This window comes from Callithrix jacchus, chromosome 3, assembly GCF_049354715.1.
Source record: "Callithrix jacchus isolate 240 chromosome 3, calJac240_pri, whole genome shotgun sequence".
Taxonomy (NCBI): domain Eukaryota; kingdom Metazoa; phylum Chordata; class Mammalia; order Primates; family Cebidae; genus Callithrix; species Callithrix jacchus.
The window spans coordinates 122,817,488-122,886,080 of record NC_133504.1 but is presented as its reverse complement, the minus strand read 5'-3'; the positions used below and the strand labels follow the sequence as shown (position 1 = coordinate 122,886,080).

General features: G+C 38.8%; 1 long non-coding RNA gene across 1 annotated transcript; it reads right to left on the bottom strand.

The window, feature by feature from the left end:
- Window positions 1-11,152: 11,152 nt before the first annotated feature.
- LOC144581809 (uncharacterized) lies at window positions 11,153-60,741 on the bottom strand. The gene is made up of 3 exons (XR_013533076.1): window positions 60,679-60,741; window positions 19,976-20,123; window positions 11,153-11,295 (listed from the first exon to the last, which is right to left on the bottom strand). It is a non-coding gene; the product is annotated as an uncharacterized LOC144581809 (long non-coding RNA).
- Between the last annotated feature and the right edge of the window lie 7,852 nt (window positions 60,742-68,593).

Below are 68,593 nucleotides of genomic sequence, written 5' to 3'. Positions count from 1 at the left end.
TTTCACTGTGGGCACAGTAGAACCCAGGATGGTGCAGCTCACTGGGGGAGGGGCGTCCGCCATTACAGAGGCAATCCGCCCCTACTGAGGTTACACTCCCATTGCTGATGCAGCCTGCCATTGCCGAGGCAACCTGCCACAAAAGAGACTCCACCGCAGGGCGTAGCCCATGGAAGCAGGGCAGAGACTGCAGCAGCAGGGCAGAGCCTGCAGCAACAGGGTAGACCTCATACCAGCAAAGCAGAGCCTCGGCAGGCAAACAGTGACTAGACTGCCTCCTAGCTGGGCAGGACAGCAAAATGGACACTCACAAAGAAAGCTCCAACCCCCCCCCCGAGACACAGCATCTGAGAAAAATAGGGGTTTTTTTAATGGGTTCTGCTGCAGCAGAATTAAACATAGCAGCCTAACAGCCCTGAATGAACAACAGAGCGCACAGCTCAGCAATTAACCCCTATAAAGTACAAACTGTCTCCTCAAGCAGCTCCCTGACCCCTCTATATCCAAAAGACTGACTTTAGGCAGGCATCATCCTGGGACAAAGATAGCAGAAAAAGAAACTGGTAGCATCCCTCGCTGTGCCACAGCTGCTATAGGTGCACCCCAGACAAGCAGGGCCTGGAGTGGACCTCAGCAGTCATACAGTGGAGGGGCTAGACTGGTAAAAGAAAAACCAAGTAACAGAAATACTTCATCATCAACAATCTGGGTGTCCACTCAGAGATCCAATCAAAAAGTCAGCAACTACTCAGATGACAGGTGGATAAATCCACAAAGATGGGAAGAAACCAGTGCAAAAAGGAGGAGAACACCCGAAACCAGAACAACTTGCCTCCTACAAAAAACCAAAACTCCTCACCAGCAAGGGAACAAAGCTGGACGGAGAATGACTGTGATGAAATGACAGAATTAGACTTCAGAACGTGGATAATGAGAAACTTTTGTGAGCTAAAAGAACATGTTTTAAATCAATGCAAAGAAACTAAGAACCTTGAAAAAAGATTGGAGGAAATGAAAACAAGAATGGATAACTTAGAGAGGAATATGAATGAATTAAAGGAGCTGAAAAACACAATACGAGAACTTCGCGAAGCATGCACAAGCTTCAAAAGCCAAATTGAACAAGCAGAAGAAAAAATATGAGAAGTCAATGATAAACTCAATGAAATGAAACGAGAAACCAAGATTAGAGAAAGAAGCACAAAAAGGAATGAACAAAGTCTCCAAGTCATGTGGGACTATGTGAAGAGACCTAACATACGTTTGATAGGTGTACCAGAATGTGACAAAGAGAATGAATCCAAGCTGGAAAATACTCTACAGGATATTATCCAGAAAAATTTCCCCCATCTAGAAAGGCAGGCCAACACTCAAATGCAGGAAATACAGAGAACATCACAAAGATATTCCACAAGAAGAGCAACCCCAAGGCACATAATGGTCAGATTCACCAGGGTTGAAATGAAGGAGAAAATACTAAGGGCAGCCAGGGAGAAAGGTCGGGTCACCCACAAAGGGAAGCCTATCAGACTCACAGGAGATCTTTCGGCAGAAACTCTACAAGCCAGAAGAGAGTGGAGACCAATATTCAACATCCTTAAAGAAAAGAACTTTCACACCCAGAATTTCATATCCAGCCAAACTGAGCTTCAGAAGTGAAGGAAAAATAAAATCCTTCATGAACAAGCAAGTACTCAGAGATTTTGTCACCACCAGGCCTGCTTTACAAGAGCTCCTGAAAGAGGCACTACACATAGAAAGGAACAACCAGTACCAGCCATTCCAAAATTACACTAAATGCTGAAGAGCATCAACATAATGAAGAAATCACATGAACTAATTGGCAAAACAGCCAGCTAGCATCAAAATGGCAGTATCAAATTCACACATAACAATATTAACCCTAAATGTAAATAGACTAAATGCACCAATCAAAAGACACAGACTGGCAAATTGGATAAAAAAACCAAAACCCATCAGTGTGCTGTATCCAGGAAACCCATTTCATATGCAAGGATACACAAAGGCTTAAAATAAAGGGATGGAGGAAGAACTACCAAGAATATGAAGAGCAAAAAAAAGCAGGAGTTGCAATTCTCATCTCTGATAAAATAGACTTTAAAGCAACAAAGATCAAAAGAGACAAAGAAGGTCATTACATAATGGTAAGAGGATCAATACAACAATAAAAGCTAATGATCCTAAACATATATGGACCCAATACAGTAGCACCCAGATACATAAGGCAAGTTCTTAATGACTTACAAAGAGACTTAGACTCCCACACAATAATAATGGAAGACTTTAACACTCCACTGTCAATATTACACAGATCAACCAGACAGAAAATCAACAAGGATATCCAGGGCTTGAACTCAGACCTGGAGCAAGCAAACCTGATAGACATTTACAGAACCCTCTACCCCAAATCCACAGAATAGACATTCTTCTTAGCACCCCATCACACCTACTCTAAAATTGACCACATAATTGGAAGTAAAGCACTCCTCAGCAAATGCAAAACAACTGAAATCATAACAAACAGTCTCTCAGACCATAGTGAAATCAAGTTAGAACTCAGAATTCAGAAACCAACTCAAAACTGCACAGCTTCATGGAAACTGAACAACTGGCTCTTGAATGTTAACTGGATAAACAATGAAATGAAGGCAGAAATAAAGAAGTTCTTTGAAACCAATGAGAATGAAGCCACAACATGCCAGAAGCTCTGGGACACATTTCAAGCAGTCTCTAGAGAAAAATATATAGCAATAAGTGCCCATATGAGGAGAATGGAGAGATGCAAAATTGACACCCTATCATCAAAACTGAAAGAGCTAGAAAAGCAAGATCAAAAAAACTCAAAACCTAGCAGAAGGCAAGAAATAACTAAGATGAGAGCAGAACTGAAGGAGATAGAGACACGACAAACCCTTCAAAAAATCAATAAATCCAAGAGCGGGTTTTTTGAAAAGATCAACAAAATAGACACACCACTAGCCAGATTGATTAAAAAGAAAAGAGAGAACAACCAAATAGATGCAATAAAATAATGACAAAGGGGAAATCACCACAGACTCCACAGAAATTCAAACCATCATCAGAGAATATTACAAACAACTTTATGCACATAAACTAGTAAACCTGGAAGAAATGGAAAAATTCCTGGACTCCTGTGTCCTCTCAAGCCTAAACCAGGAGGAAGCTGAAACTATGAATAGACCAATAACAAGGTCTGAAGTCGAGGCAGCAATTAACAGCCTACCACACAAAAAAAGCCCAGGTCCTGATGGGTTCACAACCGAATTCTACCAGACAAACAAAGAGGAGCTGGTACCATTTCTTCTGAAACTATTCCAAATACTCCAAAAAGAGGGAATCCTTCCCAAATAATTTTATGAGACCAACATCATCCTGATACAAAACCCGGCAGAGACCCAATAAGAAAAGTAAACTTCAGGCCAACATACATGATGAACATAGATGCAAAAATCTTCCATAAAATGTTGGCAAGCCAATTGCAACAGCAAATCAAAAAACTTATCCATCATGATCAAGTAGAATTCACGCCGGGGAAGCAAGGCTGGTTCAACATACGCAAGTCTACAAACATAATTCACCACATAAACAGAACCAAAAACAAAAACCACATGATTATCTCAATTGATGCAGAGAAGGCATTTGAAAAAATTCAACAGCACTTTATACTAAAAACCCTCAATAAACTCGGTATCGATGGAACGTATCTCAAAGTAATAAAAGCTATTTACGACAAACCAACAGCCAATATCATACTGAATGGGCAAAAACTACAAGCATTCCCTTTGAAATCCAGCACCAGACAAGGATTCCCTCTTTCACCACTATTATTCAATACAGTACTGGAAGTTCTAGCCAGAGCAATCAGGCAAGAAAAAGAAATAAAGGGTATTCAAATAGGAAAGGTGGAAGCCAAATTGTCTCTATTTGCAGATGACATGATAGAATACCTAGAAGACCCCATCGCCTCAGCCCAAAAACTCCTGAAACTGATAAGCAACTTCAGCAAAGTCTCAGGATATAAAATCAATGTGCAAAAATCACAAGCATTCCTCTACACCAATAACAGACTTAAAGAAAGCCAAATCAAGAACGAACTGCCATTCACAATTGCTACAAAGAGAATAAAATACCTAGGAATACAACTCACAAGGAACGTAAGGGACCTCTTCAAGGAAAACTACAAACCACTGCTCAACAAAATAAGAGAGGACACAAACAGATGGAGAAACATTCCATGTTCATGGTTAGGAAGAATCAATATCGTGAAAATGGCTATACTGCCCAAAGTAATTTACAGAATCAATGCTATCCGCATCAAGCTACCATTGACTTTCTTCACAGAACTGGAAAAAACCACCATGAACTTCATATGGAACCAAAAGAAAGCCCGCACAGTCAAGTTCATTCTAAGCAAAAAGAACACAGCAGGGGGCATCACACTACCGGATTTCAAACTATACTACAAGGATACAGTAATCAAAAAAGCATAGGACTGGTACCAAAACAGAGATATAGACCAATGAAACAAAAGTGAGGCATCGGAGGCAACACAACATATCTACAACCATACAATCTTTGATAAACCTGACAAAAACAAGCAATGGGGAAAGGATTCCCTGTTTTTCCCAGTGGTGTTGGGAAAACTGGCTAGCCATATGCAGAAAGCAGAAACTGGACCCCTTCCTGACACCTTACACTAAAATTAACTCCAGATGGATTAAAGACTTAAACATAAGACCCGGCACCATAAAAACCCTAGAAGAAAATCTAGGCAAAACCATCCGGGACATAGGAGTAGGCAAGGACTTCATGAACAAAACACCAAAAGCAATGGCAACAAAAGCCAAAATAGACAAATGGGACCTAATGAAACTCCACAGCTTCTGCACAGCAAAAGAAACAGTCACTAGAGTGAATCGGCAACCAACAGAATGGGAAAAAATTTTTGCAGTTTACCCATCTGACAAAGGGCTGATATCCAGAATTTACAAAGTACTCAAACAGATTTACAGGAAAAAACAAACAAGCCCATTCAAATATGGGCAAAGGATATGAACAGACACTTTACGAAAGAAGACATATATGAGGCCAAAAATCATATGAAAAAATGCTCATCATCACTGGCCATCAGAGAGATGCAAATCAAAATCACATTGAGATACCATCTCACGCCAGTCAGAATGACGATCATTAAAAAATCTGGAGACAACAGATGCTGGAGAGGATGTGGAGAAAAAGGAACACTTTTACACTGTTGGTGGGAGTGTAAATTAGTTCAACCATTGTGGAAGACAGTGTGGCGATTCCTCAAGGACCTAGAAATAGAAATTCCATTTGACCCAGCAATCCCATTAGTGGGTATATATCCAAAGGACTATAAATCCTTCTACTATAAGGACACATGCACACGAATGTTCATTGCAGCACTGTTTACAATAGCAAAGATTTGGAATCAACCCAAATGCCCACTGATGATAGACTGGACTGGGAAAATGAGGCAATATACAACATGGAATATTATGCAGCCATCAGAAATGATGAGTTCATTTCGTTTGTAGGGACATGGATGAATCTGGAGAACATCATTCTCAGCAAACTGACACAAGAACAGAAAATGAAATACTGCATATTCTCACTCATAGGCGGGTGATGAAAAATGAGAACACATGGACACAGGGAGGGGAGTACTAAACACTGGGTTCTATTGAGGGGAAAAAGGGAGGGCCATCAGGGGGTGGGGAGCTGGGAAGGGATAGCCTGGGGAGAAATGCCAAATGTGGGTGAAGGGGAGAAAGGCAGCAAAACACACTGCCATGTGTGTACCTATGCAACTGTCTTGCATGTTCTGCACATGTACCCCAAAACCTAAAATGCAATAAAAAATTTTTAAAAAATGAAAGTAAGTAAAGAGCTTCTGCACAGCAAAAGAAAATATCATCAGATATCATCAGTGAACAGGCAACCAAGAGAATGAGAAAAACTTTTTGCAATCTACCCATCTGACAAAGGGCTAATATCTAGAATCTACAAAGAACTTAAATAAATTTACAAGAAAAAAACAGCCCCATCAAAAAGTAGGCAAAGGATATGGACAGACACTTTTCAAAAGAAGACATTTATGCAGCCAACAAACATATGAAAAAAGCTCATCATCACTGGTCATTAAAGAAATGCAAATCAAAACCACATTGAGATACCATCTCATACCAGTTAGAATGGTGATCATCAAAAAATCAGGAGACCACAGATGCTGGAGTGTATGTGAAGAAATAGGAATGCTTTTATACTGTTGGTGTAAGTGTAAACTAGTTCAACCATTGTGGAAGACAGTGTGGCAATTCCTCAAGGATCTAAAACTAAAATTATCATTTGACCCAGCAATCCCATTTCTGTGTATATACCCAAAGGATTATAAATCATTCTACTATAAAGACACATATACACATATGTTTATTCGGGCACTGTTCACAATAGTAAAGACTTGGAACCAACCAAATGCCCATCAATAATGGACTGGATAAAGAAAATGTGGCACATATACACCATGGAATACTATGCAGCTATAAAAATGGGTGAGTTTGTGTTCTTTGCAAGGACATGGATGAAGCCATAAACCAACATTCTCAGCAAACACAAGAACAGAAAACCAAACACCACATGTTCTCACTTATAAGTGGGTGTTGAACAACGAGAACATATGGACACAGGGAGGGGAACATCACATACTGGGGCCTGTTGGGGGTTGGGGGACTAGGGGAGGGAGAGTAGCAGGTTGGGTTATTGGGGAGGGATAGCATTAGGAGAAATATCTGATATAGATGATGGGGTGATGGATGCAGCAAACCAACATGGCACGTGTATACCTATGTAACAAACCTGCATGTTCTGTACATGTACCCCAGAACTTAAAGTATAATAAATAAATAAATAAATAATCAAGGCCTAAAGATTCAGTAACCCCCTTCCAATTTCTTAATGAACCCTCAACATGTCCTCTGTTTTCCATATCTGCTGGGTCTTGGAATTTATAGTCCTGGATTCTAAAATAATTTTTAGGTACACATGAAAACTCTTAGTTAAAGCAACCACTTACAGACCATGGCACTGAATTAGTCCTCAAAACAAAACATGTTTAGCAATTCTGAGATGAACTCACCTGTCATACTCATTGATGAGTAAGGAGTAAAACATTCAAAATGGTCGGACCTTAGTCTGGGAACACCTTTGTACCCTATCAGCTCAGTTCCTGGTTCTTGAGCAATATGTCACTTTCTCTACATAATCTGCTGTTACCTCTGGTGATATAGCTTGGATGTTTGTCCTCCAAATCTCATGTTGAAATGCGATCCCCAGTGTTGGAGGTAGGGCCTAGTGGGAGATATTTGGGTCATTGGGATGGATTCCTCATGAATGGTTTGGTGCCCTCCTCGTGGTAATGAGTGAGTTCTCACTATGAGTTCATGCAAGATCTGGTTGCTTAAAAGGGTGTGGTACTTCCCCACCCTGCTTCCACATTTGCCAAATGACATGCCTGCCCCAGCCTTTGCCTTCCATCATAAGTTTCCTGAGGCCCATCCAAAAGCAGATGCCAGCCTGTGGAACTGTGAGCCAATTAAACCTCTTTTCTTTGTAAATTGCCCAACCTCAGATATTTTCTTAGAGTGATACAAAAATAAACCAATACAGAAAATTGGTACCAAGGAGTAGAGTATTGCTATAAAGATAAAATCAGCTTCAGAACTGGGTAACAGGCAGAAATTGAAAGAGTTTGGAGGGCTCAGAAGAAGACAGGAAGATAAAGGACAGTTTGAACCACTTAGAGACTAATTAGTTTTGGCCAAATTACTAATAGAGATATTGACAGTAAAGTCCAGGCTGACAAGGTCTCAGATAGAAATGAGGAAGTTATTGGGAACTAAAGTAAAGCTCATCTGTCTTACACCCTACCAAAGAGCTTGGCTGCATTATGACTGTGTCCTGGAAATTTGTAAAGGGTTGGATTTAAGAGTATAACTTAGGGTATCCGGTCGAAGAAATTTCTAAGCAGCAAAATATTAAAGATATGGCCTAACTACTTCTAACATCGTATGTGTTCAGATGCAGGAGCAAAGAAATGACTTAAAGTTAGAACTTATATTTAAAAGGGAAGCAGAGCATAAAAGCATGAAAAATTTGCAGTGGGCTGTGGAGCAACTACTACCTAAATAGATTAGCATGACTAAAAGGGAGCCATGTGCTAATATCCAAGACTATGGGAGAATGTCCTCAAAGGCATTTCAGAAGTGTTTGAGGCAGTCCCTCCCATCAAAAGCCCAGAGGTCTAGCAGAAAAAATAATTCTAGTGGCCAGGTCCAGGACACCACTGCCCTGCATGACCTCAGCATGTTGCTCCCTGCATTAAGGCCTCTCCAGCTCAACTGAGGCTCAGAGAGCTCAAGCTAAGGCTCAAGTGACTGCTCAGAAGAGCACAAGCCACCATAAGACTTTGTGGCTTCCATGTAGCACGAATTCCATGGACACACAGAATATAAGAGTGAAGGAGGCTTGGCAGTTCCCACCTACGTTTCAAAGGATGTATGGGAAATCCTGGGTGCCCAACAGAAGCCTATGACAGGGGTGGAGCCCACACAGAGAAACTCTACAAGAGCAGTGCCAAGGGGAAATATGAAACTGAAGCCCCAACACAGAGTCCCCACCAGGACACTGCCTAGTGAAGTTGTGGGAAGAGGGCTGCCACCCTCCAGACCTGAGAATGGTAAATCCACTGAAAGCTTGCACTCTTAGCTTGAAAAAGCCACAGGCACTCTATTCCAGCTGGAGAAAGCAGCCACAGGGGTTGCTTCCTGCAAAGCCACAGGGGTAGAGCTGCCCAAGACATTGGGAGCCCATTCTTGCACCAGTGTACCCTGGATGTGGGACATAAAACCAAAGGAGATTATTTTGGAGCATAATATTTAATAACTAACCTCCTGGGTTTTAGGCTTCCATGGGGTCTATTGTCCCCATTCCTGGCTGATTTTTCCCAGGCTGGAGTGCAGTGGTGCAATCTTGGCTCACTGCAACCTCTGCCTCCTGAGTTCAAGCAATTCTCCTGCTCAGCCTCCCAAGTGGCTGAGACTACACATGTGTGCCATCACACCCAGCTAATTTTTGTATTTTTATAGAGATGGGGTTTCACCATATTGGCCAGGCTGGTCTTGAACTCCTGACCTCATGATCTACCCACCTCAGCCTCTCAAAGTGCTGGGATTACAGGCATGAGCCATGATGCCCAGCCCAGTCTGTGTCTTTTAATTGAGGCATTTAGCCCATTAACATTTAAGGTTAATATTGTCATGTGTGAATTTGATCCTGCCATTATGATGCTAGCTGATTATTTTGCCCATTAGTTGATGCAGTTTCCTCATAGTGTCAATGATCTTTACAATTTGGTATGTTTTTGCAGTGGCTGGTACCTATTGTTTCTTTCCATGTTTAGTGCTTCCTTCAGAAGTTTCATTAAGACAGGCCTGGTGGTAACAAAAATCTCTCAACAGTTGCTTGTCTGTAAAGGATTTTATTTCTCCTTCACTTATGAAGTTTAGTTTGGCTGGATATGAAATTCTGGGTTGAAAATTCTTTTTATTAAAAATTTTGAATATTGGAACCCTCTCTTTTCTGACTTGCAGAGTTTCTTCAGAGAGATCCACTGTTAGTGTGATGGGCTTTCCTCTGTGAGTAACTCAACCTTTCTCTCTGACTGTCCTTAACATTTTTTCCTTCATTTCAACATTGGTGAATCTGATGATTACGTGTCTTGGGGTTGCTCTTCTCAAGGAGAATCTTTGTTGTGTTTTCTGTATTTCCTGAATTTAAATATTGGCTTGCCTTGCTAAGTTGAGGAAGTTCTCCTGGATAGTATCTTGAAGAATGTTTTCCAACGTGGTTCCATTCTCCCTGCCACTTTCAGGTACACCAATCAAACATAGATTTGGTCTTTTCACATAGTCTCATATTTTTTGGAGACTTTGTTCAATTCTTTTAATTCTTTTTTCACTCATCTTGTCTTCTCACTTTGTTTCATTGAGTTAATTCTTCAATCTCTGATATCCTTTCTTTTGCTTGATGTATTCCACCATTGATATTTGTATATGCTTCACAAAGTTCTCATGCTGTGTTTGTTAGCTTCATCAGGTCATTTATGTTCTTCTCTAAACTGGTTATTCTAGTTTAGGTAATGTATGTTCTTCTCTAAACTGGTTATTCTGGTTTTTCATACTCTAGTAGCACTTGGAAGTACCCAAAGCAAGAAAGTTAAGAACCTTGAAAAAAGGTTAGACAAATTGCTAAACTTTTTTCAAGGTTCTTAACTTCCTTGCATTTGGTAGTTCCAGGTACTACTAGAGTATGGAAAAAAAAACCTGCCGCTAGTTTGGTGTCTGCACAATTAGCAGCCCAGTTTTTTGAAACCCAGGGACCTGGTGGCTTCAGCACCAGAGGGAATCTCCTGGTCTGCCAGTTGTGAAGACCATGGGAAAAGCGCAGTATCTGCGCCGAAATGCACCATCCCTCACAGTACAGTCTCTCACAGCTACCCTTGGCTAGGGGATGAAATCCCCCTGCCCGTTGTGCTTCCCCAGGTGAGGTATTACCCTACCCTGCTTCAGCTCACCCTCCATGGGCTAAACCCAGTGTCCAACCAGTCCCAAAGAGAGGAACTGTGTACCTCAGCTGGAAATATAGAAATCGCCTTCTGTCTGCATCAGTCTTGCTGGGAGTTGTAGACTGGAGAATCCTCAGGTATCTTTTTAAAGCAATGCAAGAACAGGCTAAAGCACCTGGATTATTCCACTGCACAGACATTTATAGACCATCTGCCTATGGATTTCCCGTGTTGTAGAATCCCCACAGGAAAATTAAAACATTAGCCCAAATTGGATTCTCTCCATCTTTCAGAAGTTACTGCACTCCTTGTGCTCAATCCAAATAGGTATACTTTGATGAAACAAGTTTATTATAATATTAGGCTGAGGGAAACACAATTAAAAAGCTAAATATGCAAGAATTAAATCATGGTGTCCACCAAAGTTGAGAAAAAAATTAATTGAAATTTTTACTTCTCCTAGTTCTAGGGCATCTACATTTACCTTCCCAGGTCAGCAACTCCCATTTGTTCAGACAAGACAGGGTCACGATTACTCTGATGTGAGCCTTGCAGCATTGCTCCTCAGCAATTTTTTTAAGAATAGGCTGGCCTCTCTGAAGAAAGATTCTCTATAAAAAGAAGTTTGTCATGAGTGTTAGGGTCGTTTCTTCCAACAGCCCCACTATATATCCTGAGTGAGTTTCTCACTTCACAGACAATTTTTATCTCCATAATTCTGCAGCTAGGTGAATGGCAGCCTCCCAGGAAGGTATTAATATGCTGTTAGTTTTGTGCACTGTGTACAGCTTGAAACACAACTACTAAATTTTCTGTAAATTTTTCTCATCCCCTTTAAGCCTTAACTTTCTCAGGATTTGTGTGGTGCTGCTGAGCTGTCAAAGAAGCTGTCCCTGGAAAGCCTCTCATTTTTCTTTTAGTGCGAGTTCTTAAAAAGTCACAAAGCGAAACAAATTACCCCTATAAAAATTATAACGGCCAACAGGAAAATTCATGACAGCCCTCTTCAAGGACCACAGCTGCCACAATTCATGCTCACCCACATCCGTTAACCACCCATCTCCCCTGCACCTAGTGAGGTGCAGGCTTGGGAGAGTGGGCTGGGACCTTGAGGAGCAGCATGCCCACTCCGCCAGTTTCTCTACCTACCCCAGACCACTTCTGACCTCACCATGCCACCAAAACTGCTCTTGCCAGGGTCATCAATGATCACCCAGAGGTTGTATAATTCAATGGAAAACTTTCTACCATTTTTTTCTGACCTCTCAGGAGAATTTAGTACTCTTAATGACTCCCTTCTATAAGAAAAAGACTCTTGCTGTTGGGTTCAATAATGTCTCCCCTGCATCTGGTTTTTATTTGTTTCCTCCTTTACTATTTCTACTCCCCCAGTCTTTTAAAATGTTGGCCCTTCTTTTCCCTAAGCCCTTTACCCTCCTTATTTAACAGACTTCCTCTAGGCAGACTCACCCTACCTCACAGATTCAATTACTATCCATATATCAACAACTCCCAAGTATTTTTCTTCACCCAGATGCCTCTGTTTAAAACCTATATATCCAGTGGCCTCATGGACATTCTATTTGCAAGTCCTTTTGGCAGGTCCAACCTTAAATGTCCGAAACTGAATTCCTAATCATGTCTCCAAACCATCCCTTCTTTTCATCCCAGTAAATGACCCCAAATGTACTCAGTTGCTCTGAGGCAGGAGCCAGGGATGGACCTCTTTTTCCCCATACTCCTTTATTCAAGCAATCATTAAATACAGTCTAGTTCACATCCCACCTCAACCCATTCAATCTTTCCCTCTTTCCTGCTATGCCCCAGGCCTCCAGCATGCTTCCTCTGGGCTAATACAACAATCTCTTGCTTACTGGGTCCCCTTTAATCAATTTTCTATGCTGTAGTAAAGCAAAGCAAACTTTCTATACATATCTAAACACATCATACCCATGTCACATGTATGTGAAATATTTTACATGTGCAAGTCATAGGGTTAGAGCTAAGGACACAGGTAGAATAGTAAACAAGACAGCATGGTTCTTGGCCTTATGGAGCTCTATTCCAGTATCTATAAAGTAATGTGATGTATTAATTAATGAAATTAATATGCTGAACAAGACATTTGCATATAGTCTGATAAACGGTAGCATCTCAGTTACATGAAAAGTATATGAAGAAATAAATGAGTGGAAGAAAATCCAACAAAATGTTGATAACAAACTGTAGGATTGTGAGGGACTCCTATGTACTTCATTGTATTTAAATGATATTTACCAAAAACATGTATTAATTTTTTTAGATATAAACCTATTACATGGCTCCATGAATCTGCCTTTTTAAGGGGGAGCCTAGACAGGAATTCTAAATTCTCTATTTGGAATAAGCTTTCCCTTCTGTTTTGTCTTCCTCAGTTTTCATAATCAGAGAGGAATGATCTCAGCTTCCTGCTGTGTGTCTACCTCTCTCCCTTGCCTACAGTGCAAAGAATAAGACGTCAGACAACCAGGTCAAAGACCGTTATTTCCTCCTCTTTTCTGACCCAGGCCTGTCTTTGTTGTCTTCCTTGCCTGCATATGTAACCCCTTCCTCTCTAGCCCATCATCCTACCCAGCCCTCTTCCATTCTTAACTCCCCTGGGCCCTGTGGGCTACCTTCAACTCCTACCCTCTCTCCATTACACTCACCAGCCAACATTTTTTAGAATGGTCTAGACACTTGCTTCCACATTCTCACATCTCATTCACTCTTCAACATCATTAAATTTCCTTCCACCCACCACACTCCACTGAAACTGCTGCTGCAAATATCACCAGGAATTTGCATATTGTCCCATACAATGGACATTTTGCATTTTTATTTTTAAAAGCTTCTTTGCTAACTTTTTCCCATGCTAATCCTTTTGCCTGGAATGCTCTTCCTCAGCCTATTTGCCTCACTAACTCCTCTTCTCTGTTTTGCTACATAAACTTCTCTCCTTTGGGTCTCAGTTTACATGATGATAGGCCAAAAAAGTCTTCCATAATTCTTCTCTTTACCCCAATAAAGATAATCTCCCCTTCGGGGTTCTCATACATGGGTAGTGGAAACAAGCTGTTTCTTATAAGCATATATTTAATATATGACTCACCAATCTCACTCCTAGGTATTCATCCAAGAGAAATGAAAGCATATGCCACACAAAGACCTAGACATAAATGTTTGTAGCAGCCTTATTTACAATTCCTCAAAACTGGAAACAACCCAAATGGCCTCCAACTAATGAATGAAAAAACTAACTGTGGTAGATGCATTTAATGAAATACTTTTCAGCAACAAAAAGGATACATGCAATAACATGGATGAATCTCAAAAGCATTATGCTGAATAAAACAGGCTCAATGCAAAGGCTAAATGCTCTGTGATTCCCTTTACAGGACACTCTGGGAAAGGCAAAAGTACAGGGATATCAGACTGTATGGGGAAAGGATACAAGAAAATTTACAATAAACAAAAAAAAACTTAAAAAATTAAAAATTGGCCAGGTGTGGTGGCTCACGCCTATAATCCTAGCACTTTGGGAGGCCAAGGCAGGTAGATCACTTGTTAGGAGTTTGAGACCAGCCTAGCCATCATAGTGAAACCTCATCTCTACTAAAAATACAAAAATTAGCTGGGTGTGGTGGCCCATACCTGTAATCCCAGCTACTCAGGAGGCTGAGGTAGGACAATTGCTTGAACCCAAAAGGTGGAGGTTGCCATGCACCGAGATCCAGCCTGGGCAAGAAAGTGTGACTCTTTCTCAAAAAGAAAGAAAGAAAAGAAAAGAAAAAGAGAAAAGAAAGAAAAAAGAAAAAAATTAAAAAGAAAAAATATTATAGGAATACAAATCAGATCAGGGGTTTCCAGGGACTGAGTGTGAAGGAAAGTAATTGACTACAAAGAGGCTCGAGAAAACATTTTGGGGTAATGGAAATATTCTATATCTTGATGGCAGTTATATAACTCTATACATTTGTTACAATTTATAAAATTGTATATCTAAAAGGGATAAGTCTTACTATATGCAAATTCTACCTCAATAAACCTGGCTTTGAAAAAAAAAAAAAGACAAAAACTCAGGTCAGGCTCATCTCTACAACAAACCTTCCATGACTTCATCCAACTCCAGACTGGGTTTAGTAATCTCCTTAGTTCCCATAGCATCTGGTACCTATGTGTTTCTCTCGGCATATATTATATTACATTGAAATTACCTAGTTTAAACAAAATTTTTAATGTTTTTTAAATATCTAGCTCCCCTACTAGATGGTGAGCTCATTAAAGTCAGGAACCACATCATATTTGTCTCAGTATCCATATACCTCACTCTCACACCCTCAACCTCCACTCAGTCCACCATTATCAGCATATTGATCAACCAGTGATCAAAGACCTTTCTCCTCTGATCTGCTTAGCAGGAGATTCAATGAAATCTCCTAAGTCAGAACCTGTCCTCATGAGTTGGCCTCATCAAAATTCTGTTTTTATTTCCCTCCAAGCCAATATGACTAAACAATTCTTAATAAAGTATTAACAAATAATGGTAGGTTACATTTATATAAAGCACATACAATTTTAGCATAGGTTTTCAATATTTTATTTTAAAGATAAGATCCTCATAATAGAGATATTTGGGGTGAACTAACAAACCTGTAGAGGAGATATTTTTGGCAGAAGCAAACCAATGTCTCTTGAATCTATGCAAGATTGCTAACAATTACATGGGAACACATTAATTTTTTTAAGTAAGGAGTGATGATGTATTTGAAATTTTTTTTATTCCTAATGACTTCTGTCCACAAAGCCACTATTCCACAGGGATGAGTTGAAGAATTTGGGAAGGGTGGGCATAACACAGTAGCAACTATGTGTTCTGTGGCTCCTCTGGTATCATTAGGATCCCTTGTGCACTTCAATTGTAAACCTAAAACCTACCCTTTACTTTGCTTCTTTCTACTGAGCATTCTTCATATAGAAGTAGTGGGGAAATAGTTCAAGGAAGACATTGTGAAAGAATGACATACTGCTATTATTTGTATTCAGCTCATTAAGACCTCCTTCCACATATACGTATCCTCCTTAAAGAGCTACCAAATTATTCCAGGCTGTATGATTTATTATAGTGGTACCCACCTGGCAGTCAGGGCTTTCACAAGGAAGCAGGGGTTCCACAATCATTACTGAGAATTCATTTGTCTTCCATTTTACTCTTTTCCTGTAAGGGTGATATGCTGGATCCAACCACACCCTGTCTGCTCTAGACTGTCCACCCCTTGGCCTGCTTGTTGTATATCGCACTTATGGCAGCCAGGCAGAAATGAGACCAGATGGGATTCTGCAAAAAAGCCCACTTGTCTAGCTTGCCCAATCAGAGCATCAGAATTTTGGATGTGACAGGGAAGTATGAAATAACCTATCCAGATATTTTCCCGAGAAAAGGGCCAGCAGTTACTATCCAATTCTCAAAGAAATTCATATAATTTTAAAGTGATGTTTTTAGAACTTTATAGGTAATATTAGTAAAAAAAAAAGCTAATATGAATAAGAAAAATTATACATATTAGAAGGCATCCTATGATTGTAACTACAGAGTAATCAATAAGCACCTTTTGGGATCTACTGGGGGAAGAGCCCTTCCTTGAATAATAAAGTGTATACCTCTCACCCCTGCCTAATAATTTTGACCATCTAGTGATCAAAGACCTTTCTCTTCTGGTCCACTTAGCAAGAGAGCCAATGAAATCTCCTGGTAAGTTCAAAACCATCTTTCCTTATAGCTTACAAAATACTTCTACCTATGTGATCTCATTTTATTTTTATTCCCATTATGAGACATAGGAATTTTTATTCCTGTTTCACACATAAACAATTGAGGCTGAAAGAAGAAAAGAAGTTGGACCCCACAGTTACTTTCTGCTTCTCTTCCATGAAAATTAACTCATTCTTTCTATAATTCAACCTTAAGATGACCTTGTCTTTTCCTTCTCAAGCTTCTCTTTCTGTTCTTTCAGACAACACTTGTAGAGATTTCTCAACCTTGATTTGTTTGTAGCTTTGTTTCTTGCTTTCTAATCCGAAATCTAAAAGCCTTGTACCTCACAGGGGCCATGCGAGGGTCGTTCCAGTCTCTACCATGGCAATTTTGGGCTCCTAAGTTCTTAGCAGTCAGTACCTGGGTTCTTTTTATGTGTTTACATCTGAATCCAAGTTCCTTGTTTTTCTTTAGCACCTTGCCAGCCATCCGACAACTCCCTACTGTCTGTACTTTTTTTCTACTCTGACATGGAGAGTCACCTGACCTCTTTAACCTCAGCCCCAGAACATACAATGATCACACAAAGTCCCAGGTACCCCTGAAAAGGGGTGGAATGATTTGTAGAGAGACACATTAGGCTATGGAACCCCATTCTTCTCCAAATCCCAACTCTTTACACACAATAGCCTCCTCCCACACAATACTACCAGAACCTTCTGTCACTTCAGTCTTCAGAATAACTTTGTTCAACTCAACATTAGTTATATATAACTAATCTGCTATAAATACAGATTAATTACTGGACCATCAGTGACCCCTTCTATTCCTTTATCACTTACAAAACTGATATTCTACAGTATAAGACAAGATGACTTCTGAATTATCTTCCATTAGCACCCAGTTTAAATTCACTTAATACTGTGAAAGCTAGAAAAGGGAAAGAAAGCTGGCTAAGAATAAGACTTGCCTAGAATTAATGTTTGCAGATTTGATGCTATCTTTGTCACAGAATTAGCATGTATTCTGCCTCATCCAAATTGCTTTCTCTTTCTCCTCTCTGTCCTCTTCCAAAACTCCCAGCATTGGCTGGAATGTAGGACAGAATTTCCCACAACATGCAGACATCACCCATCTGTCTCTAATTTCACAAAATGACAATCTGAAATGACCCTGAGAGCCAAAAATTCTATTTTATTCTTCTCTCTGATATTCCAGTAAGGCCAGTGAATTTTTTTTTCAGTATAAATTGGGAATTTAAGGAAGAATTGAGAAAGGAGAGAGTAGGCCCTGAGAATCTCATTGCTATGCTACTGATGAGAATTCGCAAGGAGCTGAACCACTCACAACCAGTCAAATTGCAATCAGCCCAGGAATTAGTTTAGCATATTTTCAACATCATAGAAACTTCTGCATTTCCCATGGAAAATATAAACCAGAAGACTCTTTTGAAACCTAGAACATCTCTCTGAACTGGGGCAGGGTGGGATAAATGTTTTACCCTATTGCTGAGTCTTATTCTGCAACCGCATTCAATGACTTTGAGTCTCAGACATGGACTTGGTCATGCAAGCCAGCATTTCTGAAATAAGATGACTTCTGATTCTCATGCAGAGGTTCCTAAAATATACTGAGGTGTGCCTGTATGTGTGTGCATGGGTAACTCCAAAACATGATGAATAGAACCAAATAATATTTTCAAATGCTTCTCATTTGACTGGATTATTTCTTTGCAGAAACTAATTCTAACAAAATATTTAGACTAAAGCTCAGGGAATGGCGCCGAGTGTTGTGGCATGTACCTGTAGCCTCAGCCACTTGGGAGGCTGAGGTAGGAGGATCGCTTGAGCCCAGGATTTGAGTTCAGCCTGGGCAACAGAGCAAAATCCCCATCTCCCAAAAAAACAAAAAAGCAAACAATTGGGAGGTTGAGGCAGGTGGATCACGAGGTCAAGAAATCGAGACAATTCTGGTCAACATGGTGAAACCCCATCTCTACTAAAAATATTTTTTAAAAAAATAGCTGGACATGGTGGCACATGCCTGTAATCCCAGCTACTCAGGAGGCTGAGGCAGGAGAATTGCCTGAACCCAGGAGGCGGAGGTTGCAGTGAGCCGAGATGGCGCCATTGCACTCCAGCCTGGGTAACAAGAGCGAAACTCCGTCTCAAAAAAAAAAAAAAAACCCACAGGTAATGGGCACACAGTATTAGTCATTCCCTTGAGAAGAAGTAGACATGCCCCAAAATAGAACAGTCCAGAAGGTATTTAATTTGAAATCAGAAATCCTGAACTTTCACTCTGTCTTAGTTTGAGGTGGGCTGAGCCTTAGCTTCACCTACCTGAAAAAATGGAGTGATCAGCAGAGCATTCTTTAGAGCAGGTGGCATCACAAGTACTTGAGGAACACTGTTAAGATACAGCACTTGATAAAAGGAGGATCCAAATAACAGTTACAGAAAGTTGTACTTGACCATAGGTGGCCAGCTGTCTAAGTTTGAGCTCTCCCAAGGCACAGCAAGTTGGACTTGGGTACAGGTGGCTTATTGGGAATTGATCCCAGGAAACAGGAATGAGGGACTGGGAGAGTCATAAAGGAGGGAACGTCAATGCCAAGGATCATCGTCAAGGATAATGTGGTGCACACTGGGACTCAATTCCACTGCAGTTCCTGAGAAAAATATAGAATGCCTCCCCAAATAGGCCCCCTGAGAGACAGTGGAGCATCTATCCACCTGTTCCAATCCCCATTGGCTAAAGTTTGGCCCTGGGGCGCTAACTCTCTTGCCTTGGGCTCAGTAAGCTCCTGGTGCAGCTGAAGAAGGATGTCAGGCAGAATAAGAAAAAACATAAGTTGAGAGCTTGAGGTGGGATTCCAGTAGCCTACAGTGAATATGAGTTCACATAGAGTTGCCTCCCAGAGCTGAGGCTAAAATCACTGGTGGTCTGGGGCTTTGATGTAGGCACCACAGCATTTCCTACACCGAGCTAAGGTTCTCTCACAGTGTTCCCACATTTATTCCATCCCCAGAAATAATCAACAGTACCTGGCCATCACTTTCCTTATTATAAACTATTCTGCCTTGGATGATTTCTCCTCAAAAAGTCATAACCCTTTGCTTTCAAGCCTTTGCACACACTGCTGCTAACTTTCAGAACACTTTCCTTGCCCACTCTTCCCCACCCTATCTATACTTTTCTATCTGGTCTCAGCTTAAAAATTATTTGCTTCAGGAAGCTTTCCCTGATCCCAGGGTAGGGTATTTACCCAAGCTACGTATGCCCAATGAACATGGTGCAGCTCGTTTGGGCTGTTTATTTCATTTTATATTGCCATTTTTTATAATACCTGTTCCTCTAAGCATGTAGGCATACAACCATTCAGTGTATCACTTTAGTAAGGTCAAGAAACTTGTTCTTTTGTTAACAGAAATACTCGTAAAACCTACTGTAGTACCTGGCACAAAAGTTAACCTATATTTTTTTGAGTGGATGGGTGAGTGAATAAATGAACTTACAAGAAAGGCAAAAACATCAATTGTCACTCAAATCTGTCTGCAGGTCTGCTTTGCTCAGGAGGTCCTAGTCCTGTCTTACTGCTGTATTGTCTTCAGAGTGATTATTCTGGAGCTTTCTTTCCAGGACCTCTTGCCTGGCTGGGCCTTTCTGGGAAGAAAAAAGTACAAGTCAATTGCTGTGGAGTTGTGTTTGGGATTTCTCTGTTTCCGCATCTCTGCACTATGCCCAGCTAACTGTGCCCCAGAGGTCATCTTTTTTGTTTGTTTTGTGGGTAGCACACACAGGAATAAGCTGTACTGTTAGTTTTAGTCCTGGCCTTTCAAATCCAGTTTCTTTTCTTAAGCAGAGATAATCTCTGTCACTGTCAAACTGCTCTTGTCCTCCTTGCCTCTCACTCTTCTTGATTTTGTCCCTCTCAAAGGATGAAAGCCCTTTACAAGAGCAGAGAAGAGATGAGGGCAATGGAAACCCTCCTCCAACAAGCTGCATTCTTCCCACCACAAAGAGCCAAGGAAAATGTTCCTCTGGGGTGCAATCAGGGCCAGGGCTCCTCTGACTCAACCCCCAGATGACCTAATAAATAGCAAGAAAGAGGATAGAACATTCCTGGAGTCAGAAAGTCTCCCCATAAGTCCAGGAGGAAGTGCAGGACAGTATCACAAGAGACCACAAGGGATCACGGAGACACTCAAATTGGCATAAGGCCACAGTGCCCTGATAAATGACCAGAATATTACAGTGGGAGATCTCAGAGCAGGCTCAGAAGGCCGGCAAGTCTGTATGAGGGACACTGGCACAGGAAAGAAGTCCTGAGTTCAGGTGCATTGCTGCTGCCTGGGATGAGCAATCTCAGTCTAAATCCTGGAGTGACAGAGATGTGACCAGGATCCAGTTGCTGCCTAGAGTTCTTCACTCAGGCCATGCTACTTCTTGCCTCCTCAGTTCCTGCTGTCTTTTCTGCCTGGAGGCACTCTTCCCCACTCCCCATCCTACTACTCAGGTAGTGCTACCTGTATTTGGCTAAGTTTGCTTATCCTTGCCTCTCTTTTAGGAAGCTTCCCCTGAAGCCCACAGGGGAGGCACAACTTCCCTGATCTCCCTCTCCCTGAATTGTCCTGTTGTGTCTGCCTCCCCTGCTACCCTGTGAGGACCCAGAGGAGGGAGCCATCTTATTCATCTGTGTATCTACAGGGCCTCGGATGATGCCCTGCCTAGAGTGGGTCCCTCAGCCAAACTGAATGAATGAATGAATGAATACTTTGCAAATTATTTGAAACCAGATCTTCAAGAGAAGGCAGAAGCTATTTATCAGAATGGGCACAAAATCAGAGTTAGCCACTAATGAATATAATATGAGACAGAGTCTCAAAGTCCCAGGCAATTTCTCCTTAAAACTTCTCTACCAGAAGTCAAGATTATTGTACATTTTTTAGATGAAACAGTTTATAGAAAAAAGTTTCACAGCGTCAACTCTGCTTGGCAGACACTAAAGTCAGGCAGACTGACAGTATTTGCAGTGGACTAATTCTTTCATTCCCCTGACTTGGCAAGAGTTAGGACAATTTGGAAGTGACAGATGGGTAGGAGGAAATAAAGTGGTATTTGTTTTTAAGGGTAAAACCAGTACAAATATAATTGACCTGCTGAAATCTCTCCAACCTTTTTCCTCAATCTTCAATGTGCTCCAGCCTCCTCAGTCTTCTCTCGGTTTGTTGAATATACCAAGCTCTTCCCTGCCTCAGGGCCCTTGGACATGCTATTTTCTCTGCCCCAAATTTACTTCTACCTACATTGTAAAATAAAAATTCCTTCTCTTCTGCAAGTTTTAGTGTAAGTGATAATCTTCAGGGAAGCTCTTCACAGGTACTCTATTAAAAGCGTGTGTCACCCATTATAGCCAATTAAATCTCAACCTCTTCTCTTTTTTGCATTTATCATGTTTATACAATCTTTAATTACCTCATTTATTTATCTACTTATTAGTGGTCATGAAGGGGATAGTCCCCCATACTGGGACATAATTTCATAATGACAGCGATCTAGCCTAGCTTGTTCATTATTTTATCTTCAGCACTTAAGATATCACTAGGCACCCAGTAAGAGGTCATTGTTATCAGTCCTGTTGTTGTTGCAGTCACTATTATTTTCGAAAGAATTTCTGCAGCATATAAACTGAACTGATTTATCAAATCATGTACTCAGGCTTGAGTTTCTTCATTTTCTACATATTTTGTGTATCTTGTATCAGAAGCATATGTAAATGCTTGCAGGACCATCTCAGCATTCAGCAATACATATTAAAGAATGCCATGTAGGTCTGAGTCCACCTTGTGACTAATTCCCTTCTAATAAAAGAAAAGGAGATTTCATGATTAAGGGGTTTAGAAATAATCAAGAGAGGGTTAAAAATAAAACTAGCGGAGGCTGAGTAGACCAAAGAATAGCTACTGGCATGCCTTCCAAAATAATGTCCCAGATTATGATTTCACATGAAAAAAAATAAAATAATTGCTTGCCAAGCCATATAAAAAACACAGACTCTAGGAGAACTTAAACAGAAACTAAACCTTGATAGGCCTATAGAGTCTAGAACTTTCCCAGAATGGACTTTTCCTGGCCATTCTGAATGTTCCCTAGTCTAGCTTTTCATCATCCTGGTGGCGTGGTACCATCCGTAGACTGGTTTTAATTACCCAAACCTGGCCGGCTGTGTTAATTTTTTTAATTGCCCTAAGGAAAGTTTTTAAATGAACTCTACCAGTTTGCAAATACTGGAACAAGTCCCTGCTCAGGCCCTGGGTATTTTAAACATTAGCCCTTTTTTCCCCATGTTTGTCTCATCACAACAGTCAAGCCATGTCCCATCTCCTTTAAACCACATTCCAAAACTAATGAGTTGTAAACAAAATGTTCCTTCATACATGGAATACTAGTAGCTTTGTCTGCAAAAGGCTTAAAAATAAATATCATACAGGAGACACTGGCAAGATGGCTGAATAAGAACAGCTCTGGTCTGTAGCCCCCAACAAGACCAACGCAGGAGGCAGGTGATTTCTGCATTTTCAACTAAGATACCCAGTTCATCTCATTGGGACTTGTGAGACAGCCCACAAAGGGCCAGCAGAAGCAGGGTGAGGCGCTGCCTCACCAGGGAGGCTCAAGGGATCAGGGAACTCCTTCCACTTGCCAGGGGAAGCCGTGAGGGACTGTGCTGTGAAGGATGGTGTAGTATCTGGCCCAGATACTACACTTTCCCACATTCTTTGCAACTGGCACACCAGGAGATTCCCTCAGGTACCTACACCACCAGGGCTCTGGGTTTCAAGCACAAAATTGAGCAGTCATTTGGGCAGACATTGAGCAAGCTGTAGGAGTATTTTCTCAAACCACAGTGGTGTCTGGAATACCAGCGAGACAGAACTGTTCACTTTCCTGGAAAGGGGGCTGAAGCCAGGGCACCAAGCAGTCTTCCTCAGCAGATCCCACCCCCATGGTGCCCAGCAAACTAAGATCCACTAGCTGGAAATTCTCGCTGCCAGCACAAAGTCGACCCAGAGTGCTCAAGCTTGGTGGGGGGAGGGGCGTCCACCATTACAGAGGCTTGAGTAGGCAGTTTTCCCCTCACAGTGTAAACAAAGCAGTGGGTGCAGAACACACTGCAGTGCAGCAAAGCCACAGTAGCCACACTGCCTCTCTAGATTCCCCCTCTCTGAGCAAGGCATCTCTGAAAAAAAGGCAGCAGCTCCAGTCAGAGGCTTATAGATAAAACTCCCATCTTCCTGACGCTAAGTACCTGGCAAGAGGGGTGGCTGTGGGCTCAGCTTCAGCAAACAAACATTCCTGCCTGCTGGCTCTGAGGAGAGCAGTGGATCTCCCAGCACAGCACTTGAGCTCTGCTAAGGGACAAAATGCCTCCTCAAATGGGTCCCTGACCCCCATATCTCCTGACTGGGAGACACCTCCAAGCAGGGGTTGACAGACGCCTCATACAGGAGAGCTCCAGCTGGCATCTGGCAGATGCCCCTCAGGAACAAAGCTTCCAGAGGAAGAAACAGGCAGCAATCTTTGCTGTTCTGCAGCCTCCACTGGTGATACCCAGGCAAACAGGGTTTGGAGTGGACCCCCACCAAACTCAGGCAGACCTGTAATAGACCAACAACACTAAGAAGAAACTGCATCAACTAATGGGCAAAACAGGGCTTGTTAGAAGGAAAACTAACAAACAGAAAGGAATAGTATCAACATCAACAAAAAGGATGTTCCCTCAGAGACCCCATCCGAAGGTCAGCAACATCAAAGACCAAAAATAAATAAATCCATGAAGATAAGGAAAAAACAGTGCAAAAAGGTTGAAAATTCCAAAAACTAGAATGCCTCTTCTCCTGCAAAGGATTACAACTTATCAGCAGCAAGAAAACTAAACTGGGTAGAGAATGAGTTTGACAAAGTAACAGAAGCAGGCTTTGGAAGGTGGGTAATAACAAATTCCTCTGAGCTAAAGGAGCATGTTCTAACCCCATGCAAGGAAGCTAAGAACCTTCAAAAAAAGGTTTGATAAATTGTTAACTAGAATAACCAGTTTAGAGAAGAATATAAATGACCCGATGAAGCTAAAAAAACATAGCATGAGAACTTTGTGAAGCATACACAAGTATCAGTAGCTGAAACAACAAGAGGAAGAAAAGATATCAGAGATTGATGATCAACTTAATGAAATAAAGCATGAAGAAAAGACTAGAGAAAAAAGAGTGAAAAGGAATGAACAAAGCCTCCAAGAAATATGGGACTGTGTGAAAACACCAAATCTATGTTTGATTGGGTTTTCCTGAAAGTGATGGAGAAAATGGAACCAAACTGGAAAACACAATTCAGGATATTATTCAGGAGAACCTCCCCAACCTAGCAAGACAACCCAACATTCAAATTCAGGAAATAGAGAACACCACAAAGATACTCCATGAGAAGAGCAATCCCAAGACATATAATTGCCAGATTCACCAAAGATGAAATGAAGGAAAAAATGTTAAGGGCACCCAGAGAGAAAGGTTGGGTTTCTTTCTCTCTATTTCTTATCTATAGAGATAAGCCCATCAAACTAACCACAGGTATCTGCAGAAACTCTACAAGCCAGAAAGGAGTGGGGCCAATATTCAACATTCTTAAAGAAAAAAATTGTCAATGAGAATTTCAGATCTGCCAAACTAAGCTTCATAAGTGAAGGAGAAATAAAATCCTTTACATACAAGCAAATGCTAAGATATTCTGCCACCACTAGGCCTGCGTTACAAGAGTTCCTGAAGAAAGCACTAAATATGGAAAGGAACAACTGGTATCAGCCACTGAAAAAGCATACCAAATTATAAAGACCATCAATATTATGAAGAAACTGCATCAACTAATGGGCAAAATAACTAACTAGCATTATAATGACAGGATCAAGTTCACACATAACAATATCAACCTTAAATGTAAATGGCCTAAATGCCCCAATTAAAAGACACAGACTGGCAAAGTAGATAAAGAGTCAAGACCCATCAGTGGGCTGTATTCAGGAGACCCCTCTCATGTGCAAAGACACACATAGGCTCAAAATAAAGGGATGGAGAAATATTTATCAAGCAAATGGAAAGCCAAAAAAAAAAAAAGCATGATAAAACAGACTTTAAACCAACAAAGATCAAAAGCGACAAAGTGGGGAATGGTAAAGGATAAATGCAACAAAAAGAGCTAACTATCCTAAATATATATGCACCCAATATGGGAGCATCCAGATTCATAAAGCAAGTTCTTAGAGACCTACAAAGAGACTTAGATTCCCATGCAATAATAGTGGGAAATTTTAATACCCCACTGTCAATATTACACAGATCAATGAGACAGAAAATTAATAAGGATATTCAAGACTTAAACTCAGCTCTGAACCAAACGGATCTAATAGACATCTTCAGAACTCTCCAACCCAAATCAACAGAATTTAAACTCTTCTCAGTACCACATAGCACTTATTCTAAAATTGACCACATAATTGGAAGTAAAATACTCTTCCATAAATGTAAAAGGATGGAGATCATAACAAACTGAATTTAAGACCACAGTGCAGTCAATCAGAACTCAGGATTAAGAGACTCACTCAAAACCATGCAACTACATGGAAACTGAACAACCTGCTCCTGAATGACTACTGGGTAACTAACGAAATTAAGGCAGAAATAAATATGTTTTTTGAAACCAATTAGAACAAAGGCACAATGTACCCGAATCTCTGGGACACAGCTAAGCCAGTGCTTAGAGGAAAAGTTTAGCACTAAATGCCCACATGAGAACGTGAGAAAGCTCTAAAAGTTACACCCTAACATCACAATTAAAAGAACTAGAGAAGCAAGAGCAAACAAATTCAAAAAAAGCTAGCAGAAGACAAGAAATAACTAAGATCAGAGAAGAACTGAAGAAGATAGAGACACAAAAAAACCCTTTTAAAAAAATCAATGAATACAGAAGCTGGTTTATTGAAAACACTAACAAATAGACCACTAGGGAGACTAACAAGGAAAAAATAAAAGAATTGAATAGACACAGTAAGAAATGATAAAGAGGATATCACCACTGATCTCACAGAAATACAAACTACCATCATAGAATACTATAAACAGCTCTATGAAAATAAACTAGAAAATCTAGAAGAAATGCATAAATTCCTGGACACATACACACTTTCCAGACTCAACCAGGAAGTTGAATCCCCAAATTGACCAATAACAAGTTCTGAAATTGAGGCAGTAATTAATAGACTACCAACCAAAAAAAGTCCAGGACCAGATGGATTCACAGCCCAATTCTACCAGAGGTACAATGAAGAGCTGGTACAATTCCTTCTGAAACTATTCTAAATAATAGAAAAAGGACTCCTTTCTAACTCATTTTATGAGGCCAGCATCATCCTGATACCAAAACCTGACAGAGACACAACAAAAAAAATAAAAATTTCAGGCTAATATCCCTGATGAAGATTGATGCAAAAATCCTCAATAAAATACTAACAAGCCGAATCCAGCAGCACATCAAAAAGCTTATCCACAAGTATCAACTAGGCTTCATCCCTGGGATGCAAGGCTGATTCAACATATGTAAATCAATCAACGCAATCCGTCACATAAACAGATTCAATGACAAAAACCACATAAATATCTCAATAGATGCAGAAAGGGCATTCAATAAAATTCAACAGCTTTCATGCTACTACTGATGAAACATATCTCAAAATGAAAAGAGCTATTTATGACAAACCCACCCAATATCACACTGAATGGGCAAAAGCTGGGAGCATTCCTTTTGAAAACTGGGACAAGACAAGGATGCCCACTTTCACCACTCCTGTTAAACACAGTATTGAAATTTCTGGCCAGGGAAATCATGTAAGAGAAAAAAATAGGAAGGCAGGAAGTCAAATTGTCTCTGTTTGCAGGTGACATGATTGTATATTTAGAAAACTCCATTGTCTCAGCCCAAAATATCCTTAAGCTGATAATCAACTTAAGCAAAGTCTCAGGATACAAAATCAATGTGCAAAAACCACAAGCATTCCTATACACCAATAACAGAAAAACAGAGAGCCAAATCATGAGTGAACACCCATTCACAATTGCTACAAAGAGAATAAAATACCTATGAATACAACTTACAAGGGATGTGAGGGACCACTTAAAGCAGAACTACAAATAACTGCTCAAATAAAGAAGAGAGGGCACAAACAAATGGAAAAACACTTCATGCTCATGGATTGGAAGAATCAATATTGTGAAAATGACCACACTGCCCAAAGTAATTTATGGATTGAGTTTTATACCCATTAAGCTACCATTGAATTTCTTCACAGAATCTGAAAAAAACTACTTTATATTTCATATGGAACCAAAAAAGTACCTGTATATCCAAGCCAATCCTAAGCAAAAAGAACAAAGCTGGAGGGAGAGAGATCCAAGATGGCCATCTAGCAGCAGCTCAGGGTTGCAGCTCCCAGTGAGGGTGCAGAAAGTGAGTGGATGCCAGATTTCTAGATGAATTTTTGTTGCTTATGGACCAGGAGATTCCAAGCAGAGGAGCCCCATGGGTTGCCAGCGTGACTCTTGGCCGGCAAGGCTGTTTTGCTGGCGTCCCAGCCTGGTGGTTCTCAGTGCAGAGTATGAGGGACTCGGTGCCCTTTTGGTTGGTGTTTGGAGCTCCAAGAGGGCAGAGTCATTCATTCAGCTGATTGGGAGGGGGACTGAAGCCAGGAGCCAGACCAGGAGATTCCCAGGCAGAAAAGCACCAGAAGCTCAGCGCTGCTATTTCAGCTGGTGTGGTCACCACACGGGAAATTGAATAGATCCTGGTGCCTTTTCAGCGGGTGACCAGAGCACCTGGGAGAGAATCGACCATTCAATTAGGAAAAGAAAAAGGGGGGCTCGGAGGCAGGCAGCCAGGTGATCAGGCTTGGCTGGTCCCACCCCCACAAAAAAATAGCTATTGGAAACGCTGATGGTTGAGAGTTTCACAGCAAGCACAGCTGAGCCCTGAAAGGTCCAGCTCTGTGGGGGAGGGGTGTCCACCAAAGGAAAACAAAGAAACAGAAATAACATTGCCACCAACAAACTGGGCATCCATTCAGAGACCCAATCTGAAAGTCAGCAATTACAAAGATGACAGGCAGATAAATCCACAAAGATGGGAAGAAACCAGTGCAAAAAGGCTGAGAACATCCAAATCAGAATGCCTCTCCTCCTTCAGGGGATCATAGCTCCTCATCAGCAAGGGAACAAGGCCTGATGGAGAATGAGTATAATGAATTGTCAGAATCAGGCTTCAGAAGGTGGATAATAAGAAACTTCTGTGAGCTAAAAGAATATGTTTTAACCCAATGCAAAGAAACTAAGAACTTTGAAAAAAGGTTTGATGAAATGCTAATGAGAATAGACAATATAGAGAGGAATATAAGTGAATTAATGGAGCTGAAAAACATGACACGAGAACTTCACAAAGTATGCACAAGTTTTAACAGTCGAATTGATCAAGCAGAAGAAAGGAGATCAGAGTTTGAAGACCAACTTAATGAAATAAAATGAGAAGACAAGATTAGAGAAAAAAGGATAAAAAGGAATGAGCAAAGTCTACAAGAAATATGGGACTATGTGAAAAGACCTAATCTACGTTTGATAATTGTACCTGAATGTGACGAAGAGAATGAATCCAAGCTGGAAAATACTCTTCAGGATATTATTCAGGAAAACTTTCCCAACCTAGCAAGGCAGGACAATATTCAACTCCAGGTAATGCAGAGAACACTACAAAGATATTTCTCAAGAAGAGCCAACCCAAGGCACATAATCATCAGATTCACCAGGGTTGAAACAAAGGAGAAAATGCTAAGGGCAGCCAGAGAGAAAGGTCAGGTTACCCACAAAGGGAAGCCTGTCAGACTCACAGCAGATCTCTCAGTAGAAACCCTACAAGCCAGAAGAGAGTGGGGGCAATATTCAACATCCTTAAAGAAAAGAACTTGAACCCAGAATTTCATATCCAGCCAAACTAAGCTCCACAAGTGAAGGAAAAATAAAATCTTTTGTGAACAAGCAAGTACTTAGAGATTTTTATCACCACCAGGCCTGCTTTACAAGAGCTTCTGAAAGAAGCATTACACATAGAAAGGAACAACCAGGGGCCAGGCATGGTGGCTCAAGCCTGTAATCCCAGCACTTTGGGAGGCCAAGATGGGTGGATCATGAGGTCATGAGATCGAGACCATCCTAGTCAACATGGTGAAACCCCATCTCTACTAAAGATACAAAAAATTAGCTGGGCATGGTGGCGCGTGCCTGTAATCCCAGCTACTCGGGAGGCTGAGGCAGGAGAATTGCCTGAACCCAGGAGGCGGAGGTTTCAGTGAGCCGAGATCACGCCATTGCACTCCAGCCTGGGTAACAAGAGTGAAACTCCGTCTCTAAAAGAAAAAAAAAGAAAGGAACAACCAGCATCAGCCTTTCCAAAAATATACCAAAAAGTAAAGAGCATAAACATAATGAAGAATTTACATCAACTAATGGGCAAAACAGTCAGCTAGCATCAAATGGCAGTATTAAACTCACATATATTATTATTAATCCTAAATATAAATCGACTAAATCCCCCAATCAAAAGACACAGACAGGCGAATTGGATAAAAAGCTAAAACCCATTGGTATGCTGCATCCAGACCTATCTCACATGCAAGGATACACAAAGACTCAAAACAAAGGGATGGAGGAAGATTTATCAACCAAATGGAGAGCAAAACTAAATAAATAAATAAAAAGCAGGAGTTGCAATTCTCGCCTCTGATAAAATAGATGTTAAAGCGACAAAGATCAAAAGAGGCAAAGAAGGACATTATATAATGGTAAAAGGATCAATGCAACAAGAAGAGCTAATGATCCTAAATATATATGCACCTAATACAGGAGCACCCAGATACATAAGACAAGTTCTTAATGACTTATAAAGAGACCTAGACTCCCACACAATAATAGTGGGAGACTTTAACATCGCATTGTCAATATTAGACAGATCAACAAGACAGAAAATTAACAAGGATATCCAGGACTTGAACTCAGAACCAGAACAAGTAAACTTAATAAACATTTATAGAACTCTCCACCTAGAATACACAAAACATACATTCTTATCAGTACTACATCACATCTACTCTAAAAGTGACTACATAATTGGAAGTAAATCAATCCTCAGTAACTGCATAGCATTTCACAGGTTTAAATAAAATATTGGTAGGCTGCTTGTTTGTATTTTCCTCCCTTATTCCTTCCTGTCTCCATTGTTAGGCACAATTATTGGCATAAAAGAGGTTTTAAATATCCATTTTTAGACTCCATTCTAGCCTGGGCAATAAAGCAAGACTCCTGCTCTCTCTCCCTCTTTCTCTTCCTCTTTCTTTCTCTCTTTAATTTTTTTCTACTCTTTTTTTCTTTCTCTCTTTCTTTTTCTTTTTTTCTCTCTTTAAAAAAAAAAAAAACAAAGCTGGAGGCATCATGCTACCTGACTTCAAACTATACTATAAGGCTACAGTAACCAAAACAGCATGCTAATGGCACCAAAACAGAGATATAGACCAATGGAACAGAACTGAGGCCTCAGAAATAACATTACACATCTACAACCATCTGATCTTTGACAAACCTGATAAAAATAAGCAATGAAGAACGGATTCCATATTTAATAAATGGTGTTGGGAAAACTGGCTAGCCATGTGCAGAAAGCAGAAACGGGACCCCTTCCTGACACCTTACACTAAAATTAACTCCAGATGGATTAAAGACTTAAACATAAGACCTAAAACCATAAAAAGCCTAGAAGAAAACCTAGGCAATACCATTCAGGACATAGGCATGGGCAAAGATTTCATGACTAAAATACCAAAAGCAATGGCAATAAAAACCAAAATTGACAAATGAAAACTAATTAAACTAAAGAGCTTCTGCAAAGCAAAAGAAACTATCATAAGAGTGAACAGGCAACCTACAGAATGAGAGGAAAATTTTCCCAATATATCCATCTGACAAAGGGCTAATATCCAAATTCTACAAAGAACTTAAATTTACAAGAAAAATGCAATCCCATAGTGGACAAATGATATGAACAGACACTTCTCAAAAGAAGACATTTATGCAGCCAACAAAGATATGAAAAAATTCTCATCATCACTGGTCATTACAGAAATGCAAATCAAAACCACAATGAGATACCAGTTAGAATGGTGATCATTAAAAAGTCAGGAAACAACAGATGCTGGAGAGGATGTGGAGAAACAGGAACGCTTTTACACTGTTGATGGGAGTGTAAATTAGTTCAACCATTGTGGAAGACAGTGTGGCAATTCCTCAAGGATCTAGAACCAGAAATATTATTTTACCCAGCATTTTCATTACAGGGTATATACCCAAAATATTATAAATCATTCTACTATAAAGACACATGCACACATATGTTTATTGTAGCACTATTCACAATTGCAAAGACTTGGAACCAACCCAAATGCCCATCAATTATAGACTGGATAAAGAAAATGTGGCACATATAAACCATGGAATACTATGCAGCCATAAAAAATGAGTTCATGTCTTTTGAGGGACATGAACTCATGAGGGACATGGATGAAGCTGGAAACCATCATTCTCAGCAAACTAATACAGGAACAGAAAATCAAACACCACATGTTCTCCCTCATAAGTGGAAGTTAAACAATGAGAATATATGAACACAAGGAGGGGAACATCACACGCTGGGGCCTGTTGGGGGATGGGGGCAAGGGGAGGGATAGATAGCATTAGAAGAAATATCTAATGTAGATGATGGGTTGATGGGTGCAGCAAACCATCATTGCATGTGTATACCTATGTAACAAACCTACACATTCTGCACATGTATCCCAGAACTAAAAGTATAATTTTAAAAAAAGGAATACAGAAAAATAAATAAGCATAACTTTCAAAGTCAGAGCACAAAACTTTGCTAGTCATCCCCGCTATTCAATTCTCTCCCACCCGACCTTTAAGGTTCAGTTCAAGCTCTGCAACCTTATACAAATCTGCTACTCCTCCAGACCACAATGGCCATCCTGAGCACTCTGAGGTTGAGCCTACACCTCAAGATTTTATTATTCTCTAGTCATATAGGATAAAGGAGGAACAGAGTAAGATGTGTTGGGAGAAGCAAGAGAAAAAAGATACTAAATTTTGCCAAGAACTAAGTTTTGCATACTACATAGGCAACCTCATTTAATTCTCACCATAATCCTATAAATAAGAATTATTCTTCACCATTTCCCAGATGAGGAAACTGAGGTCCATGCTATACTAAGAAACTTGCCTGCAGTCCAGAGCCAGTAAACAATAAAGTCAGAATTTGAATCCCAGTCTTTACCACAAAACATTCTCTGTCCTCTACCTTGCAGAATTAGTTTTATCTTCTCTCTGACTTCACCCCCAGGAATAGATCATACAAGGAAATAGACAAGAAAGATGAAGGATATGAAAACCATAGCCTGTTTCAAGAGTAAATATTTATATCAGGCATCTATTAGGTGCAAAGCAGAATCCTCAGAGCTTTGGAGAAGGGAAATGGAAGTTTACATCATGGAGGGAAAGAGAGCTGTTTAAACAGCACTAGGCACTGTGGCAGAGATGCTCTTGACAAAGTGAATACAACACACAAGTGGTTATACCTCATCTGCAGTGTTTGGTGCAGTTTTAGTCACTAGGGCACACGTGCTGTGGAATTCACAAGAAGAGCATGAGGGCATTTATGCTCATGGGATCATGGTTAAATCTTTAAACAGCTAAAAAGCTATCTTTTATAAACAAGTTACTTGGAAATTTTCTGTACAACTCTAAAAAACAAAACTGGAACTAAAGAGGAAATGCCACAGGGAGGTCCATTGCTGCCGTCTGTAGGACAGAACTCTGACAGTTCAATAGAATGAATCACCTCTAGACATTGGCAACTGCCATTGTTGACATGACTATACAGCTTGGAAAGCCATTTACTGAGTATATGGTAAAGAAGATACCATATCTTTACCATATCTTCTTCTGGGGAATTAAGATTGGCCTGAAACTCCCACTCAGCTCTAATTCTGTGACTCAACTTGCATTTAATAGAGCTTTATCTCACTGCAGAGAAATCTGTATTAATTTCCTATTGCCACCATAACAAATCACCACAAACTTAGTAGCTTAAAACAACAGAAATGTACTATCTTACAATTCTAGTTTTGAAGTCTGCTCACAATTCTGTAGGTTAAGTCTCACTGGACTGAAATCAAAGTGTTGGCAGGACCACATTCATTTCTCAGACTCTAGAAGAGAATCCATCCTTTGCCTCTTCCAGCTTCTTGACTCATGCCCCTCTTCCTCCATCTTTAAAGCCAGCAATGGTGGGTCAAGTTCTTCTCACCTTACATTATTCTGCTCTCCTCTCTACTTTTCTTCCAATTTTATGGACCCCTGTGATTACAGTGAACCCTCTCAGACTATCCAATACAGTCTCTCTAAGTTAAAGTCAGCTATTTTGCAATCAGAATTCCATCTGGAACCTTAATTCCTCTTTGCTATGCAATATAACATACTCACAATTTTCAGGAATCTGGACACGGATACCTCTGGGAGGGAACTTTATTCTGCCTACCACAGCGAGATTCTGAAAAGGGCCACCAGTACCTTCTTGCACTTCAGGATGGCATGTGAATTAATAACACAGGCTGTAACACTCTGCTTTTCCTAAAGGTCACAGGGGATGGGATAAGGAATTGGCAAGAGTAAACCAGACCTCCATGGGTTATGTGGGACTCAGCTTCTACCTAACACAAATCAACTAAATAAAGTGGTAGAAAATATTTTTCTCTTGGGTAAGTTTTACCTCTTAATACCAGATGCCAAATGACCTAACTGAACATTGACTCCTAAACATATCTTGAGACTGAAATCCTCAGGTAGTTAAGCAAATGAATCAACTAAAATTATCTAACAAATTATCTAACCAAGAATCCTTGTTAGATCTGTGATAAGGTACGAGACTAGTAAGAAAGGAAAAATTTAAAATATTAAAAGGCAGCTCTTCTCTCTTTTCTTTCACAACCAGAGATGACCACCATATATTGGAAACTAGATGCAACTTCAGTGCACCCTCTCACCCATAGCAGATACTCCTAATCCTTTGCTCTTTCCCCTAGCCTATGACAGCCTTCAGGAGTCTTCTTCAGTCTTGTGCCTAAGGCAGGCGCTGGCAATTATCAGAGTTGGCACATGAGAAAAAAAGCCTATTTGCCATCTCCTTAAGAAAGACTCTGTGTTCAGTGGATTGGGATTTAAGACTGTTGTTTTACCAATTACTGTGTACAAGACAATGAACTAGAAATGTGCCTTCAGAAACAAAATGTACAATTATAATTTCAGCTGCCAAAGGATTACAATCTAATAGCTCTTATTGCTATTTTGTTTCTTGTTAATAGAATTCCCTATCTCACACTATACTTTGTACTTATCTAAAGTTTTACCTTTACACTACCCTGAGATCTCTGTTATTTGAATCACAATGGAATTCCAAGTTGAAGCAGAAAAAGAAATTAATTTGCTATCATCCTCAAAGATCCAGGCATAGATTTGGCTTTGGCCTTTTCCAGGGCCTCAGATGATGCTATTGGGACCAGTACTGCCCTCAGCCCCACTGTCCCCCTCTGCCTTCCTCTGGTGGCTTCATTACTCTCTATAGGTTCTTGCCCATGGAGGTGAGATGGCTCCCAGAAGCTCCAGGCTTACCTCTCATCTTCTCAGAAACCCAAGTAGGAAAGAAAATGCTTTTTCTCTGTATCCTTCTACGAAGATCCTGAACAGAATTTAGTTTTAGTGGCTTTTCATTGTCCTAGCTGAGATCACATGGTCATCTGCAAACCAATGACTATGACAAGAGAAATGCAAGCCTCTGATTAATCAGCCTTCAGTGAATCGCCCACTCCTGGAGCAGGGATTACATTCGGTGCCACTTGAACCACATGAAACAAAAGAAATAAAGAAATGGATTCCCCAGGGAAAATTGGTATACTGTTACCAAAGGGAAAAAGCATACTGGGTAGGCAGAAACATTAAACAATTACTATACTTAAGTGACAATTTGAGTCAGATTATTAGCTGTTCTCTGGTCCAGTATTAGCTAACAGCAAGACAGAGAAGAGAGCATCATAATTTGAACAGGAATAGGGATTGGGGAGACTGTTCAAAGCCTGTAGTACAGTCCACAGAAGTGGGACATAAATGGGACACGACAGCACAGGGGCCATGGGAAATTAGCATGATATCTTGGGAAGAAAGTCCAGAAGATATTTAACAGCCACTGAAATGGGAGGACTCACCACATTTACAACCACCGTTTATTTTGCTTAACCCTGAAATAACTTCTAAGAAAAATAAAAGAAGAAGGCAAAAGGACTTGGGATCAAGCAACCTGACTTTTAGCCCCGCCACTTACCAGTGAGCGGTGTTGTCTAGGGCATGTCACTTATCTCAAAACCACAGTTTGTTCTTCCATGAAATGAAACTAAATGATTATTCCTAACTCACAGAGAATTCAATGTTATCATATGTGTAAGAATCATTTTTTAACGTGCTGCAACAAACCCTCCTATTCATATGCCTATTGCAATGAGCCTTGGTGACTCCTTTCATCTACTTACCCCGCCTTTTGAATCTGATTCTGAGTTGCTCTGTCCAAAACAATGAGGCCTATAATCCCAGCACTTGGGAGGCCGAGGCAGGAGGAGCACGAGGTCAGGATATGAAGACTATCCTGGCTAACATGGTGAAATCCCATCTCTATTAAAAATACAAAAAAATTAGCCAGGCATGCTGGCACACACCTGTAGTCCCAGCTACTCGGGAAGCTGAGGCAGAATTGCTTAAATCCTAGAGGTAGAGGTTGCACTGTGCCGAGATGGCACCTCTGCACTCCAGCCTGGGTAACAGAGTGAGACTTCGTCTCAAAAAAAAAAAAAAAAAATGAGGCAGAGGTGAGGAGTGCCTTCTAAGGATAGGCTATGAGAGGCCATGCAGCTTCCATTTTTGTATTCTTTGAAAACTCCCTCTTAGATGCCCATCACCACTCCACGAAGAAGCTAACACTCCACGAAGAAGCTAACTCCACGGAGAAGGCATATACAGAGAGACTCTAGAGAACGAGAAGACATCTTGAATATACCAATCCTATTTAAGCTCTCAGCTGAATGTAGCTGCACAAGGATTCTCAGCTGCATCACATTGTGGAGAAAAGACCAGCCCAGCTGATCCTGGTTAATCATGAAAAATAATGAAGCATTGCTTTAAAACACTAAATTTTAGGATGGTTTATAACACAGAAGTGATATCTGAGACAATGTGTATACATAGAATTTCTATGGTTCTTGACATATTTTTCTGCAGTTTTCTCAAAAGGAATGTTATTGCACTTTAGGAAGAACAATTCCTCATTTGTGGGAAAGCCTCATTTTTGCAGTACACTCAGCATCACTGGCATTGCCTGCTATATTCCAGTAGTGCTCTGCAGTCAGTGAAAGAATCAAAGACACCACCCTGCAGGCCTAAGTACCCCCTGTTGCTAGCAAAACCCTAACAGAGCAATTACTTCTAGGAAGGTGAGTGCTTCAGAGGTTAGATTCACTAACTATATTCTTCCTTTATGTCCTGATTATTGTGAGTTGAAATACCTTTTTCCCTGGAACTTTATGCTGCTTTCAAATGAGTAGGCTGCATTAAGTCATACCTAAAGTGAGTTTACAATGTCCATGAAATTATATCATGCAATTTGATAGTAAAGAATGCAACCAGAGGTGATACATATGGATAGATTTGGCCTCGAAAGGTCTCCAAAGAAAACCATCATCTACCACTAAGTTCAGTTTGTGTCGAAAACATTAACATCTTTCTCTAATTTGTCCCATTTATCTAGTGCTTTTGGAATCTGAAGAAAATAAATAAATGAACATTATTCTTGGCTGCATGATCATATTTGCTCTTTCTTTTGGTGAATCCTTATAATGGAAGCTCCTACATTTAACAGATCGACAGCAAAAGACAGGGTGTTGTGAAATGAAACTTCTCTAAGATAAATATTACTTTCCAAGAAGCAGAGGACTTGAGAAGTGACCTGCTGAAAGATAGTTGTCATCAATCATAAACATCTCTGTTCTTTGTAAACACCAGGAAGGACCACAACCTTATCTATTAATTTCACCGCAGTGAGATTCCAGAGCTTATGTTTTTGTTTTTGTCTTTTTTTCCTGGAGAGTTTCACATTTCCAAGGTCAACTTCAAAGGTAAGCTTTTATTTAGTCACTCTGAAGTATCAATACTCCTGTCTTAATAAGATATGAAATATTCTTGCTACCCTATTCTTTTACCCACACCCATTCCCTTTCTTATTTCCACCAGTTTACAAACTCAAGTTTCTGCTGAAGTGTTAGTTGAAACAGGAATGGGAATTTATTTGAGCATGTCTCCGTCAATTTGGCTCTGAGCAAAAGGTGCTTGTTTTCTGGACTGGCATACAGTATCCAAAGATGACACTCAATGCTAAATCAGAATTTTGAACTAAGCTTCCAAAAGTAACAAAATTATAATTTAAGTCCCTACATTTTTCTTACTTCAGATTGTAAAGATTCCCTGGTGATCTTAGGGAAGTTGAAGAAAGAAGTAATTAGATTATTATAAAAATATAAAGGATTACACAAGAATATAATGGTATCTGTGTTTCTTATAGAGCTACTTGTAAATGGTACTACAGGTACACGTTGTACAAGTGAAAGAAGCAAAATGTAGGAGTCCTCAGTTTTGAAAAGTAAATGTTATTTTAAAGAAAAAGAGAAAGAGAGAAAGGAGAAAAACTAAATACCCAATCAGCTAAAGTTTAATCTTAAAATATATTCCTTAGAAAAGTACATATGTTAGAATTCAAGTAGGTAACAATATGCTACTTTTTATCTTGGTCTATTTTAGAAAAATCCTCTCCTTGGCAAATAAATAGTATGTTGATATTGCTAGCATATTTTAATAGTTAACATTTGAAGTGCACATAATATTTATTTTAATAAAATTTGATACTTTAAAACAAGAAAAGAAAAACATTCTTCACTATACAAAAGGATTCAGTTTTCATATTTTAAGACCCTTTGGGAAATTTTAATGCAATTGTACTTATTAAAAGTTAATGCATATGCAAATTTTCATAAATTAATATTTGTAGAAATTAAGATACACCTCTCTGGCAAAGGCTATATTCATTTTAAATTTCTGAAATGTTAATCTCTCAAAATCCCCTCCTCCTTCCCACCACATTTCTGTTATTAATTTTCAGTGACCTCTCCCAGTAGTCTCTTACACCAAAACCATAACTCTTTCTCTTAGTTAGTGGCAGCCAAAAATATACCAAAGAATAGAATATTGTGATGCTGTCAGCCAATCCAGCAGACTAGACAATTCAGACTTCAAAATAATTCAAAGGACCTGAAACATGTGATAGCCTATACTTCAAATAAAGTATCTATCATGGTATTTCCTTTTTTAAAAAAAAATGAACTTTTCTGTCCACTGTGTAATCTAAAGAACATTACAGCATATGTGCAGCTTAAAGTGATAAAATATAGGTTTTTTAACCTGCCAAAAGGAGGCAAAGAGGTCAATTTACATTAACAAATCACAAATCTTATATTTTCCCATGTCTCCATAGCTGTCAAGTGATGGAGAGAGACTAAAGTCTAAGTCTATCTTAATCTGAAGCCCAAGCTCTCTCCACACTGTCTCTTCATTTTTCTTTATGAGTTTTCATGTGAATCATGCCTATGTCCTGGATAAATAATTGTGCTTATCTGGGCTGAATCCCCATGAGACTGTTATTTTATTTTTAGGAATGTGCTAATGTCTTTAGTGTCAACCAAGCTCATTTATGTTTATCTTGGTCATAAAATATGCCTCAGTTTGTAATAAAACATTAAGAGAAGGGAAAAGAAAAGACAACCAGAAAAACTGAGAGAAATTTGAAGCAAACAGGAAAAAAAGAAGCAAAGAGTAAGTGAAGCTTGATGCAAAAGAGATTTTTAAAAAGAAAGAAAAAAGAGATAAACTGAGAAGATCTTGAAAATAAAAAAATACAAAGAAGATCTGGGGACTTCATTCCAGTAGTGGCAGAATGGATAATTTTGCCAACTCTCTTGAGAAAGGAAATGAAAATATCTGGGCATACTATAAAAATCATTTTATTTAAAGTATCATAAAGCTAAAAAGAGTGCGGAATTACTGGGCCAAGAGCTTAAAAAAAATGCAAATCTAAAAATGTCACTCTGGCAGTTTACCACAGGCATGTAGACCTATCTTGAAAAGGCAGCCAATAGACTAAGCAGTGCTTCTAATATCTTCCTAGGACCAAGGAGACAAAATACGCAGTATCTCAGATAGGGAAACTTAAAAAATTTCATCAGAAGACATTAGAATAGACCTAACTAAATGGAGAGGAAAACTATGTTCATGGATTAGAAGACTCATTTTTATACTGATACCCCAAGAAACAAATAAGCCAATGGGACAGAATAGAAAGACTAGATGCAGGTTTATTGATAAATGGGCACTTGGTATATTTTAGATATGATACTCATAATAATAAGGAGCAGATGGTTTTAATAACTGGATATTCATGTGAGAAAAAAAAACTTGACTTCCAACCTCACACTTTATCACTGCCTGCACTGCTTCCCCATACTACTCCCATATGTACACTAGAAAAACTCTTTTATTTATACATTTGGATGTATGACATAAGAACGTTCATATGCTATGTGTAATAATGCAGTTTAAAAATTGAAACAACACATGTTCATAATGAGTAGAGTGAATAAGTAAACTGTGGAATGTTTGTACCATAAAATACTATAATGCAGTAGAGTGAATAAGTAAACTGTGGAATGTTTATACAATAAAATACTATAGTGCAGTAAAATTGAATTTAAATCTGAGAAACATAATATTGAAAAATTCAGTTACAGAAAAATAAAAGTATAATTCTCTTATACAAAATTGAAAACTAAAAATATATTATCCAGCAATTTAAACACATATAGGTCATATGACTATAAAGAATGTAAACGAATTGATGAAGGTATAGAGAGTGATATCAATTGTCTCTGTTTGCAAATGATATGATTGTATATTTAGAAAACTCCATTGTCTCAGCCCGAAATCTCCCTAAGCTGATAAGCAACTTAAGCAAAGTCTCAGGATACAAAATCAATATGCAAAAACTACAAGCATTCCTGTACATCAATTACAAATAGAGAGCCAAATCATGAGTGAACTCCTATTCACAACTTCTACAAAGAGAATAAGATACCTAAGAATACAACTTACAAGGGATGTGAAGGTTTACTTAAAGGACAACTACAAACCCCTGCTCAAATAGAGAAGAGAAGGCACAAACAAATGGAAAAAAATTCCATGCTCATGGATAGGAAGAATCAATATCGTGAAAATGGCCATACTGCCCAAAGTAATTTATAATTTCAATGCCTTCCTATCAAGCTGTCATTGACTTTCTTCACAGAATTGGAAAAAAACTACTTTAAATTTTATATGGAACCAATAAAGAGCCCATATTGGGCCAAGACAATCCTAAGCCAAAAAGAACAAAGCTGGAGGAATCACACTACCTGGCTTCAAACTATACTACAAGGCTACAGTAACAAAAACAGCATGGTACTGGTACAAAAACAGATATATAAACCCAATGGAACAGAACAGAGGCCTCAGAAATAATATCACATATCTACAACCATCTGATCTTTGACAAATCTGACGAAAACAAGCAATGGGGAAAGGATTCCCTATTTAGTAAATGGTGTTGGGAAAACTGACTAGTCATAAGCAGAAAACTAAAACTGGACTACTTCCTTATACCTTATACAAAAACTAACTTAAGATGGATTAAAGACTTAAACATAAGACCTAAAACCATAAAAAGCCTAGAAGAAAACCTAAATAATATCATCCAGGACATAGGCATAGACAAAGACTTCATGACTAAAACACCAAAAGCAGTGGCAACAAAAACCAAAATCAACAAATGGAACCTAATTAAACTAAAGAGCTTCTGCACTGAAAAGAAACATCAGAGTGAATAGGCAACCTACAAAATGGGAGAAAATTTTTGTAATCTATGCATCTGACAATGGGCTAATGTCCAGAATCTACAAAGAACTTATACAAATTTACAAGAAAAAAGCAAACAACCCCATCAAAAAGTGGGCAAAGGATATGAACAGACACTTCTCAAAAGAAGACATTTATGTGACCAACAAACATACAAAAAGAAGCTCATCATCACTGGTCATTAGAGAAATGCAAATTAAAACCAATACCACCTCATGCCAGTTAGAATGGCGATCACTAAAATGTCAGGAGTCATCAGATGCTGGAGAGGATGTGAAAAAATAGGAATGCTTTTACACAGTTGGTGGAGTGTAAATTAGTTCAACCATTGTAGAAGACAGTGTGGTGATTCCTCAAGGATCTAGAACCAGAATTACCATTTGATCCAGCAATCCCATTACTGGGTATATGCCCACAGGATTATAGATCATTGTACTATAAAGACACATGCTCATGTGTGTTTATTGCAGCACTGTTCACAATAGCACCAACCAAAATGCTCATCAATGTTAGACAAAATAAAGAAAATATGGCACATATACACCATGGAATACTAAGCAGCCATAAAAAAGGATGAGTTCTGAGCTTCATAGACCTAAGGCAAAAAAAAAAAAGGATGAGTTCATGTCCTTTGCAGGGACATGGATGAACCTGAAAACCATCATTCTCAGCAAACTGACACAAGAACAGAAAACCAAACACCACATTTTCTCACTCATAAGGGGGAGTTGAACAATGAGGACACATGGACACAGGGAGGGAACATCACATACCAGGGCCTGTAGTGGGGAGGTGGCCTAGGGGAAGGATATTAGGTATTAGGAAAAATACTTAATATAGATGACGGGTTGATGAGTGCAGCAAACCAGCATGGCATATGTATATCTATGTAACAAACCTGCATGTTCTGCACATGTATCTCGGAACGTAAAATATAATAATAATAATAATTAATTAATTAAGAGTGGATATTTCTAGGGGAAAAGGATGGGATGAGGGAGGGCAAGCAAGAAAGGGACTTAATGGTATGTTGTTCTTTTTTCTTAAATTGGATGGTATGTAATTGATATTTCTTGTATTTTGATTACTTATACCTTACATATATTTTATGATCATTCTTTTGCATTTAGTCAAAAGTTAATAGAAATGTAGCATTGGCCCATTGCTAAAGAGCCAAGCTGGAATTCAATCTTCATGAGGAGGTCAAAAACAAAGCTGAAGGTCACCATCACAGAACAAACATTTTGAGACAAGGAAAACTCTGAAATTTTTTCCACAAAATAAATTGAATCATTACTTCAACCCAATTACATAAAATATTGCTTCTTAAATGCTTAAAGTTGACATCATAGTACAGAAATAGTCATTTCTCAGCTCTGTTGATTATCAGATTGCCCCCATGGTTAGTGTACTACATATTTAAAAAACCAAGTAGGCACTCAGTTTCAACTGAAGTTAGAAAAAGAGGAATATATTTTTTTGCCATCTCTAGTCAGAATAGTCTATTGCTGGTAGTGATGTTGCCCCTTCTGCTCCAGTAACAACTGGATTAAAGTCTTGTCTCATTTCCACCTCCTGAAGTGAAAGCTTTGGTCAACAGTGATTATGCAATTTCTCTGAAGCAACTTCACAAACAGAATCTCTGTGCATGGCTTGAAGATGATGCTTTTTTAACATTTTCAGATGAAGCAATTTTTTTGCTGTCACTTATATTTTTATTTTTAATATTATTCATGAACTTACTGCTTTAATTTACCCTTAAACCTTTGGTCTAGAATGTGGCAATAGAACGTCGTAATTGAATTGCAGATAACAAAATAGTCTCTGGATTTCCATTTGCACTTTAGCTTTCATTTGATGCACAGCAATTTCAGCATCTTTCCTCAAGCAGAATAAGAAATGAATTTTTATAGCACGTGTCATGCAAGAAATATTTGCACTTTCAAGCATATCAGCAGATTCCAGCAAATGAGCTATTTTATCTGCAAAACAACAACAACAAAAAGTGATTTTAAGTCCCACTTTTTGGTATTATGCGTTCAGGTAGACTTTTAAACATAGAGTAGCTACTTTTCCATCCTATTTGAACATCTCTGTTGTATAGATATTTGACAAAGAGTTCTAAAACCTCTTGGATGTCATGTTTGTCATTGACTGAAGAAGAATAATGAGTGGTCCATTACCTTATAGCTACAAATCTTACAATGGTGCTCTAGCTGTAATTCTTTTCTGAACTCACAAACTGACAGGTATGAACATAGCATCATATCTTCTAAGTCTTCAAATCATTCATGCCCTTCACCATGTTTTTTTCATAGTCAATAGCAATACATGGTATTTTACTCATTTTCCTTTTAAAAATATTTCTTCAATCAGATTTGCTATGTCATTGGCTGTTGGAGATCCAGGCATCTCTCAGCAAGCTAGTAAACCAGAAACAGTCAGTTCAAGGATTCCAGAAGTGATACTGAAGTAGACATGTGGTGACTTTGTCTTCCCAAACATGAGACCAAAGCCACAGTTTGAATGGCACATTTTAGCTGAATGTTGAGGCCAAAGCTAACTTATAAACCTCAATGATTTTTATGTGATAATTATAAAAATAAATGGCTTAAAGTTAAAGGGATTTATGTATTTATTCAATAATATTTTTATGAGTACTTGCTGTATGTCAGACATTATAGCAGACACTGAGGATACAGTAATGAACAAAATAGATAAAAGTCCCCTCTCCTCATGGAGCTTACATTCTAGTTTACAGGAGCAAGGAGGAACAAACAATAACAACAAATCTACAAACTAATGCCAGAGACTGCCAAATGCCATGTAGTAACAGATCAAAGAGGAGAATCAGACTGGGTGGGGTGGAGGATGGGATTGTTATTTTCTAAAGGATGCAAAGGGAAGACCTCATTGATGAGGTGACATTTGAGGAGAGAATTTAAAACATATGTTTAAGTTTTCAAAAGCAGTATTTAGGAAAAAAAAAAAAGCCAAAGACTCAAAAATAAGGAATGGGGTTTCACAAGATTTCACAAATTTCACTGACAAAAACAGAATTCAAGATGTAAAAATAAAAAATGCTAACTTGAACACTTATTGGAAAGGGAATTTGTTAAATTATGATAAATCCATATAATTAAGTAATGTGTAGCTTTTAAAAGATGACACAGGTATCCACATCATGTTACTAAATTTTAAAAGTAGATTACAGAATTTAATATGACAAAATAATTATTTCCATATTGGTTTTTTTAAGTCTGGAAGATTATACAACAAATCTTTAGTAATAGTACATCAGGGAAATGGAATTTATAAGAGTAAAATAAAAAGATGTTGTCTTCCACTCATGCAAGTATACATTATTTTAAAATTTTACAACAGACACTTATTACACTACTGCCTAAGTATTTTTCAATAATTTAAGGAAATAATTTAAATTGAGTAATTTTATATTGATAAAGTATGCAATTGAAATTAAGGACATTATTTTCATGAACCTTCTATGGATGAAGGAAAAATGTTTAATAAAGCAAGTGTACAATGACTTAAGTATAATAATAGTAGAATAATTTTACTGACCATTCTCAATCTTCAACAGATCAACTGAGCAAAAGTAATCACAAAAGGCATCTGAATTCTGTCATTAGTAAGTCTGGTTTAAATGCTAGTAACTAGTTTTCAACTCTATATATATAGAGAGAGAGAGAATGGAACTTATTTTTCAACACCTTTGAAAATACACCTTTGTCACACAGCACACTACAAAGAATGCCTTTATAAATTCTAAAAAAAAAACAAATCACATAAGCATCTTGTTATAATGCAAAAAAACTTATAGTTCTGAAATTGAAAGAAATAAAATTTAACCACTTAAAAATTAAAGTCAGTTCTCCTTGGTAACTCTCAGATCAGAAAGGAAAATAAACTCTTTCATAATAGTTTGATACTAAAATATAATCACACCACTACATCCTAAAATGTCTGAATGCCATCAAAACTGTTATCTGAAAAAAATTTATACTACCAAAGTTTTGCATTGTTAAAAAAAGTGGCTTATAATAAATTAAGTATTGAGCTTAACAAGCAAAGAAAAAACAAAATTAATATTAAAAATAATAAAAAGAAATGCACACAATAGACATAGAAAATAATGATTACTAAAATAGTAGAACAAGACAATAATTGCAAGAGCTCTTCTTTCAAAAGACAACACAGGAAATGAAACTATTTTTCAGTACTGCATTAGAAGATGCTGCTACATTAAACTGCTACATTAGAAAATGCTTTATGATTTCCAGAGAGCTTTAGTATGAGCCTCGGCCCTGACTCCCCTGACTCAAACCCACGATTGACTTAGATACTGATATGGTTTGGCTGTGTCCCCACCCAAATCTCATCTTGAATCGTAACTCCCATAATTCCCACATGTTGTGGGAGGGACTCAGTGGGAGATAATTGAATTATGGGGACAATTTCCCCCATAATATTCTCATGGTAGTAAATAAGTCTCATGAGATCTGATGGTTTTATAAAATATTTCTCTTTGCACTTGACTCTCATTCTCTCTTTGACAGCTGCCATGTAAGATGTGCCTTTCACCTTCTGCCATGATTGTGAAGCCCCCCCAGCCACATGGAACTGTGAGTCCATTAAGCCTCTTTTTCTTTATAAGTTACCTACTTTCAGGTATGTCTTTATTAGCAGCATGAGAAAAGACTAATACAGATACAAACAAAAGCAGTAAACTGTAAAATTTAACCTACCTATGGAAAGTTCTAGTCACTGCTTTTAACCCTACGAGGTGGACTCCCCCTTTATGGTGCCTAACAACACCTTGGTCAGATGCTGTTTGTTTACAAATATTTTCATTTGTTAAAACTTAGTCCAGTGCAATTAAAATATTCAACTTTATATATAATTCAAGGTTTTTGCTTTTAAAGCATGCTGGACTTGAGGCTCTTGGAGCTTGTAACAGAGAAGGGATAAGCAAGCATCCCAATGCTAACCAAGGCTCATCACTGGCATGGCTCCATGATGGGTGACATCCAGTTCTACCTAAAAGTCTTTCCCAGCCCCACTCCTAACCTTCCACCACCAGTGACCCACCCCACATCCACTGCCATGATTCTGAAAGGTCCAGCTGGTGACCTCTGGGGTGAGCAAAGTACCATTAAATGGCTCAAGCACCCTAAGCAAGGTCCAGATGAGCCACAGGTAACTCATCAGACCTATCATACTGACCCCTGCAAGTGCAACCTGTGTGCCATTCAGCCCTGCCATTTCTTTCCAATCCTCTTTTCCTCCATTCAGGTAGAAACATGAGCAGATCATCATCTCCAGTGTCTGAGGTAATGTGCAAATGGGGAATAAAGAGCTAGTCCCCCACTCACTGGTACATCCTGATCTTTAAGAAGTAGGATCTTATCACTGTCCCCACTCCTGGGCTTCTGGTATAAACTGGTAAATCCCATAATAAACATGTATTCTCATTTTTCAACTCCCACTTATGAGTGAGCACATGTGGTGTTTGCTTTTCTGTTCCTGCATTAGTTTGCTAAGGATGATGGTTTCCAACTTCATCCATGTCACTGCAAAGGACATAATCTCATTCCTTTTTATGGCTGCATAGTATTCCATGGTCTGTATGTAACACATTTTCTTTATTCATTCTATCATTTATTGGCATTTGAGTTGGTTGCATATCTTTGCTATTGTTAGTAGTGCTGCAATAAACATACACGTGCATGTGTCTTCATAGTAGCATGATTTATGTTCCTTTGGGTGTATATCCAGCAATGGGATTGCTGGGTAAAATGGTATTTCTGATTCTAGATCCTTGAGGAATCACCACACTGTCTTCCACAATGGTTGAACTAATTTACATCCCACCAACAGCATAAGAGCATTCGTTTCTTCACAACCTCACCAGCAATAACTGTTTCTTGTCTTTTAATAATTGCCACTCTGACTGGTGTAAGATGGTCTCTCATGGTGGTTTTGATTTGCATTTCTCTAATGATCAGTTATGTTGAGCTTTTTTTCATATGTTTGTTGGCCACATAAATGTATTCTTTTGAAAAGTGTCTGTTCATATCTTTCGCCTACTTTTTGATGGGGTTGTTTTTTTCTTGTAAATGTGTTCAAGTTCCTTGTAGATTATGAATATTATACCTTTATCAGATGGGTAGATTGCAAAAATTTTTTCCCATTTTGTAAGTTGCCTGTTCATGCTGATGATAGTTTCTTTTGCTATGCAGGAGCTCTTTAGATTAATTTGATACTATTTGTCAATATTTATGTTTGTTGCAATTGCTTTTGAAATTTTTGTCATAAAATCTTTGCCCATGCCTATGCCCTGAATGGTATTGCCTAGGTTTTCTTCTAGGTTTTTTATGGTTTTGGTTACATAGATATAAGTGTGTCATAGTGATTTGCTGCACATATTAACCCATCATCTAGGTTCCTTCCCCTCACCTCCTACCCCTCAGCAGGCCCTTGTGTGTTCATTAAGTTAATTTTTGTGTAGGATATAAGGAAGGGGTTCAGTTTGAGTTTTCTGCATATTTTCCATGGTCTCGAGTCATTTTCTTAATAAATGGAGTTGACTCTTTGGCCATCTCCCCTACTTCAAGGCTCAGAGAACCCTAAACAATGAAATGGATTGAGGACCCAGTTTCCCTGTTTCTTCAGGGTGTTAAGTCTTATTAAGCCTTACCTAATGTCAGCCTGCATAGTCCTTGCACACCTCACCTCTGCCCAGTAGTGTTCCAGAGAGGAGAAAGCTGAGCACCACAAACTCTTGCTAAAGTAGGTTCTTAAATCAGAAATGACCAGTCTTCAGTTCCTTTACCACCTTTGGAGTGGTGGCTATTAGAAGGCACTAATCCTACTGTTAGGCCAAATGCAAGATGCTGACCAGTGTTCTGACCACCCAAAACCCAGTTTCCCTGTTCCCCAAGACACCTTGCACATCCCTGAGAAAATGTCCATATTGGCACTACCTATGAACACTAAATGACTGACAAATCTACCTCAGAAAAGTCCAGTGACACCTATTTCCATATACCTGCAAGTTGTCCCCAGAGGGGAAATAAAAGCATCCCGTAGACAGTATTTGAGGAGAGCAGAGAATCTAGGCTATTTGAAAGAAATTTTCACAGCAAGATGCTGACCGCCTCTTGTGAAAGACAGAAATGACCCGCAAGCTAGGTTAAACCAGAGCCCCAGAGAGCCTGCTGCTGAGAGAATCAGCTGATGAGGAAGAATAACAGCTGGGCATGAATGTGAAAAGCGTTACTTGTGATTGAGTCACCTGTATTGCAAAGGGCTGACTTCAGTTCACTATTGTTCAATTCTTTCTATAGCCTTCTCTCTAGCCTCGCAAGAGAAAATTATGTATGACTGCTGAGTGAATGCTGGTACAAGATTTAGAGTCCATATAAGGAAAAGAACAACTTGTTTGATTGCTATGATCTAGTCTTCTCAGAACATGAGGATACCACAAATAGTGACAGTTAAAGATTTCTGGTAAGTGAATATTTTTGTTTTGCTTTTTTATAAGCTACCTCTACAGATAAGTTAACAAAGTGAGAGAATTTGGAGAGAGTTTTAAAGAATGCATGGAAGCTGGTTATTCATTCTGTGATACACAATGTTAATGTTTACCTATTCCAGAAGACACTTCACACTGTCATTTATAACATAAGAGTATTTCTAACCTTACTTGCCAAATGTTCAACTTATTTGCCTGGGGGTAGCTCGATGTATAGGTTCTATGACAGCCCCCAAAATGATATATTCACATCCTGATACCAGACCCTGTGAATGTGACATTAGTTTGAAAAGGGTCTTTGCAGATAGCATTATCCAGGTAGACCCTAAATCCAGTGTCAAGTGGCCTTATAAAAGGAGAGTAGAAGAGGAGAAGACAAAGAATGAAAGGCCATGTGAAGACAGAGGCAGAGACTGCTGTGATGCAGCCACAATCAAAGAACTCCTGGAGCCACCAGCAGCTGGGAGAGGAAAGGAGGGATCCCTCTAGAAATCCCCTAGACTTTTCAGAGCGAACACGACTTGGATTTCAGACTCCAGCATTCAAAACTGTGAAAAAATAAATTTCTACTATTTCAAGCCACCATGTTTGTGGACATTTGTTACAGTAGCCAAAGGAAATGAATACACCCCTTATGACATCAACATTATATTTAACCTCCTATTGTCCAATGTACAGTAGAGAATTATAATGAAGGATTGGATCAAGAGGGTGACTGGTATGAGTACATATGCAGCTCTGCCCCAAATCCCCAGATGTGACAGAAAATCTTTAGTTTTTGTTTTATCTACAATAGAGATACTCTAAGGGGACTAGAAATTAAGAGAAATATCTGTATATAGAAGACAAATGAGAGTGAATTTAAAATCAAAACAATGCTCCAAATCTACATATCAGAGAACTTCTGCAACAGATGGCAACTGTTGCAGAGATGCCCCAAGTTCTGTGGTAGTAAATAAAGAGGAACCTAAGGGACCCTAGAGATGAACTCTTGGGAAGATTTGTCTAAGCAGCAATAAATGACCATCCAAGAGGTCACTCCTTCCCTTCACGGGCAGGTAGTATACTAGTGGAGTCATTAGCCCCCAGGTTGGCGCAGTAAGCATGGGCTCTTGAGCAGAACCCAGATTGGAGGGTGAGTTCTCCACACCCAGAAGACCAGGCCACTTTGCCTTACAGACAGTCTTTCTGCCCTGAAATCACTGGAGATAGTCTGTGGTAAGCAGATACAACATTCATAGACATGCCAACAGGAACCTCACATTCTGAAATTAGCAGGCCGACTAAAAGAGGAGGGTAACTGAGAATCACCAATAAGTTGGTTAGTGGGTATGAAAATACCATTAGATAGAAAAAATAAGTTCCAATATTTAATTGTACAGCAGAGAAATTATAGTTATTCTATATTTCAAAATAGCTAGAGAAGAATTGTAATGTTCCAAACACAAAGAAAAGGTAAGTGTTTGAGGTGATGGATATTTCAACCACCCTGATTTGGTCGTTTCACATTGTATACATGTATCAACATATCACATGTACCCCAAAAATATGCACAACTATGGTATATCAATTAAAAATACCCAAAAAATTAAAAAGAAAAATAAATATCATAAAAGGAACATCTGTCCACAAACTGAGGAACTTGTATACAAATGTGGCAGACTTTGCTACATACCTACCAAATATCCATTCTCTCTTTCCTCCTTACTACCAGAACCTTCATTGATTGATTGATTGACCAGAACTCTACTGCTCAAGCATATAGGATACAGATCTGGCCAGTGAAACACAAGAAGTCTGCTGAGTATTTATGGGCATTTTCTTTCCTAAGTATAGCAAAACCTGCTAGTTGTCTCCTCACACTCATTTTTCTTTTCTTTATTCATTTTAGAACCCTTGATTTTAGCCAGACCTATGGCCACCTAAGTGAGAAAAAATGTAGACTACATTTCTCCATGCAACCTCCTAGTGACTAAGTGTAACCACATGACTAACTTCTGGGCAGTGGGGTGTAATTCAATGTGTGGTGGATGACTTCCAAGATGAAACTATAAAGAATCAGTTTATCCCCTCCTCATCTTCCAATTTTTACTTGCTCAGATAGAGAAGTGATGGTTGGATCTTGAGCAACCAAGTTGAATTGTATTGGAAGAACTACATGTTTTGAATGGCAGAACAAAAAGATAAAAGACGCATACGTTCCTGGTGTCATGTAGTAGAATGTCAGCTCTTCAGATTTCATTAATATAAGAGCTAGATAAGCTTTATGTCACTATAATTTTGGATTGTTGTCACATGCATCAGTTATACTAATATAGATATCAGTATTTCTTTTTATTTTGCATCCTTCCCTCTGGCCTGAAATGCATACCCCATGCTAGGAGGTATAGCAACTATGTTGCATACATGAGGATGAGGTGTATATGCTCAGAATGGTGGCATGAAAGGATGGAAGGAGCCTGGTCCCTGAATGACAGGCCTGGATGCTCTTTGCTAAACTTTAACTGGTGACAAAAATGAACCTATTACATGTTTAAGTTGCAGTTTATGGTAATTTCTGTTACTTGCAGCTAAATATGATCCTGTCTAATACATCTCAAAGGAAAAAAGGCTCATACAGAGAAAAAATTATTTGTTGTATCCATTAAATAAAAACAGGCTGATACAAAAATGAACCAATTATAAGCATTGAAAATGAAAATATACTTATATTTCATTTTTCAGTATGGCTGAGAATGGTTGTAGAACAAATTAATAAGCTAAGAGAGTAATTTCTTCTGGGTCACAGTGAAACAGAAAATTAAATGAAGAATATAAATGCCATTTTATTAGCTTCCTAGCACTGCGGTAACTGGGTGGCTTAAACAATAGAAATTTATTGTATCAGTTCTGGATGCTAAAAGTCCAAGATCAAAGTGTTGGCAGGGTTGCTTCCATCTGACGGCTGTAAGGGAGAATCTGCTCCATACCTTTCTCCTAGCTTCTGGTGGTTCGCTGGAATCCTCTGGCATTCCTTGATTTGTAAATGCACCTCTCTGACCTCTTCTTCCATGTTCACATGGTGTTTTCCTTGTGTGTGTGTCTGTGTCCAAATTTCTTCTTTGTACAAGAACACTAGTCATGCTGGATTAAGGTCCAGCATGACCTTATCCTAATTACATTTGCAACAATCCTGTTTCCAAATAAGGTCACGTTCTGACCTTGAGTACACTGGAGGTTAGGACTTCAACATATGAACTTTGGAGAGATCCAATTCAACCCATAACATAGGTTCAAGACAAGGAGAAAAGATAAGAGGAGGCCTAATACTCATGATATAGAAATTCAAAGGTAAGAAAGACAGAATTGAAGAATGGAAATTTTTTTAAATAAATAATGGTAGAAATTTTTCCTGAGTAAATGAATGACAGAAGTTCACATGTAGAGAGAATCCACTGAATACGGAGAAAGATAAATGTAAAAAGACCCACTCCTAGTCAAATCATAATAAACTTTGACAATAGGAATAAACACAAAATGTTTCAAACATACAAAGTCTTTAAAACTTACACTTCAAAATAACAAAAAAAATAGATTAACATTAGACTTCACAAGAAGTCCACTGGGGGCAAGAAGATAGCGGAGCAATACACTCAGAGCTTTAACAGAAAAATTATTTTGAATTATCATTCAAATGGGAGGAAAAATTAAAAATTATGTTAGCAGTTAAGTAACTATTGATCCAACTGTAATTCCATAAGGGGAAACTGATTAGTCCCAGTCAGTCAGAGCACTCCAGTCCTCTTGCTAAGACTTGACTCAGAAATGATCATGTGACACATTCCAGCTGAGGCACCAGGGAAATTTGTTGAGTCTCTAGAACAGTGTCTTCCTTATTCTCCTAGGACTGGATCTCTTCCTCTCATTGGAAATGGACATGAAAACTGATCATCCATTGCTCAAGCAGTCACCCCACAGTCACAAAAGGTACCATATTTAAGATGAAACCGGCATCCATTCCTTTCTCAACTGAAGTTCTACAAGAGAATTAAAGCCCACCAAAAATGACTTGTGTGACTGTTTCATCAATTCCCTCAAGTATAACACAGACTTAGATACTATGCTGATGCATAGGAGATAGGTTAATTTATTACATTCAATGGGTGTCTTATGTCATTAGTGCTTCATTTCTACAGTGGGGTGAGAAGAGCAAACCTACAGGCTAAATCCAGCCCACCACCTTTTTGTTGGAACTCTGCGCTCATTTGCTTACATACTATGTATGATTACTTTCACACTGCAAAGGCAAAGTTGAATAGTTGTGATAGAGGTTATACAGCCTCCAAAACCTAAAATACTTGCTATCTGGTTGATTACAGGACAAGTTCCAGCCTGATTCTAGAGAAATCTCAGCTGAGAAAGTCGGCAAAGAAATTTGGCTGTGTCTACCTTGATTTTTACCTCATCAGTGGGCAGGGGCTACCTTCTTCAATTGCACCCCTATTGCTGGGTCATTATCAGGATTAAATGAGTGAATAACTGCAAAACACTTAGAATAGAGCCACATAGTAAGCACTCAGAAAATGTTAGCTCTTCTTCCAAATCTGATACCAACTTCTACTTACTTATTCTGCAGGCTGGCAGTTTGGCCTGGGCTCAACTGGATGGTTCTTCTGACACTGGCTAGACTTGCTTTTGCAGCTGCAAGTCAGATTTAGGCAGCTCTGCTTCTCTGGATAGCCCCAGCCAGAATGATCCCAATCACATGTCTGGCAGATAGCTAGCTACCTGTCATTAAGGCAGCTGGGCCATGTGGTATTTAATGAGCCTCTGATTCCCTTCCTACTTCAGTCCCTTTTGGAACCCCCTAGCCACCATGAAAAGCCATGTTTTTATATTATGAAGCCATGTTTTACATTGTGCTTCATCAAGTTAATATATCTGCATCTACATCAAGTTACTATATCTTATCCTAATTGAAATATCAAACAAACATTTTAAGTACTTACTATATGTCAATACTCCATAAAATGGTTTTGCTTTTTCCTTCCTTTTGAAATTCAAAACTTTATTTAAACAGAAGCCAACTGGCTTTTCATGGTGGCTAGGGAGTTTCAAAAGGGACTGAAATAAGGAAGGCTTCATATGGTCTCGGTTTGAAATTGGAGTGGTATTACTTCCACTGTACTTCGTTAGTCAAACAAATTGCAAGACCAGCTATATTTGAAGAGTGGGGAGATAGATTCCACTTCCTGATGAAAGGAGCTACAGAGCCCCTTTGCAAAGGGACATGTATACAAGAAAGAATAATTGCAATTATTTATGTGCATGATCTATGTCAAGTTAATATAGCTTAACCTAGTTGAAATATCAAACAAACATTTAAGTACTTACTAAATGTCAATACTCCATGAAACAGCTTTGCTTTTTCCTTCCTTTAAAATTCAAAACTTTATTTGAACAGAGTCCTTTTAAAAATAAATAAGTTATTTTGCTCTTAGTACATTTGTGTCCATGGGAGGACATCTGAATGCATGTAATAATGAACACTGTTCAGCACCATGGGCTCAAGAAATTCAGCTGATTGATCCTCAGTCCACTCTCCATCTGTAGCAACATGCTGAGCTTCTTGAATTTCAATATCTCTTTAAATAAAATTGCAAAATGAAACTCTCATTTTGTTTTAAGTGCATAAAGTGAAAGAAAATATTATCTTCTGGCTTTTTTAGCTTGTTATGAACATCTTTATAATGTAAAAATATTGCAATATACCAGCCACATTATCTTCAAAAATAACTTTTTCTTTCACTTAAAAATGGAAATAATAAATAATGATAAAAAATTGGAGAAGAATCTAACAGTATTCTAAGACCTCCAAGCCTTCCTTTCTCCAAATGTGTAAATCATTAAGTATTCAAATGATTAATGCAGTCATGATCAAGCTGATCAGAATAAATCATTTATATGTCCACCCTTGGCTATCCAACTTCATTAGCGCTCTTAGGAAAATTAAGATGTCTTCACATTCCAGGCCTAACAAAGTGTTCTAGTTTCTCCTATTACTTATGAGCTTGCCAGTGCTTTTTCTATTAATTAGATTTGTTTTCTCCCCTCCACCTCCAATTTTGGGCAAGGTTTACATCCCCTTACTTTCTGAAGCCTGGCTTCAAACCATGTGAGATAGCAAAACAGTTTCATTTTTGAAATGCAACTGGGAAAAGAGAAAACATACTGACTTTTAGCATGATAATAAGAAGAAGAAATAATAGTAAACATCTATAAAGCACTTAGGGTATGTTAGGCACTCTTCTAAGTAGTTCATACACATTAAGTTATTAATCTTCACAAAATCCCACAATATGATATAGATGTTATAGAATAATATATATGAACATATATAAAATATTTTCCTCATTTATAGATAAGAACTGAGATACAAAGAGGTTAAAGGCTTGCCCCAGTCACACAGCTAAGCAGTAGAACTGGGATTTGGCCCCAGGCAATCTGGTTTCAGCCCTCATTAATTTAACCATTTTACTATGCTGCCTCTCCATAAAAACACTCAGGAACCATGTTGAGATTATGAAAGATCTAATTTAATGCAGATACTTGATCCTGAGGCTGGCCAATGAGCAGTATTTCAGTTAATACCTGTTCTTATTCCAGATTTATCCTAGGGAAAAACAAATGCAGTTCAATGACTGATACCAAGGGCCAAACAGAAAGAGTGGGCATTGGGGATTAGAGTTGGGGTCATGGAAAGGAGGCGGCTCTGCGGGAGGCAAGGTAAATCAAGGTGAAGAGAGTATATCTGGGAGGGAGATGCTCTAGAACTGGATGAGAAGAGGGTGGCAGCATGGGGATCACACAGCATCTAATAAAGAAATGCCATACACACTCACAATGAGGCAGAATAAGCCGAACAAAGTAAATGAACCACTCACAGTTCCCTGCCCTAACAGGATCTTAACATGCGTGACCACTGACTTCAGCCTATAGTGAAGATCTGCCTGCACATCATCTGTGTCTGCTAAACTAATACTTTTCCTCTAATACATTTTCTCACCCCAGCCTTCTCAGATTAAGAGCATTATAAGGGGTGGTATTACATCTTGATAAACTGAAAAATGGCTCTTTCTCTTCCTCTCTTTCTCAGTTCTCATTCCCCTTTTCTGTTTGTATTGGAATGCAAACATGTTGTTCCCTCCAAATGAAATGTATATGTTAATTTATTTGATGGGCTTGACAAAATGGCTCTAAAATAAAATGCCAGGTCTCTCTAGATTGTCACAAATAAAGGGCCCTGGACCTTTACAATAATTTATAGTGATGTCATACGCAATGATGACATTGTGTTCAGAGGAGCAAGCCAGTTATAAACACAATTAGGATAATCCAAAACGGGATGAGGGGTGGCAGGGTTGCATACCTAGGCACTGCAGTACAGAGCCCTACAGTTCTGGACCAAGACCATGGCCTCTGTCAGGGAACTATTCTCAGTTTGAAAAACAGCTCTTGACATGCTACTAGCTGGAGACTGGGCACTCACATGGAACACCAAGTGACAAAACAACCTGAGGTACACATGATGAGCTGGGTGAATCACTAAGTCACAATATCGTGGTACTTGGGGACTAGGTTTAGGCAGTTCCAGAAGATGTGAGATATTCAAATGCATAGGATACCCAGGCTCATACTGCTGTTGGACTGGGGTGCATTTTCCTTCATCCATACCTACGGCTTCATGAAGAGTTTTCTATAGACAAACATCAGAAGAAGAAAAGACCTAGACCCAGTTCACAGTTATGTTGGTGCTAGCTAGAAATGTACCACCACCACAATACAGCCCCACTCAGAGATGCCCCAGAAAACACTGATGAGGAGAGATTCTCCCAGTGTTTTGAGAATCCTGGTTAGTTAGTCTGACTTATGGATTAAACAGGCACTTAGAAATCAACAAATGGCTTGGCTGAATTTTCAGAGTGCTGAAGGCATCAAGTTTGAAAAATCAGTTGCTATGAACTGTGTTGAGGTCTAGGGATGGATTTATGGGAGTGGGCACAAAATATGAATGTTTGTGTCTCACGTGAATGCTTACCAGACTGCAGAGGAGAAACCCAAACATCAGATGAATGGAATTGTGCATTTTATGGAAGTCAGCCATCCTCTGAAGGATACTTCAAGAGGCTCTTGAACCAAGTGGCTATGGTAGCAGGGATGGCAGCTCTACACAGGCCCAACAACATAGGTTACCTTCCACCAAGTCTAAGCCAGCAACTGCTACTGCTGAGTGCTCAACTCCTCAATGCAGAGACCAACACAGAGCCCTCAATATGGTACCATTCATCATTGGACATCTCCATCTTAAGGGGAATAGAAGCTCATCTTTATCAGAATCCATACCTGCTTCATATCACATTCCCTGTCTTCATTGCTTCTGCCAGCTCCTGCACCTGGGGATTTATAGGATGCTTAATCTCAACATGGTGCTGTGCATTATATTTCTTCAAACCTTTCATCTTAAGAAGGTACAACAATGGGCCCACGACCATTGAATTCACTGGTCCTACTATCTACTCCATTACCAGGAACAGCCAGCCTGACAGAAAAATGGAGGAGCCTACTGAAAACTCAGTTGAAGATTCTGCTTGGGAATAACATCTTATAGGGTTGGGAAACTGCTCTCCAAGATATAATATAGTTGATCCTTGAATGATGTAGGGGTTCATGGCACCAACCCCCACACAGATGAAAATTTGTATATAATTTTTGACTTTCCAAAAACGTAATTATTGATAACATACTCTTGATGAGAAATCTTACCAATAACATAAGCAGTCAATTAACACACGTTTTGTATGTTATATGTATTATATACCGTATTGGTACAATAAAATAAGCTAGGGAAAGGAAAATGTTACTAGGAAAATCATAAAGAAGAGGAAATGCATTTACTATTCATTAAGTGAGAATGGATCATTATAAAGATCTTCATCTTCATCATCTTAACATTGAGTAGGCTGAAGAGGAGGAAGAGGAGGGATTCATCTTGCTATCTCAGAGGTGGCAGAGGTGGAAGAAAATCCACATATAAGGGAACCCAAGCCATTCAAAGCCACGTTGTTCGAGGGTCAACTGCATATGCTCTGAATCAAAGGCCCATATATGGTACTGTGTCTCCAATAGCTAAACTACATGTCTAGGAACCAATGGCTGAAAGTGGATGTAGCTCCTCCCGCCCTTATTCTTCCTAGCAGAATTTATATTTCTTGTCCTGAAAAGTTAAGCTCTGCCAAGACAGAGTCCCTAGTTCTTATTTAGAGTGGGGGATGGGGAAAGGTGAAGAGCACTTTAACCAGATGACACAATAAGGATTCCACTGAACTGAAAACAGTAACCATTACCACCTGGCCACTTTGGACTCATGCCCATGAACTAGCAGGCAAAGAAAAAGTTACTTCTTGCTGAGGTAATCCAGAACTGATTATCATGAGAAGTTGCAATATCTACTCCACAATAGAATAGAAAGGGTTATTTCTCAAACGCAGAGGATTCTCAGGGTATCCCTCAATACTTATATTGTTTTGTAATAACTTAATAAAAAGTTACAATAACGATTATAGACCACAGACAAAGCCACTAAGGACTTGAACCACTTAGGGATGAAGAAACTAGAATTCCTACCAGGCTAGCAATCAAGACTAGCAAATGTGCTTTCCTGGGGAGATAGAAATCTAAAATGAGAATACCAATTATATTCTTCGGATCAGCTACAAGCAGTAGGAACTGTGGCTTAGTTCATTAACCCTCTTTAAGTGCCTTTAGGAGATTGCAACTTATGTGGATTCTATAACAAATGATTTGTACCTCCCATGTCAGAGAAAAAAATTAGGGGCGTCTTGGTTTAACAAAACTGAAGGCCCACTACCACAGCATAGATGTCAGAGGACAGTTTGTGCAGTGTATCAGACACAGCTTATGCATCCTGCAGATCATTTTAGCTTTGTCAGCCTCCTAGGCCTGCAGCCACTTCACTTTTCACCCTTGATAGATTTGCCCTGGGTGAAGGCCAGATTCTGGCAGGAGCAACAGCAGATCAGGTATCCATCTCAACCCACAGGTCCACAGAAGCTCTAGCTTCTCCAGAAGTGGGCCACAGAGGCCAGATAACAAAACCAGAACTGCAAGGGAGCCAGTGCCCTATGGGGTAAATGTTAAGAGACAGAAAACGGGAAAGAGCTGTCAGAAAAATTCTTTTTTCTTCAGACAGAAAACAGGAAAGAGCTGTCAGAAAAATTCTTTTTTCTTCCTTTCTCTGAGGTACTGTAAGTTTTTATGGCTTGGCTAGAGGCACACCACATGACTGAGCACCTGGTTGTTTTCTCATGAAGGTGTGGTCAAATCGGTAATAGACTACCTTATATGTACTTAGCCTCCCTCCATGCCCCATGCCCCTTCTTTCCTTACTCTTGTTATCCTGGAATTGCACCTCCCAAGAAAGCATTAGCACATAAGCTTTGCCTAAGTTTCCACTTTCTAGAGAATATAAATGGAAAATGATGTCTATCAGACCCAGGGTGCTGTTTCAAATGATAAATACACCATGACACTCCGTTAATAAAAATTGTATTCTTCTAGTTTATAGGGATGAGAAAGGGTGTAACACCATGACATTGGACTTAGAAAGAGTGGACCTAAGTTTGATCCTGACTCTGCTACTTACTGTATGACACTGAGTAATTTGCTGAACCTCATTACCCCTTCTGGTCAATAAAGGCTCAGCATGATAACATGTGTTCTCAGGGAAGACTGCCTGTGAATCAGTAGGAAATTTACAGGCATCTCAAAGCCTCAGTTTTCTCATATGTAAAATGGAGATAGTAATACAATCTACCTAACAGGTTTGTTTTTAGGATTCAATAAGATCATCATTCATATAAAGTGTCTTGTCTAGTATCATCTCTGAAAAGGAGTAAAAAGTTGCCCCTTTGAAAAGTTGTGAAGATTAGGTGCCTTCTCCAGGCAGGTTTTGGAGCCATTTGAGTTAGGTCTGGGCACCTGAGCTATTGTAAAGCATGACATAACTATAAAATAATGCTTTTTCTAGGGGAAAAAAATTACCGTGATATAATTTGTGTCTGGTCATTCTTCCCTCCCCCGTTGATAGAATCCTGAACCCATTTACATCATCTTCTCAATCCAGTGAGTTGACTCTATGCCAACACAGACTTCAGCCCAGATCCCACCCTACCCCCAACAAAGTTCATCATTTCCTGCCTTGGCTGCACCTCCCTCAGAAGGGAGATGTGGCAAGTAACAACAACAATATTGATAATGTTTCAAATTTTTATTCAAGTCCTAATCTGAAATAAATACTCCAGAAACCCAAATGTTGGTGGGTTCTTACCCAAGACTTGAGAGGACAGATTCATATCAAGTGATCTTGTTCTGCTTGACATATGAGTTAAATATCCCCCTGTGCAAAATAGTTTAGAAATAAAGAAAATGAACTTAGTAAAAATTACATGTCAGAACACACTATATAAGATTTTATAGATTTATGTATAAAATCTGAGTCTATTCGGCTGGCCAAGGATCCTATTAGCCTAGTAATCTGGAAAGCAAGAATTCATCTATCCCTTCAACAAATAATTATGTGAGATGGGAACACAACAAGCACCAGGTTTTGCAACAGACTCAAGTTCCTGGGCAACATTATTAGAACAGCTATTCTTCCTTTGTACTTGACTCAAAAGTCCCGTTATCAATTCTCAGAGTTCCTGACTGACGACAACCACAACAAAAAGCCGTGGGACCACTGAGATCCAATGCCATCATGATTCAGCACAGATACTGTTTAATGGTGACTGAAGCAAACACTAGAGTCCACACTGACCCCTAGCCACTTCTCATTACCACATTGACCTCTCCCTGATAGCCTCCATGGATATTCATCTCCCAAGAGATTCCTCTTTGATGACTTATAATTACCGCAAAACACTGTAATTCATACAATTAATGCTTTATTGTAAACATCCAGCTAATACTGATTTCATCTGCTTGGCTGATTAAAGGCTGCCTGTTACCAAGAAACTTTGCAGCCATCTCTCCAGTTAATTAATGTTTTCAGGCACTTGTGTGGAAGACAACAACAACAGAAGTTGCTATCTAATTGCCATTGTTTACCACAAATTGCAAGTTGCCATGGTTACTTCATACTTTGCTATCATCATCATCATCATCATCCATATTTGTTGATTACCCACTTAAATGTATTCTATTACACTAAGTGCTTTAATGTGTCCTAAAGGATAGCTTGCCCAAAAAAGGCTAATCATGAAAATAGCACACCAGAGTCTACTGTTCTAATATTTTTTAATAAAAATTATTTTTACTTGCTTTTGGAACCTAAAATATAGCAGTATAAAACATTAGTAAAATATCCCTTTATTTGGTAATCTATACCTTTTTTCATTTTGATTTTTTTAATGAATATTTGGTAAGTCCAGTGAAAACAAAGTTTAAACCAAAAAGTGTACAAAAATATAAAACAACTTAATTTGTGGCATGAGTGTGAGAAATTGAAGGAGTATAGGAATAGAGAGCCTATTCAACCCTAAGGTTGCAATTTCTTTCTTTGGGTGAAAGAGATTGAGAAGATTTGATTACATGTTCTTTTCAGAGTTAGCCACCCTAATTTCTTCAATAGTGAATAATATTTATGTAATCATAACATGGCAAAGGTTCTCAGTTTTGGAGTTAGTCTATAGACAAACACAGGAGAAAACTATATGCAGTATGGAGAGTAAATGTGAATATCAACAATGTAGAGTTGATGCTATAGCTGACAGAAGGCCAGAGGTGAAGTCAGTGAAGAAGGGTTGAAGGAAGTATGGAGAATGGATTTCTTCCTCCAACCTAGTGTGGAATTAAGAGAGAATTTCACCAATTAAAGTTGGTGAAATAAGAAATAAAGGGTTTGGTATGTTATTGAAGTATGTCTTGGTAACTAATAGAATTTAAATGATGTAATTAGTAAAGCAAGATATAAGGAAAGCAGGTCGAGGTCTGATCTAAATACTCATCTTTCCTATAAAGAAATGGAAAGGATTCTAAGCTGATTAAAGAAGAAATATAGGTGTATATATAATATATGGCATTCTGGGTCTGTGTTTTTTGCTCTAAAAATTTTATTGAGAATATATATTCCATTTAAATTTTCAAAATCAGTTGGAAAAAAAATCAAGCTTATACTAAAATAAGTGACTTATAAGCATCACTTTCAAATACTAAACATTTTCATTTTATTTCATTTATGTTTTATTATACTTTAAGTTCTGAGGTGCATGTGCAGAAAGTGCAGGTTTGCTACATAGGTATAAACATACCATGGTGGTTTTCTACACCCATCACCCTATGATCTACATTAGGTATTTCTCCTAATGCTAACCCTCCCTTACATCACCACCCACCAACATGCCCCAGTGTGTGATTTCTCCTCCCCATGTTCATGTGTTCTCATTGTTCAACTCCCACTTATGAGTAAGAACATGTGGTATTTGGTTTTCTGTTCTTGCATTAGTTTGCTAAGAATGATGGTTTCCAGATTCAACCATGTCCCTGCAAAGAACATGAACTTATCCTTTTTGTGGCTGTATAGTATTCCATGGTGTATATGTGCCACATTTTCTTTATCCAACCTATAATTTATGGGAATTTGTGTTGATTCCAAGTCTTTGCTATTGTGAACAGTGCCACAATAAGCATATGTGTGCATGTGTCTTTATAACAGAATGATTTATAATCCTTTAAGTATATACCCAGCAATGGGATTGCTGTGTCAAATGGTATTTCTGGTTCTAGATCCTTGAGAAATCGCCACACTGTCTTCCACAATGGTTGAACTAATCTACACTCCCACCAACAGTGGAATAGTGTTCCTATTTCTCCACATCCTCTCCAGCATCTGTCTACTGATTTTTTAATGATCACTATTCTAACTGGTGTGAGATGGTATCTCATTGAGGTTTTGATATGCATTTCTCTATTGACCAGTGATGATGAGCTTTTTTTTCATATTCTGGTGGCTGCATAAATGTCTCCTTTTGAGAAGTGTCTGTTCATATACTTTGCCCACTTTTTGATGGAGTTTTTTGGCTTTTTCTTGAAAATTTGTTTAGGTTCTTTGTAGATCCTGGATATTAGCCCTTTGTGAGATGGATAGATAGCAAAAGTTTTCTCCCATTCTGTAGGTTGCCTGTTCACTCTAATGATAAGTTTCTTTTGCTGTGCAAAGCTCTTTAGTTTAATTAGATCCCATTTGTCAATGTTGGCTTCTGTTGCCATTGCTTTTGGTGTTTTAGTCACGAAGGCTTTGTCCATGCCTATGTCTTGAAAGGTATTGCCTAGGTTTCCTTCTAGGGTTTTTATGGTTTTAGGTCTTACGTTTAAGTCTTTAATCCATCTGGAGTTAATTTTTGTATAAGGTGTAAGGAAGGGGTCCAGTTTTCAGCTTTCTGCAAATGGCTAGCCAGTTTTCCAAACACCATTTATTAACTAGGGAATCTTTTCCCCACTGCTTGTTTCTGTCAGGTTTGTCAAAGATCAGATGATTGTATATGTGGTGTTATTTCCGTTCTGTTTTAGTCTATATATCTGTTTTGGTACCAGAATCATCCTGTTTTGTTACTGTAGCCTTGTAGTACAGTTTAAAGTCAGTAGCATGATGCCTCCAGCTTTGTTCTTTTTGCTTAGAATTATCTTGGCTATGCGGGCTCTTTTTTTGGTTCCATATGAAATTTAAAGTAGTTTTTATCCAGTTCTGTGAAGAAAGTCAATGGTAGCTTGATGGGAAAAGCACTGAATCTCCAAATTATTTTGGGCAGTATGGCCATTTTCATGATATTGATTCTTCCTTTCCATGTGCATGGAATGTTTTTCCATCTTTTTGTGTCCTCTCTTATTTCCTTAAGCAGTGGTTTGTAGTTCTCCTTGAAGCGGTCCTTCACCTCCCTTGTAATTTGTATTTCTAGGTATTTTATTAACTTTGTAGCAATTGTCAATGGAAGTTCACTCATGATTTGGCTCTCTGTTTGTCTGGTTTTGGTGTGTAGAAATGATTGTGATTTTTGCACATTGATTTTGTATCCTGAGACTTTGCTTAAGTTGCTAATCAGCTAGAGGAGATTTTGAGCTGAAACGATGGGGTTTTCTAAATATACAATCATGTCATCTGCAAAAAGAGACAATGTGACTTCCTATTTTTCTAATTTAATACCTTTATTTGTTTTTCTTGCTGTATTGTCCTGGCCACTTCCAATACTGTGTTGAATAGGAGTTGTGAGAGAGGAAACCCTTGTCTTGTGCCAGTTTTCAAAGGGAATGCTTCCAGTCTTTGCCCATTCAGTATGATATTGGCTGTGTCATAAATTGCTCTTATCAGTTTGAGGTACACTCCATGTATTGAGAGGTTTTAGCATGAAGGGCTGTTGAATTTTGTTGAAGGCCTTTTCTGCATCTATTGAAATAATCGTGTGGTTTTTGTCATTGGTTCTATTTATGTGATGGATTACATTTATTGATTTGCATATGTTGAACCAGCCTTGCATCCCAGGGATAAAGCTGACTTGATTGTGGTTGATAAGCTTTTTAATAAGCTGCTGGACTCAGTTTGCCAGTATTTCATTGAGGATTTTCATATTGATGTTCATCAGGGATATTGGCCTGAAATTTTCCTTTTGGTTGTGTCTCTGCCAGGTTTTGGTATCAGGACGATGCTGACCTCATAAAATGAGTTAGAGAGGAGTCCCTCTTTTTTTTTTTTTTTCTTTTCTCTTTTTTTTTTTTTTTTTTTTTGAGACAGAGTTTCACTCTTGTTACCCAGGCAATGGCACAATCTCAGCTTACCGCAACCTCCGCCTCCTGGGTTCAGGCAATTCTCCTGCCTCAGCCTCCTGAGTAGCTGGGATTACAAGCATGCGCCACCATGCCCTGCTAATTTTTTGTATTTTTAGTAGAGATGGGATTTCACCATGTTGACCAAGATGGTCTCGATCTATTGACCTCATGATCCACCCACCTTGGCCTCCCAAAGTGCTGGGATTACAGGCTTGAGCCACCGTGCCCAGCCGGAGTCCCTTTTTTTATTGTTTGGAATAATTTCAGAAGAAATAGTACCAGCTCCTCTTTGTACCTCTGGTAGAATTCAGCTGTGAAACCATCTGGTCCTGGAATTTTTTTGGTTGGTAGGCCATTGATTACTGCCTCAATTTCAGAACTTGTTAATGGTCTTGTTAGTATACTTTAAGCTCTGGGGTACATGTGCAGAACGAATCAGGGATTCGACTTCTTCCTGATTTAGTCTTGGGAGGGTGTATGTTTCCAGGAATTTATCCATTTCTTCTAGATTTTCTGGTTTATTTGTGTAGAGGTGTTTATAGTATTCTCTGATGGTAGTTTGTATTTCTGTGAGATCAGTGGTAATATCCCTTTAACACTTTTTATTGCATCTATTTGATTCTTCTCTCTTTTCTTCTTTATTAGTCTGGCTAGTAGTCTATCTATTTTGTTGATCCTTTCAAAAATCTAGCTCCTGGAATCACTAACTTTTTTTTTTTTGAAGGATTTTTGTGTCTCTAGTCTCTATCTCCTTCAGTTCTGCTGTAATCCTAGTTCTTCCCTGTCTTCTGTTAGCTTTTGAATTTGTTTGCTCTTGCTTCTCTAGTTCTTTTAATTGTGAGTTAGAGTGTCAATTTTAGATCTTTCCTGCTTTCTCTTGTAGGCATTTATAGTTATAAATTTTCCTCTACACACTGCTTTAAATGTGTCCCATAGATTCTGGTATGTTGTGTCTTTGTTCTCATTGGTTTCAAAGAACATCTTTATTCCTGCCTTAATTTCGTTATTTACCCAGTAGTCATTCAGGAGCAGGTTGTTCAGTTTCCATGTAGTTGTGCAGTTTTGAGTTTCTTAATCCTGAGTTCTAATTTGATTGCACTGTGTTCTGAGAGACTGTTATGATTTCTGTTCTTTTGTTTTTGCTGAAGAGTATTTTACTTCCAATCATGTTGTCAGTTTTCGAATAAGTGCGATGTGGTGCTGAGAAGAATCGTGCTGAGAAGAATTCTGTTGATTCTTTATGACATGAATTTTTGTTTGTTGAACATTTTTTTCTTTAGGAATTCATCTTCTTTCATTCTGTAATAGTCCTGTTCAATCTATGTTGTTCAAGTAGTATTCATTACACTCCAGAATAGATGAATAACAAAATCGAGCAGGGCTCTTATTTCAACAGTTTTGTGAGGTAGATAGGATAGGTATAGCTCTACTTTCCATTGTATGTGTAAGGAAAAAGAACTGACTAGAGTAATTGGCATGGATAAAATCACACATATAGGAGGCAAGAGAGTTGCTACACAAACCTGGTTTTTTTTAGATTTTTTTTTCACTTTCAATTGCATATTTGCTTCGTTTCACCACAAAACAGTGAACTCCTTGAACTCCTTGTATGGTGGCCATGTACATGGAAAGACAGAAGCTACTTAAGATTCTGAGAATAAGACTAATGCAATCAACCAATTTAAGAGAGGGGAACAGACATTGTCAGAAGCCATTATAAAGATGCAGAGTGCCAGGATAAAAATAGCAAGAGCAATAATGATTGTAGCCTAATCAATAATATTGACTTAAGGGGCAGAAATGTCGTGAAAGAGGAACTTCAATATGGAAAAATTTATAACAAGGGTCCAAAAAGAAAAACATAACAACACTCATCTGACAATGTCTATGTAAAAGAAACATAGAATATGGGGAAGAAAAGATTTTTAGTCAGTAGAAAGACATTCTCTGACAAACAGACAGGGAATTTATTTAGAACTTACCAATACCTAAATAAAATATGTTATCCTCTTCACTTTACTTAATACCCATATGCTAATCTATTTCATTAAATATCTGGTCACTCTAATTTAATTTAGTTCAACAAACATGTTTTGAGTGTCTTCTGAGTACCAGGAATTATACTGGGGATTGGAAATAAAAGGATGAGCAAGAAATGTTTCTATATTTAAGGGGGTAGGATGGATGAGAGGAAGAGATTGAAAAAGATGATCAAGACTCTGACTTGGGAAACTGAGTGAACACTATTAGCTTAGGAAACATAAGGAAAGAAGGAGTTTGGCATTGGACATCAAATCAGTCAGGAATGCTTTCTGGCTACAAGAAACAACTCAACCAGCAAAGTTTAAGCAACAGACATTTAATTGCCATAACATGAAATCTGGAAAATGCAGTCCAGGCCAGTACAGTGGTTCAAAAACATCAACAAGGATCTAGGCTCAATCCATCCTTTATTCCACCATCCTTGGCTTATTGGCTTACTGTCCTTGTGCTTATTACCCCATACTTACAAGCTGGCTGCTACAGCTGCAAACCTCACACTGGATTCAGAAAATAGGTAGACAAGTTAATATCAGCCTCATTTTCCCCTTTTATTAGGAAAGTTGTTTTTCCAGAAGACCTCAGCAGGCTTTCCTTTCATCTTATTGACTACAACTGAGTTATATGATTATTGCTACCCATAAAGGAGGCTGGGAAACCCTGTGAATTTCCAAACACTATAGTCAAAGTTTAAAAAAAATTAAGAGGACTAGGAAGTGTTGGCCACAGACAACATGTTCAGTTGAGGATATACACAATCTCTTGGTAGTTTTGCTTGTATGAAGCAATCCCCAAAAGACCCAATCACTGACAAATAAACTTCCTGAACCTACAAAAACCAATGTCTAGCCAAACCCCACTTTGATGGCTTCACAAGTGTAATCTCACTCTTTGAATACCTTCTAAACCAACCAACCACCTGAGCTTTAAGATTTCAGTATGTCACAATTGAAAGACCAACAAACCCTAGAGTTCCCAGCATACCTTCAAGACATAGAAGAGAATCAATAAACATTTCTTGATTTACTGATTAGTAGAACCTGGGCACAGAGGAGAATTTAACCTGGAATAAAAGGTTTTTTTGGCTTTGACCAACAGTATCTGACTGCAGAAGAATTTCTAAAAAAGAAGACAAGAACAGTTGTGGCAAATTCCAAAGTATCTGTCAGCCATTTGACTAAAATATTATCCCTCTTCAATTACTCTGACTTTCATGAGCTCTGACATATCAAAAAATCAACTTCTTACATGAAATGCATTAATCCAAGAAGGAAGATAAGTATGAAAAAGGTACTAGCTTATTCTCCATTCTCCATTCAGCTATTATACAGGTGGTTAGAAAAATTGAAATGCAGTCTTGACTGTTATCTAGATGTAAATCACAT